We start from the raw sequence: 72,089 nt of genomic DNA, 5'->3' as shown, positions 1-72,089 counted from the left end.
TCTACTTCCGCTGGGATCCAAAATAAATGATTTTTACGGAAACGTTTACAAAATGAAAGGCTCAGCAGCTATTTTTCTTCATGACTTTGTATCGATGCAGGTCATGCAAATCATTGCACTGATTTCTATTGTTGTTTTTGTTTGTTTTTAAACAGATTTTTGACACTGTACCTATTCTGGTGTCAAGTATCAGAGGGGGAGCCGTGTTAGTCTGGATCTGTAAAAAGTGACAAGGAGTCCTGTGGCACCTTATAGACTAACAGACGTATCGGAGCATGAGCTTTCGTGGGTGAATACTCACTTCGTCAGATGCATGCCACTGACGAAGTGAGTATTCACCCACGAAAGCTTATGCTCCAATACGTCTGTTAGTCTATAAGGTGCCACAGGACTCTTTGTCGCTTTGTACCTATTCTGAATTCCAGTATGCTTTCCTTGTCCCTACCCCCCAAAGTAAGCACACTTTTAAAATATGCATTCCTATGCATGAGTGCAACGGGGAGAGAGGAAGGACAAAAGGATCTAGTGCAGTGCAACTTGTGTAGTGAGAAGTCAGAATCTCATGTTTGCTCTTCTTTAATGCAAGGCATAGGGAATCATAGCACTGCCAGGGCCCCTGATCCCATAAAATGGATGTGAGGTTGGAGCTTGGCTATGTTGCCATCTCCCCACCCTCCTTCCACACCAGCAGAGAATTTCTGAGGCCAGCTTTTGGGTAGTTATATACATTCCACTGTGTGTGTCATATGGTGCTCTGCTCTGCACCCCACTGAATGCCCCTGGCAGCATTTTAATTGAGTCTCCTTCATAGGCACAATGCCTCTGGCCATTATCACTGCTGCACCCCTCTAGTCCCTAGTGTTGGGTGGAGCAGTGACTGCTAAAGCCACTGTCAAAGCCTGTATTTTCATATTTGGTTTCCTCTGCAGGAATTGTTTTCTAAGTGTCATTTAGGTCCTAGAAAAAACACACCATGGACTATTTCTTTTTAGGGGTTTTAAATTTAATATATGTTTGATTTGTATTTTTAACACACACACACACACACACACACACACACACACACACACTAAAAACACGGCTAACAAAGTTAGGTAATAGCAAATTCTGCATTGTGTACCTTCATGGACCGTAATGCAATTACTCTTGCTGTTTGTGAATATATGTGAGAGGAGAATTAGGTGCATTGTGTCTCAACTCAGCACTTAGTGAAGAAGAATATTGGAAGCAATCCGCCTGCTAGCAGCTATTAAATGAATTCATAGCTCCCAGACACGCTACTTGAAAGTGTTCTCTATATTAAGTACTTAATAAATAATCCGTCCCTGGATCGAACAACACTAATTGAATTACATAGTGCATATGATATTTATAACACTATCTGCAGGAAGTCAGAGCTTGGTCCCACACCAAGTATACCATCTATTGGGGTTTTTTTGGTTCCTGTCTGCATTTTCTTTCCTCATAGTGTTCCTCCCAAGTGTTTCTTAGAGCCTAAATATCCCCTCTCAGTTTTTGCATTTACTACTTTCTGTATCAGAAGGATGACTGTTGTAATATTAGGTATTTTGGTGGCAAGTCATTGACTGGGATATGCTAAGATATTACAGTGATGGGGGCATCTTAGTATCAAAGCACCTCAAAACCATTAACTACCCCCACCAAAATGCCCAGTGTTGTGACAACCATCACTCTTATTAAGGCCTGTTGAAGATGGTTCCTTCTGAGCTCATCAATGTCACTCTCAAAGTGGCTAAGGAGTGATAAAAGGCCCTGTTCTGCAAAGGCTGAGTGCTCTGTCTTCTCAATTTTCCCAGCTGCTGCTGACCCAGGAGCAAGGGATTTGAATTCTGCTCCCTCACATAGTAACAAGTAAGCCCTAGACTGCTGGGCCCAGCCTCTTGGCACTGTATTTGTATTACATTGCGTGAAAAAGTTCAGCTTGTCTTTCTGATAATGTCTGCTCTAGCTTTTAGGACTGGCAAAATTCCATATTATCCATGGGCTGCTCATGAAGCCCTTTGTAATGGAGATGATTTACTTTATCTAGCAAGGATGTTAATATGAAACAGAAGATAAACTGATTTTATTTTAATGACAGAGTCTTGCAGTATCATATCTTAATTCTTAGCCAGCCCATTTTCAGTTGTAAACCATTGTTCTTGAGCACATATATCACTGCTTAAATGGGCCATTTTAAGCTCTCAGTTTGACAGATGCCTGCTAGGAAGGTAATAACTATATTTAAAACAGAATATAGTTACAATATTCCATTCAGATGAGTTTTAAAATGAAATGCCACATCTTGAGCTGAAGAAGTTAAAGTCTCAAGATATCTTCAGCAGGTTATTATCTTAATAGTTTGTGCTAAGTCCTCAAAGAAAATGTCATATTACAAAGCAGCTGTATAACAGACGAGTGATTTGTTCTTGTAATTGTGCAGTTGTCTTTATGATTTGTAACTAAAGAAAAAAGCCAGTTAAAATACATTTGTCATCTGGTAATCAAGAACAGCAGTTCATCCACTGTGTGTGACTCAGAGTGAAAGGCATTTTACATAGATGCATCACTTCTCCTTACTGCACCATATACTAGACACCTGACATAATGGGACAGTAGTCTGATCTGTTATAGCAAATTCTCTTTTGTAAGAATGACTGACTGATATTTCTAATCTGTGATGTAGAAATCCAGTCCATCCTCCATGGCCACAGAAGGCCTCTGGTACCAGAATGGGTGTGGTTCCTTTATGCTAGGGGGAGGTGACTGGCTGTATGGTGCAGAGCCTAGCTTTGCTTATGCTCCCTACACATTGGATCATCCAATCCCCTGGGCATTAGAAAATAACAAAGCTGTTTCAGTCACTGGCTTCAGGTAGCGTTGTCCCCCCGCTCCCACTGCCGCACACAGGGTGGCTTTCTTAGCAGCTTCCTTGGCTTGAGGAGGGAAGATGCCTTCTTTACCCCAAAGGCAGGCCTCCAGCACCTGAACTTTCTGGTTAGGCTTTGTGCTGGGCTAAGGATTGATCCCTAACAGAAAATCTATTACTTTGTGTTTGTAGGCACGCATATGGCAGCAATCATGAGTATGTCACATAACCAGTTTGTGGCTAACCGTCCATTCCTATTTATCCTGAAACATAATCCAACAGGTAAGGTTATTGCGTTTACACTCCCTCTCTTTGGATTTTTCAGAGGGGTACGTGTCAGATGGCACTAACCCAAAATGTGGCTTTTGGGGGGAAAATATGTAAGATAATAAAATTAAGAAAAAAATGTTCTTGTTTGTATTTAAACATTCCTGTGCAGTGTCTGCAACCCAAACAGGACAGCACATTGTACTAGTGCAGGGGAACAAGGAAGTGAAATGGACTATGAAACTTCTAATTACAAATAAAAGTGAAACTGATTAGTCTGACTATTAGAGAGACAAGGTGGGTGAGGTAATATCTTTTATTGGACCAACTTCTGCTGGTGAGAGGGCCAAGCTTTTTGTGTAAGCTCGAAAGCGTCTCTCTCTTACCAACAGAAGTTGGTTCAATAAAAGATATTATCTCACCTATATTGTATTTCTAATATCCTAGGACCAACACAGCTACAACAACACTGCATAGTCTGACCATTATCTAAGATAAGTGAAATGCAAAAAGAAAAACATAAACAGCATAAACAGTAAAAAGAAAACTATCTTTGTAAAGTTCTTTTGATTTTAACAATCTAAAGTACTATTAATAAAAAAAATTAGGAAAGCTGGTTGGTTTGAATTTGTCTCTCTTTAACAAGGTATGTAAATTTCACATATATTCACATTGAGACCATTCTCTGTCTTCATTTTATCTTCTCACATACGTGTTTCAATCTTCAGGCCTGTCAGCCTGATGTGGTTTGTTTAATCTATTAATCCAGACCCCACACCAGTTGAAAATTCTACAGAATTTCCGCTTTCTTTACCTGTTCTCTGCCCTGCTCCCCCTCCCACATGAGAATCAATAATTCTAACCTTTTTGGTTGTAAAGAGAACCTTCCTAATGTGAATGAAAGCAGTGTTGTCTTCCTGCATTGACAGACAAAAGAAACAGGTCAGATTCGCTCCTAAATTACATTACTGTACATCTGGAATAATTTCACTGCCGTAGCATTGCCAACCTCAAGAAATCAAAAATGATGTTAGTACTCCCAAAATCATGAGATTTAAAAAAAATAATCAAATCCTGTTTTCTAGTTTGTCTTTTGACTTTTTAACTCACCTCTAATCTTCTGCCACCGTGTGTGGGATAATTTCAGGTTGAAAAGTCAACTTTTAATGCACACAAAACTGCATGACTCTCCCTGGTTGCTCGCTTATTGTCACCTCAACCTTAAGACAGGAAAACTGCCATCCCTTTTCTCTAATTATCTTGACTCCCACCCCCTAGCTTGTTTCCTTTCAATAAAGGAAGAGGTTGATGGTATGTAGTTTGGGAACCACTGATCTAATTCATGCACCATGGTTCGCACTCACACATAGAACACACATTACTTCCTAGGATTGATGAGTTACAGATATACAGAAAGAACTTTAAACTTTTAGCAATCATTGCTATAAGTGATAATGGCACAGTAAAAACAATATGGAATCGGTTTAGCTTTTTCCTAGAAGCAACACTTCCCCAACTTCCCTCTCACTCTCTTCTCTGCCCAAAACTGGGCACTACTCTCCCTACTCAGGATTTCCCCTCGCCACTCCTCCCTTCTCCTCAGGGGCGGCTCTAGGCACCAGCAAAGCAAGCACGTTCTTGGGGCAGCCCATTTGCAGGGGCGGCAGGGATCCAGCATGGGAGCTGAGAACCAACAGGGGGCCCTGGGAGCTGTAGTTCCTTGGTTAGCTCCCTGCCTATAGAGCCAGCCCTAGAGCAAGGAAAGAACTACATTTCCCAGCATTCCCTTGGCCACTACCAAGAGGAAAGAGGGGGAGGGAGTAAGGTAGCTGAGACCTCATGCTGCAGTTTGCTATGAATGGAGAGCTGCACTCTGAAGGGTAGGGATACCATATGTTAACATTCAAAAAACAGGACACTCCACGGGGAGGGAGGGTAGCCCCACCCTGCCACCATCCACCCCCTCAGACTGCCCCCCACAGAAACCCCAACCCATCCAACCCCCCCCTCACACCCTGTCCCCTGATCACCTCCCCTCCCAGGACCCCTGCCTCTGACTGCCTCCCAGGACCCCACCCCCAATCTAAGCCTCCCTTCTCCTTGTCCCCAACTGCCCCCTCCTGAGACAGCCCCAACTTCCCCTCTAGGACCCCACCCCCTACCTGTCCTCTGACAAATCCCCGGGACTCCCATGCATATCCAACTGCTGCCTGTCCCCTGACTGCCCCCTCAACCCCTGACCCATCTAACCCCCCTTCTCCCTGCCCCTAACTGCCCCCCGAACCTCCACCCCATCCAACCCCCCATTCCCCTTACTGTGCCACTCAGACCAGCATGTCTGACTCCGCGCAGCTTGGGGCAGCAAAAAACCTAGAGCCGGCCCTGCTTCTGCTCCCCTTATTCTGCCAATCCACCTTCCTAGCTTCAATCTCTCTGAAAACAGTGGGTGATGGAAGCCAATTTTATTCAGGGCAGCTTCCTTTCCACATGCAGATAGGCTGTAGGGAAATGGCAGCCATCTTGCTAGCTTCAGCTCCATTGACAGATAGAAAAACACCCAATGTCACAATAAGATGGAGAGATGTAGCACGGTTGTCCATTCAGCCAGCAGGTCTACTGTAGGATATTACCTCTCAAGTCTGATGACTAATATATATCAACATTAACTATTTAACTGCGGATCACTTCAGCAGAAATATTCACTTAGCATGTATAGATATTGTGGTTGGATGTAGGCGGGGATCAATCTAGGAGGACTGGACAAAGGCAGGTATGTAGTGCTTTCATTTCTTTTCCTAATGACAGGTTTCAGAGTAGCAGCCGTGTTAGTCTGTATCCGCAAAAAGAACAGGAGTACTTGTGGCACCTTAGAGACTAACAAATTTATTAGAGCATAAGCTTTCGTGGACTACAGCCCACTTCTTCGGATGCATACAGAGTAGAATAAATATTGAGGAGATATATATATATACACACATACAGAGAGCATAAACAGGTGGGAGTTGTCTTGCCAACTCTGAGGGGCCAATTAAGTAAGAGAAAAAAAACTTTGGAAGTGATAATCAAGATAGCCCAGTACAGTTAGTTTGATAAGAAGTGTGAGAATACTTACAAGGGGAGATAGATTCAATGTTTGTAATGGCTCAGCCTTTCCCAGTCCTTATTCAATCCTGAGTTGATTGTGTCTAATTTGCATATCAATTCCACCTGCACATCTACCAATGTGATATATGCCATCATGTGCCAGCAATGCCCCTCTGCCATGTACATTGGCCAAACCGGACAGTCTCTCCGCAAAAGAATTAATGGACACAAATCTGACATCAGGAATCATAATACTCAAAAACCAGTGGGAGAACACTTTAACCTGTCTGGTCATTCAATGACAGACCTGCGGGTGGCTATATTACAACAGAAAAACTTCAAAAACAGACTCCAATGAGAGACTGCTGAGCTGGAATTGATATGCAAACTAGACACAATCAACTCAGGATTGAATAAGGACTGGGAATGGCTGAGCCATTACAAACATTGAATCTATCTCCTCTTGTAAGTATTCTCACACTTCTTATCAAACTGTCTGTACTGGGCTATCTTGATTATCACTTCAAAAGTTTTTTTTCTCTTACTTAATTGGCCCCTCAGAGTTGGTAAGACAACTCCCACCTGTTTATGCTCTCTGTATGTGTGTATATATATCTCCTCAATATTTATTCCACTCTGTATGCATCCGAAGAAGTGGGCTGTAGTCCACGAAAGCTTATGCTCTAATAAATTTGTTAGTCTCTAAGGTGCCACAAGTACTCCATTTCTTTTCCTGTCTTTTAAAGCTTGTCCTCTGAGCTCTGTACCAAGAATAGGGGCTCAGAGAACGGATACTGTTGGGTTCTGTGTCCAGACAGAATAAAGAGCTGAATTTATGGTAGTCCTAAACATGGTTTTCATTCTCCACCTCCTCCCCCAATCAAGTGGTGCTGAATGCAACATTTAACTTTGCTAACGAAAATATTAGTTACTACCTAAGTACCATATTTTTCTCTCAGTCACTTTGCAAAACTTCTAGTGACATACCATTGGGACATCTACTGTGTGGCTTGAGAGCAGCATATTGCCCTAGCTTTGTAGCTCTGACCTAAGCATATTAATTAAAAAAAAAAAAAAAAAGGAATTCAGCCATTTCCACAAATGAGTTTGGAACCCCTATTCTAATGATTCTGGAGGCAAGTTTGTTCATTGAGGCTAATACAATTATTTAAAAGTTGTGCATGACAGAATTCATAAGTATCTTTTAGATAAGCTTTATGTCTAAAACTATTGTTTTGAAGTTATGTGAAATCAGTTTTCTTTTAAGAATGTTTTATTTTTAAATAGTAATAGACTCCATAATCCTATAGGCATAGGTCCCAGCAGAAGTTTTAGGTCAGCTTCTTGCATTAATATTTTAGCTTTAGCTCTTCTCAAATGATTTTTTTTGAGTTTTTCCTTTCTAGTGCTCATCATAAATGATTCTGCTAAAGTGAGATTCTTTAAACCCCTTCCAAATAAACAGAAATAGAACACTTATTTTCCAGAAATATTCAAAGCTAAGACCATGTGTTCATCCCACCCACGCATAGGATTCAATTGAGTGATAGCAGTTTTTATTTTAACCTTTAGGTAGTGCAAATTCCTTAGCACAAATACATTTCATAAACTACATGAACCACCAAAGGAACTAAAGGAGCATGTGGCATTGATGCAATGGGAAATCATCCCATTCAAAATAAACATGTTTGATTCCTTTATTTCATTACCACATGGCAGCAGTTATTGGTTATTTTGTATTACAGAGCCATATGATGGCAATCAGCACACAAAAGTGTGTGTGTGGGGGGAATACCAAGGGAAAATTCCTCTTTTTTTTTTTTTTAGCTATAACTTTTAACAATCAGTGTTTAATGAAAATCTCCACTGTTTTACGATCTGTTCTGAAATTAAAATGTCAAAACTAAGATACTCTTTTAAATTAGGGATTAAGATGAATGACAACTCATTTATAGAAGATGGTAATGGCTGCCATAAAAGAGGAAAAATTACTGTTATTTTTAACAATTACACAATCAGTACTTTTTGTTATAGCAACTTTGGAAAGGAGTTTCAGGAAATCTGTCATAATGATAGGCATTTGAAGACCAATATAGGCCTGATGCATCCTATTTAGGTCAGGCATGAATGGGCCAAATTCTATAAAACAGTGTGATTATTGTGGAATATTTGGATCAATTCCCTGTCTTCTGATGAAAACACCCCCTTTCCTGGAGGCTGCTATACTGCCCCTCCCACATACGACTTGTCTGAACACTCATCCTGGAGAGAGGATGAGCGAGAGAATAAATCACATATGACAGAGGTTAATTATGTCACTTAATGCTTTAAAGAGGGGTGTTCAGATATTACAGTGATGTGGAGTGATAGGAGTATAACAGTAGCCATCACAGTTAGTGGGCACCAGTCCCAGTCATGTAACAGGAGTATTAACCTTCTGTAATTCTGAACCATGTCAGATGGCAGCAAATTGGGTTCAATCTTTTCCCAGTACACACAGCACTGGTAAAAATGCCCCAGGATTCCCAGAAATAGTGAAAACCAGGGACTGCTGGGAGAGGAATCTGAATATTTCCATTTAAAAACAAAATTAGATAAGCTCAAATATGCTAAATAAATAAATAAATAAAATAAAAGACCCAACCTTTTATCAACTTGAGAGAGTAATTCTAGATGGATGGCCAACAGGAAGAGCCATGGCTCTAGTGAAGATAAAAAACCTATTGGGACCAGGAGAATAAATTGCTATGTGAGATAAGATTCTGGATAAAGAACATTGTACCAATATACTGCATAGCATGGGGACAAAAATGCTAAATACCCACACTGCCTAACTGGGCAATGTGAAGAGATGTCCTTTTCTGGCCTTATATGAATGCTGTCATCCAAGATAAGTTATCCAAGTTGGAAATCTTCAGTGAATTCACATGCAAAAGAACCAGTGAAGCTACATGAGATTTTTGATAGTCTCCAGGATCATGGTGGACAAAAATCTCTTCTAATTAAATGGGAAAGATGACCTCTTACTAATGGACTACTATCTAAGTTTTTTTAAAAGTTTGAGCACACAGCACACTGCATAATAATTTAATAATGCTCTATAAATGTCAAGGAAGCAGGGTCTGCCATGGATGAGAACCAATGCCTTTTGAGTAGCCTCTGAGGAGGGGATGTAGAGGCAGCTCTGTGAAAGGATTCTAATGAAGACTTCCTCTCCCAGAGCCAGACTTCCATTTTGAATCTTACACTATTCCTTAGTAGTGAATTCACTGCAAAAAGAGACTTTCAATAGGGGAGAAAATGGGATTTTACTATGTATAATACTAGAGTCAAACTCAAATGGCCTTTGGCAACAGCAGGAAGTCACAAAGAGGTCATACCATAAAGGGATTAGTTCCTGAGGCAAAGTAAAGTCTTTAATAATGGTAAACTATTCCGGGCGGTGGAGAGGGGGACTAAAATTCCCTAGGGTTGGTAGTCTGAGTTAATGGAGCTGTCAGCAAGTAACAGGGAGAGATTTGAGGCACAATAGGGCATACATTGTAAAATGTGACAAAGAGTCCTGTGGCACCTTATAGACTAACAGACGTATGGGAGCAGACTAACACGGCTACCCCTCCTATCATTGTAAAATGTTTAACCCATGAGTAAGGACAAGATTTTGTCACCGAGGTTATGAAAATCATGGCTTCCATGACTTTCTGAGGCTTCAGTGACATTTTCTGCTTCAGCCTCATGCCCTGGGGCAGCAGGGGCCCCGCGGCTCCCAGCTGCCGGCCCCAGAACTCTGAGTTGTCACAGATGGCAGGAACCCTAGAGCTCTGAGTCGCCAACTCTGAGCTGCTGTGGGCGGCAGGGGCCTGGCACTCCTGGCAATTAGCCCCCCCACCCCGCCTTATTTTTAGTAAAAGTCACGGACAGGTCGTTGGCATTAAACAAAAATTCACGGAAGCCCGTGACCTGTCCGTGACTTTTACTAAAAAATAACCATGACAAAATCTTAACCTTGCCCATGGGTTAGCCCAGAAGAAACTCTTTACACCAAAGTTGTAATATTTCTTTCTAACTGCCTAATGTAACTTACTGTGTTGATCTAATTAATGCAAAACTACAGTGACTTATTGATATCAAGAACTTGACATATACTGAAGTATTGTTAAGATTTGTGTTCGCAGTCCATAAACTTTCAGTTAGAAGAAGAACAATAGTTAAGATTACCCTAAACAGTATATCTACTCATGCAAAACCTACCTGCTGCACCAGATCTAGTCAGGATCCACCTTTCTATCAAGTTTTGCAATGATGATGTTTTTTAAAAGAGAGATTGTTCAACAATAAAAGCTAAGACTACTGTGGATAAACTTCTGTCAGAGCTCAAATACAAAGATTTCCTATTAAAAACTTCTGAAGAGAAACAAACCAAAAACTTTGCAGAGAACTCAAAAGGCACAAAAAATAAAACAGTAAAATTTCATACTGATTGGTCACCTACTTTTAGAGAAAAAATAGGAAGTTCTGCTGTATTTTAGGCCCTTTTAGAATGTAACCTTAAATATGGAGTGTCCATATTAAAAATACTACAAGTGTCCATAATAAAAATCTCTGGTACAGAGGAAAAAAAGCAATCACTGTTACATGCTTTCTTTGCATATATAGTATGGTGTATGATACAAAATAATGTATTGTAAGTACTCCAAGCCGTACAATTGTAGCTTAGATATAAATGAAATTTTATATGTTTAGCATAGGATTTTTTCTTCATACAAATAATAAGGGCTGGCAGGGGCAGTTTGGCCAGATAAGGGAATAGAATTTAATGTTGTTTGTGTCATTACATTTAACTCTGACATATTTTCTATTGACAAGGAAAAGTAGGAATAGATGAAAAAAGTTATGTTCTTATTCTTAATAATTGTTACTGAAATCCACAGAACTGCTTACCAGTAAACATATGTAATACTCTCTTAATTTCTAGGTTCAATTGTGTTTATGGGAAGGCTGGCAAATCCTGACATTCAAAACACAAGGAGAAGAGATATGGAGTCACTATAATCATAATAAAGACAGAAAAATGTAATGTTCTAAAATTAAAGTCTGATCGCTATTACAGCCAAACTTGCTGTTTTTCCTTTTCATTCTTTCAATGTTAGAGCATGAAGGAGTTTGAAATTTCAGAATAAAAATGTTATTTGCTTAGTAGTTGATTTTCTGTCTTCACAAAGACCGAAAGAATTTGTGTTCATTGCAGAGTCTATACTAAGATGACTGACAACAAGATTTCTTTGTAATGTGTGTATATCAAAACATACTTAATCTAGTCACTTCTCAACATGTAACTAATTCTCTCTGTTCTCAGCTTCTTGGAATGCGAAGAGGTAGTCTGATCTTATCCTCTGATGGAAAGATCTTATATTAATTTTCAGACAGTACTCTGTCCACTTTTGTTGTACTTTGAGAACTAATGCTTTAGCGTGATTGTTACCCTAGCATGCCAGCAGAGAAAATAATTTTTATTGCATTATGGGACAAAAGAGGACTCCAGTGGTGTTAGTAATACAATAGATTTTTTTTTTTTTTTTTACAGGCAATCTTACAATTTCTCTCATTTTAATCTCTGACATGCTCTCTCTTATCAGCAATTTGCTGCTGGGGACTCTATCTTGTCCCTTCCAGGTAATGATATTACACTAATGATCTAATAACACTTAGACTCTGTCCCCATATCTACTCTAGCGACATCATCAGAGGACCCAACCACATCAGCCACACCGTCAAGGGCTCATTCACCTGCACATCTACCAATGTGATATATGCCATCATGTGCCAGCAGTGCCCCTCTGCCATGTACATTGGCCAAACCGGACAGTCCCTATGTGAAAGAATAAATCGTACATCAGGAATGGTAACACAAAAGCCAGTAAGTGAACACTTCAACCTCCCTGGCAGGGCCAGCTCCAGCTTTTTTGCCGCCCCAAGCGGCGAAGAAAAAAGCCGTGAACGGCGGCACTTCGGCGGCAGCTCTATCGCGCCGCTTTATTATTCGGCGGCAATTTGGTGGCCGGTCCTTCCCTCCGAGAGGGACTGAGGGACCCTCCGCCAAATTGCTGCTGAAGACCCGAACGTGCCACCCCTTCCTATTGGCCGCCCCAAGCACCTGCTTCCTGTGCTGGTGCCTGGAGCCTGCCCTGTCCCTGGACATTCTATAATAGATTTAAAAGTAAATATTCTTGAACAAAAAAAACTTCAGAAACAGACTTCAAAGAGAAACAGCAGAACTAAAATTATTTTGCAAATTTAACACCATTAATTTGGGCTTGAATAGGGACTGGGAGTGGCTAGCTCATTACAAAAGCAACTTTGCCTCTCCTGGAATTGACACCCTCTCTTCTATTATTGGGAGTGAACTACATCCACCCTGATCGAATTGGCCATGTCAACACTGGTTCTCCACTTGTGAGGTACTCCCTTCTCTTCATGTGTCATTGTATAATGTCTGCATCTGTAACTTTCACTCCATGCATCTGAAGAAGTGAGGGTTTTTTTACCCATGAAAGCTTATCCCCAAATAAATCTGTTAGTCTTTAAGGTGCCATCAGACTCCTTGTTGTTTTTACTTAGACTACTATGTCTTCACTGCCAAAAAGGTGTGTTTTTTACTGTGAGATAATTAATGTGAGTTAGCTATCTTGCTGTAAAATGCTAGTGGTGATGACTCTAGTTTTTACTTAGATATAAGAAGGTGAGGGATAGTAGAATGTTGACCTCATGTAGATACAGTGAGGTAATAATTACCTGTGCCTTGTCTCCACTAAGATTTTGCAGTGAGAATGCTAACTTGTTAGTTATCTTGCTGTAAAAGTATCCACCATTTTTGGCAGTGAAGACACAGCCATAAATTCCCAAACTGTGAACAATTCATAATGTCCGGGGCACTTGTCGGTGGTCTGCAGATAGGTAAGCTGGTCACAAGTTGCTTGTTCACTTTGTTTCTGGTTGACAGACACAGAACACATGGGTGGGGTGGGTGGAATGAAGAACAAAAGTAGACAGTGTGAGAATTTCTTTTCAAAAAGGACAAAATAATTACCACTAAAGAGAACTAAAACTACATCAATATTTCCAAGTTCCATACATGGAAAAGTAATACTAGGAAACTTTTGCTAGCAAAAATGGAAGGAGGGGCAGACTGTGTGATCATGAAAGGGAAGGAGGGGTTGGTTCATGAGAAACGCTTTCTATTAAGATTTGAGAAGCCCTTTTCTAACCAGTCTTGTCTGAATGGTCAAGTATTGAGTTATGTGGTCTGATTCTCCCTACTCCACCTCAATTCTACAGCAGCTTCCAGATGTTCCTAATATAGTGTACACTGCTGTTGCTTTGGCAGTTGTATGGTCCCAGATCTTAAAATAGTCATATTCACTTATTATTTTGGAATGTTGTCAACGGTTTCCTGAGGAACTCAAGAAGCAGAAGGGCAAAAAGCAATTTTCAAAAGTTTATAGCTCACTAAACCTGAATGGAATTTCATGGGATAAAAAAAAGGCACTTTTAAGGGCTCTCTCCCTGCTGAATTTCAAAATCCTGCTGCAAACAATGCAATGTTAATGACAGCTTCTCAAAAAGAGGTTAAAAATGGAAAGTGTTAAGCAACCTAAAATAGAGGTCACTACCAGCTCTGCCTATAGCAATATAAAGACTTTGAAAATGCACAAATCAGATTCCCCTAAAAAAGTTTATATTCCGTCACCTTCCCTGACCCAGCTGATACAGTAGCTTTCTCAGTGAATTCAGTAACATTTGTCCATTTTTCACAATGCTTCCCTTGCAACTGGTAAATTATTTAGCTCGTTTAGAAATGGAAATTATATTACATAAGTTGGTTTCCTTATAGCTCAGCTCTCTACAAGCCCAGACAAATGTTATCTATTTTCTGTCAATTTTCACCTGCCCCCTTTCATTTTGGCATGTGATGGCAGTAGGGTGACCAGACAGCAAATGTGAAAAATCGGGACAGGGGGTGGGGGGTAATAGGAGCCTATATAAGAAAAAGACCCAAAATTCGGGACTATCCCTATAAAATTGGGACATCTGGTCACCCTAGATGGCAGTGGCTGAACAATGAAAGGATTTTGTGCAGGTGAGTTGAACCATCTTTATCCGTATTTTGCACATAAACTGCTAAAGACACAGCTGTAGCAGTAGGTGGACAGTCGGAGTCTGGCAAAAATATGTGACTGTGCATTTTTCTGTTGATTTTATATATATATATATATATATATATATATATATAAATCTTCCTGGAGAAGCAGAGTTCCTCATCTGAACCTCTTGCCTCTAGATCTGCTGAATCAGCAGTAATGTTTTTGATTACTGCAGGTACTTTTGGTGAAAGTTCACCTGAAAGATTACTTGTTTTTCCCAGCCACACAAGTTTGATTGTTGTCTAAATTCCTTTTGATACTTTAAAGATGCTTTCTTCTCTCTATATATAATGTATAGTATTCTGTTACGTTAAGGGAGTTGATTTGGTCCTGCTGTTAAGGCAAGTCAGTATTGTTCATAATTGTGAACTATCCATTTTACTTGTTGGCATGTCCTAGTTTTTGAAGGAATTGTTTAAGTAGAGATAGAAATCTGCTGATAAGGATTTTAAAGAGACTCTAATTTTAGAAATAATTTGCAAAAATTAAGCTATAACTCTGGCACTCGATGACCGGACATCAAAAAATCTGCAGATAAGCATCTGAAAGTCTGGATCCTTACAGGAAGTTTGTCCACACTACTTAGATCGTAAGATCACTGGGGCATGGACCGTCTTTTTGTTCTGTCTTTGAATCACGCCTATCACAGTGGGGTCCTATAGTTCATGACAGAGGTGCCTAAGTGTTACAGTAATACCAACTATAAATAATAATTCAGGCCTGTTTGGTCTCCAAAACTAGATTCACGCAAACCAGCTTTCTTATTATATCTGGCACTTCTGATTCAAGCTAAATCCTGGAGCGGCTGAGTTTAAAGAGCACTGAAAATTAAAGAAAAATATGAACCATTTCAGACCTCAGAAAAGCTCAACTCAATTTAGGTGAAGTCTGCAGCAGTAAACTCAGGGTCCTAAAATGACTCAGATCCTTTCTTTCGGGCTGAATCCAGAAGATAGTTATAGGCAGTTGTGCTTCTGTCTCTAAAGCCCTCAGCTGAGAGTCCACCAGAACCAATCCTCTCCCCTATATTATTCAACATGGATATGAAGTCATTGGAAAAAGCTGATGAAAGAGCAAGGACAGAGATGCCACCAAGACATGGATGACATCCAGCTCTACATCTCCTTTATGTCAATCATAAATAACAACATCTCCCAGCTTCCTCAATGTCTGAATAAAGAGCAGCAAGCAAAAGCTGAACACAAGCAACACTGAGATGCTGATTGGAAGAAGAAGATGCCTTGAAGAAACTTGTCATAATTCTCAGTCTGGCACATGCTATTGTAGACATCTGTCATGAGATTTAATTGGTCCATAGCATTAGACTCCTCAGTGCCACAGGATGCTTAAATAGCTGTGTCAGGAAAAAAAAAAAAAGGGGGCTGGTGTGGTGGTGGCGGGAAGCACAACCATCCAACAAACAAACAAACCGTACCATATGCAACCAGCAAGAAGACTGTGTCCCATCTTACTGAATACAGTGCAGACCATGGTGAGCCCTATGTTTGTGACCCTGAGGATTGACTATTGCATCTCACTGTATCTAAGAATTAATCCATATGCCCAGAAAAAAGCTCCAAATGGTACAAAAGACAGCAGGCCCTCTGCTTAACAGTATAGGTCACTATGGGCACATCTTGCAGCTCTGTTCTTTGCACTGGTTTTCCACTCAAGAGAGTTCAATTCAAGGTGCCTCTTCTCATATTCAAAGACCTACCAAGATTTGGGACTGAGAGAGTGCCTTTCCTTCTGCGACCATGACTGTCAATGACAGCTACGTTCCACTAGAACCATAAACCTGTCAACCAAGAGGAGGAGATAGAACTTTCACAGGAGCTGGATCTTGACTATGGAAATCTCTCCAGCAAGAAATAAGAATGACTACGGGGTCTTATTGTGTGTTTAGCGTTCATCTCTTTGATTTGGCTCCCCCCCCCCCACAGTTATTTTCCTACAGGCTGGAATGGAAAAAAGAGGGACACTGTTGTTTCTATTTTTAAATACTTGGAGTCTACTACATAATAGTGATGAGGGCTTAGACAAATTGATGGATAGACAGGCAGATGACAGCAGCTGCATTCTGTTTGGACGTCACAATCAAGCAGCAATTAAGTGGTTAAAACAAATATTTCTTGAGTCGATTTGTTATATTTATATCTTAATTTGTCTTTTTAAGAAATCTACTGTTGTTTTTAGTCTTCTGATCTTTTATTTTCTTAAGTCTTTGTCACTAAAGCTCTCTTAATCTTTGTAGATAAAGCTTCCGGTTTGTGGTATTTTTCCTTAAGGCTTCAGTTGTCTTCAGTCTTTTCATTTAATCACATTTAAATATTTCAGACAGTTTCAAGACATTCATAAATGGATATGATTAAGATTAGGTCCTAATAAGTGGTAGGAAAAAAAAAATCTTGTCTTCCAACCAAGACAATGAAAGCCCATCACAAGCCTCAATGGATTAAGACAAGTTTTTTTTTTTTCTTATCCTTACAAAATGAACACATTAAACACTGTTCCAGCAGCTGTATTCACTAGAAGCACTAAAGATAATCCCTTCCATTTGTTATTGGAAAGTGCTTTCCTTTATAAGTATCACCCTGCTTTACTGGCAGCCCTGTAGGCCATAGATTAGAAAGCTGAGCAACCCACTTGGTAATGAAAACTGAAACTCACCTGGTTTTACCACAAAGCCAAAGCTTGACTCAGATTTGTGATCCTTTGGTGTAAATGAGAGTAGTAGTAAAATTTTATCTTCTAAGCTATTTGCAATCAATAATTAATTATATAGTCCTCACAACATCCCTCTAAGACACGAGTTTGTCTCTATATTTTCCAGAGAAACTGAGTCACAGAAGTGAAGCACTCATTGCTGCATCAGGTGTCAAGGGATGTGCACACATGCTGAGCTGCCTGCATATGTTTAGCAGGCAGGGCCGGCTCCAGAGTTTTGGCTGCCCCAAGCAGCCCAAAAAAAAAAAAAAAAAAAGCTGCGATCGCGATTAACCCAGGTCTGAGACCTCTTACATAGTATGGAAATGGTGTTGGTCTTGCTTTGAGCAGGGGATTGGACTAGATGACCTTCTGACAGGGCCGGCTCCAGGCACCAGCTTAACAAGCAGATGCTTGGGGGGGCCAAGGGAGAGGGGTGGCACCTGCGGCAATTTGGAGGCGGCAGGTCCCTCACTCCTTCTAGGAGCGAAGGACCCGCTACTGAACTGCCGCCGCCGATCGTGGCTTTTTTTTTTCCCCAATTGCCGCCGCCGATCGCGATCGCGGCTTTTTTTTTTTGCTTGGGGTGGCAGAAATGCTGGAGCCGGCCCTGCCTCCTGAGGTCTCTTCCAACCCTAATATTCTATTTGATGAAATGTACACAAACCAGGAAAATGACTAAGAGGGCAAAACCATTCCATCACTGATCTTGATGAAGGATGGTGCGTCACCTAACTGAACTGAGCAGACCTCCTCACTTCCCTGTGGGTCTCTTAATGCTTCCTGTCTGTACAATGGAGGGTCAAATCCTAAGTAATTTACCCAAAGGTACAAAAGGGGTCAATTTCAAAATTTGATTAGAACTTGGGAGTTCCTCACAGGCCAGTGGGATCTGCACCCACTTATTCCATAGGTGAATTTGGCCTTTTATGTAATTTGAAACTAAAATGCTAAGCAAAACTCAGTTATTCCAGAATAGAACTAGAAAAAAAGTTGGCACAAACCCTTGCAAACCAATCCTGCTAAGGTTCAATGAGCTGTATGTGATAGATATGGCAAATTCCTGCAATATGCTTGCAAAATCTTATGGTATTAAATGCAAACTTTATGTATCATTATGGGCTGGGATTGTATGTAAGGGGGAGGCCTGGGAGTTCAAAGGATTATATTGAAAGTGTGCCAAATGAGAATGGACTTTTGGGACAATAAGTGTGAAATGGATTTCCTGGGAAATATTTAGGGAAAGGTTAATACAAATTCCCTACCTACAGTTATACAAAAACTCGGCCTTTTGAAGCTATGTCCTGAGGACAGAGTGATTGCTGAATACCTGTTGGAGATCAAGGGCCCAAGCTGTAAAAAGAAACAGCTGATCCAACCAGTCTGGGTTCTGGTTCTGAATCTGAGACCGTTATCAACTTATAACCATGGGGAAACAACAGTTGTGGGTTTTGAAGGACTGACATCTACTGGTGCCTGACATTTCTCTGTAATGCTTTCACCTAAAGAATAAATGTGCTTACTTACAAAGAGCTGTGCAGTAACATAAGTGTGAGTAATTACTGCTGTTCACGGCCTTTGAAGAGAAAGCAAAGTCCAGACGCTTGCCTGTTTTGGCAGTGTGTCTTGCTGGGAATATCATAGTGTAGGTAGGGAACTGTGCCACCTTAACACCCTGGTCAAGAGGGAGAAGGATGCAGGTCTTTGTCCAAGAGAGGTGACAGCTGAGGCATGAGGAGCATAGAGTGCCTCCTCGTGAGGGACCATGGAGTAGTAATACAAGTGCAGTTGCCCCAAACTGTAAAACTGTACTCCTGAATCCTTTCTAACTACAGGTTATAGTTTTAAAAAGATTATTCCAAAATATTTTCAGTATAGATTGAGTATAAAAAAGCATCAGGATAACAAACCTGGTTTTACCTATCATGAACAGATTAAAAACAAAGATAGATAATGACATTTTAAGAGCCTAGAAAAACAAGGAGGGTTTATAACTTATAGCACAACTCCACCAGATGGATTTTAGCTGAATTTCAGTTTTGTCCTTCTGAACTTTGACTATATTTACTTTCAAGTAAAGTAAACCTGGAGGAAATAATGCATTTATCTATTTTATGTAATCTGCATTTTTGAAATGTGCCAAAAGTGAAAAATAACATTTGATCCTAAAAATCAGATTTAAACAAATAAAACAAAAATGAGAATTGAGCAGCAGAGGAAAGGCGTAAAATGTGAATGGAACATAAATGAGCTAAACACATTTATGGTGAAATTTGCTGAAGTTCAAGATACCAGCTCTAAATTCACTGCACTACTGACTGTCCCATGTATTCAGATCTAGTGGTCCAAATCCTCTACATAAAGGAGTGAGAGGTTCTGGATGATCTTCCAGCTTGGGGCCTGATCCAAAGCCCATTGAAGTCAATGGGAATCTTTACAATTTATGGAGACTCATTTCAACTTTTATCCAGAGAGCAGTGTTGTGTGGATTCCTCTCTTAGAATACAATTTGAAAGAGAGGTTTCACAGCCTTCCCAGTTTTTGAAATAAAAGTATTCTTGAGCATTCTTTCAATCAGGGGCGGCTCTATGTATTTTGCTGCCTCAAGCACGGCAGTCAGGCGTCTTTCGGTGGCAGGCCTGCGGGAGGTCCGCTGGTAACACGGATTTGGCAGCATGCCTGCGGGAGGCCTGCTGGTCCCGCGCCTTCGGCGTACCCGCTGCCGAATTGCCGCCAAAACCGCGGGACTGGCAGACCTCCCGCAGGCATGCCGCCGAAGGCAGCCTGACTGCCGCCCTCACGGCAACCGGCACGCCGCCCCCCCGTGGCTTGCCGCCCCAGGCACACGCTTGCTGTGCTGGTGCCTGGAGCCCCCCCTGCTTTCAATGATATTGAAATGTGAAGTATGTCTTTCACACGCATTAACAATAACAAACAGGTTAGCTATATATATGTCACTGAAAGTCAATATCACACAACACCTGAAAACGAGTTAACAATTGTATTTACCTAATTATTGGTAACATGGTTTCCATAATGTGTGTGGACAAAGACTTTTTTATTTATAACTGTGTTAGACAATTATGCCATGCCTGAGGTATTGTCTGGAATACAATTTGGCTTGCATAGTTTTCAGTTTCCTTGTCCAACTATAATGTAAACAGTGCTACAGGGGCTAGAAACAGAAGGATTAGGAGGCTATTGCTTTCCGCAGCTAATATTTCACTATGTATTTACACTTTTTTTAAAGATGTTTGTTTTGGGCACAGCATCTCCAAAACAAATGTTTTTTTGATACCAGTGACACACATTTCTCACCTTCTTATACAAGTAATAGAGCACTAATTACTTAGTGCTCTAGCAAACAACAGAGGGAGTGATAGCTCAGTGGTTTGAGCATTAGCCTGCTAAACCTAGGATTGTGAGCTCAATCCTTGAGGGGGCCACTTAGGGATCTGGGGCAAAATCAGTACTTGGTCCTGCTAGTGAAGGCAGGGGGCTGGACTTGATGACCTTTCAAGGTCCCTTCCAGTTCTTGGAGATAGGCTATCTCCATTAATTTAATTTCTTAGGTGTAGTCAGTGTGTTTCTATTACCCTTGGAAACATTTTTTCAGCCACCTGACTGCCGTGCTTGAGGCAGCAAATTACATAGAGCCGCCCCTGATTGAAAGAATGCTCAAGAATACTTTTATTTTTTCAGTGTAAAAGAAGTTAAAAGTAATGATCTAGTGTGCTTTTTCACCCATACTTATTGTGAAACAGAAAACAATCCAATATGAGTTTGAGAGAAGAGAGTATTAATAGTTTTAGCTTCACACATATTATGCAGAACCGGGTCCCTTTTTAAGATTAAGTAATCACATGGGTTTCCACAGACTCTCATCACAAAATTGCCTGTTGGTGCAAAATTTTTAAAATTGTACTGTAACCAAGCTGATGAAGGAAGAATACTGCCAGACATATTATGAAGTCAAGAAAAACTGTGTAACTTATTTTGTGCCTCCCAGCTTGAATACATAAGGGACAAATGCAAATTTTCCAAATGAAGTACAGCTCACAGTGCATAAATCTCCAACAGACAGTAGTTTGCACTTATTAACGCTTGGCTTGGATCATAAATGAAGCACTTTTTCCTGAAATGCCAGCTTTTCTGTAAAGACTGGCTTTTCCCTAAAGGAACATCAATTATAAATAATGGTCTGCTAGCAAAATTGGCAGGGGTAGGCTTGAAGCAAATAAACTGGGAAATACGATTGATTTAAAAATGAGTGTGTTGCCATGCATTTTAGCCATCATTTGAGGAAATGGTTTGGGGGTCATTATTCATTGGCAGACATATAAATTCTATTGCTGGAATTTTTAAAAGCTTGTGCTGGCAGGGGTCGCTTGCTGGAGGATTCTCTGCGACTTGAAGTCTTTAAATCATGATTTGGGGACTTCAACAGCTGAGTCAAGGGAGAGAATTATTCCAGGAGTGGGTGGGTCAGCTTTTGTGGCCTGCGTCATGCGGGAGGTCAGACTAGATGATCATAATGGTCCCGTCTGACCTTAAAGTCTATGAGTCTATGCTGCACAATCCAAATGGGGCTCGCCGCAGCAGGGGATTTCTAGAAAAGCTTGCTTATCATGATCAAGTTCCCTGAACTCTGGGAGGGCTGAACATTCCAAAAGCTTGGTGCTGCGAGCAGTCAAGGGGCTGACAGCTCATTTGAGACTTTGAAAAGCATTTTGATGCTTCAATGCAGGGGCGGCTCTAGGCACCAGCAAAGCAAGCACATGCTTGGGGCAGCCTATTTGCAGGGGCGGCAGGGATCCAGCATGGGAGCTGGGAACCAACAGGGGGCCCTGGGAGCTGTAGTTCCTTGGTTAGCTCCCTGGCTATAGAGCCAGCCCTGGAGAAGGGAAAGAACTACATTTCCCAGCATTCCCTTGGCCACTACCAACAGGAAAGAGGGGGAGGAAGGGAGGTAGCTGAGACCTCATGCTGCAGCCTGCTGTGAATGGAGAGCTGCACTCTGAGTAGGGATACTATATTTTAACATTTAAAAAAATAGGACACTCCACAAGGGGGGAGGGTAGCCCCACCCTGCCACCATCCACTCCCTCAGAAACCACAACCCATCCAACACCCCCTGCTCCCTGTCCCCTGATCACCCCATCCCAGGACTCCTGCCCCTAACTGCCCCTTCAGACCCTCCCCCATCTAAGCCTCACTGGTCCTTGTCCCCAACTGCCCCCTCCTGAGACCCCCCCAACTTCCGCCCTAGGACCCCACCCCTTACCTGTCCCCTGAAAACCCCCCAGGACTCCCATGCTTATCCAACTGCTGCCTGGCCCCTGACTGTCCCCGCCCCTGACCCATCTAACCCCCCCCCTCCCTGCCCGCCCCCCCGAACCTCTGCCCCATTCAACCCCCCAGCTCCCTTACTGTGCTACTCAGACCCGCGTGTCTGGCTCCGCACAGCGCCAGACACACTGTTGCATATATGCTGCCGTGCTCCCCCGCAGAGCCAGAGCCTCCTTCCCCCCACACCAGCACCTGCCTTCCAGATTTGAACACCTCAAAATTCAGGAGTGCTCAAGCTCAGTTTGGGCAGCTGTTACTTCATTTCTCCCAAATCAAATATACTGATCCACTGTAACTTGCTGTAGGAAAAGTAGGATAAAATTGAGCAAGAAATGCTTCCCAGTGGTTATTAGGACTGGAATTGCTATTTTCAACAGCCATTGCCTTTTTTTGTTTGTTTAAAAGGAAGACAGTGATATTGCATTGGCAAATTCCCCATAGAAAGAAAGAGTGGGACAAAAGAATAATAAAGGCACCTCAACTTTTCCTCATTTATGTAGGACAGTCTTATAATATGCATCCAGATATCCTCCAATCACACAAGCTGAAAACTGTTCCACTTTACTGCACTTCTGTAACCATATGGGAACCAGTCCTGTCTGTGTTCTGTGCACGTCCAAAATTCCTGCTGAATGACCCGCCCTGGGAGCGAGTTACCAGTGACCCAGGGCTGTGGTGGAAGGAGGGTACAGGTGGTGGTGGGGGGGAGAGAGCCCAGGGCTGGGGCAGCAGGAGGTGTGTGGGGGGGGCAATGGTGGGGAGGAATGAGGGAGCCCAGAGCTGGGAGTGTGGGTGGGGGGGAGAGCCCAGGGCTGGGGCAGCAGGGGGGTGCGGCGAGGAGCCCAGGGCTGGGACGGGGGGCAGCCAAAATGTTTTTTGCTTGGGGCGGCAAAAAATCTAGAGCCGGCCCTGCTGCTATGTCCTCAGCCAGGTAGGTTTGGAGTTAGGTGTCATAAGGGGCATGCAGGTGCAGATTAAGCCACTCAGCCATCAGCTATTTATCGGCTTCTCTAACCACAGTGGACCCAGAGATGCTTCTTCTAAATAACAGGTTTCAGAGTAGTAGCCGTGTTAGTCTGTATCCGCAAAAAGAACAGGAGTACTTGTGGCACCTTAGAGACTAACAAATTTATATGCATCCGAAGAAGTGGGCTGTAGCCCATGAAAGCTTATGCTTAAATAAATTTGTTAGTCTCTAAGGTGCCACAAGTACTCCTGTTCTTTCTTCTAAATAGATTTTTTTTTAAAAAAGACCTAAGAGGCATGGGTGAGAGAGAGACATAAATCTTTGCAATGAGCCCCGGTGTTAGGACTGGGTTCAAGGGGGATGAGAGAACAGATAGAGTAGACAGAGAACATGGATGGGGAGGAAGGGTGGTTGGAAGGAGGGTATTTCCAGTATTTTCCTATACAGATTGGGGGCTACAGCAGCTACTAGATGCATCATATTGCCAGACTCCTTAGGGAAGTGTGGAAAAGTAGGAGGTGGGTTAGGCTAATCTTGGCTCAAATGGAAGAAACACAATTATTCAATATAGGATTTGTCAGCCAAGGAGGATCTTCCTTGACCTAACTGAATCACACAAATGACGCAAGCATATCCCAGAAGCCATCATGAACTGGAAAGAAAGACATACAGAATGCCTCTCAGTTCCCATCTGGGTCAACACTAAACATAATTGTTAATAGGGCTGTCAGAGACACAACTGGAAACTGCCAAGCTACTGCCTGACCCAGGCTAGAGAATTTCTTAATCACCCTGGTGAGCAGCACAGCTCAATACATACTCTTCGCCAGGGCCTACATTAGGGTGACCAGACAGAAAGTGTGAAAAATCAGAATGGGGGTGGGAGGTAATAGGCGCCTATATAAGAAAAAGACCCAAAAATTGGGACGGTCCCTATAAAATCGTGACATCTGGTCAACCTAGTCTTAATCCATTTCCTTGACTGTAGGAATTCACCCAGGTAAGTCCTGATATTTGGGGCTTTTTCTTATATAGGTTCCTATTACCCCCCACCCCCTTGTCCTGATTTTTCACACTTGCTGTCTGGTCACCCTATTTGCAAGCCCTGCCTGAGAACTAACAACTCCTCTAGGTAAAGTCACCAGCAAGCCATGGCCTGGACCAATGGGCACCAGGGGAGCCTCCCCTGCAGGGCCACGCAGAGAGCACGCCCCCTCCCTTCACCATGGTGTAACATGGATTCGCCATTATCTCCCCCCCTGCCGCCCAGAATGGACTTTCCCCCAGCCAATTCTGCACTACCCTCCCTGTTTTCTCCCCCCCCCGGCAGTCTCAGTGGTACATTCCGCGTCGCAGTTGCCTTGGGAACAGCTACGCCTGCTGCTATGCGCACGGCAGTGCTGCAGCGCCAGCAGGTGTGGGTGAGGGGAGCCCGCGCGAGCCGCTCCTCCAGCCTGCAACCACTGCTGCCGGAGCGGGAGACGCCCCTTCCCCGCCACTCAGCTCGGGGACAGGGAGGCAGCGGCGGCCGGAGCCCAGGCCGTGGGGGAGCAGGTGCCTGGCTCCCGGGCGCGGGCGGGGCCCCTGGGAGGGGAATGGCGATGGGGAGTCAACGGACCCCAGCAGATCTCTGGGGCGGGGGAGCATTGGAGCAGATCGGGGATGCGGGGGTGGGCGCATTGACACAGGCCCCGGGAGGGGACCGGAGATGGGGTAGGCAATGGGCTCCAGCAGATCCCTGTATGGGAGCAGGTAGTGGGGGAGGGGGAATATGGATGGTTGGTTTCCGGCAGCCCCCCCCCCACGCGAGGGGAATTGGTGCAAGGTCCTGGGAGGGGAATGGAGATGGGGTAGGCAATGGGCTTCAGCAGATCCCTGTTTGGGAGCATGGGAGCAGGTTGTGGGGGCGGGGGAATATGGATGGTTGGTTTCCAGCAGCCCCTGGGGGAGCGGCGGGGGGGAATGGAGATGGGGTGGGCATTAGAGTCCCTAGGGATGTACCCTAGAGACAGTCCTACACCTATATATGGAAACACACCCTTTATGGCGGTAGACCTGCACACTATTTATAGTATTTTTCCTTGTTGCTGTGTAAATCACCTACAGTGCTGTATGCATTATGGATAGAGAAACATGAGACTTTTAATAAGTCTAACTCATGATTCAGGTTACGTTGTAGCTCTGTAAAAGTTCATTGCAATTCTCCCTCCTGTCTCTCTATAGCTAATCCGAGGAGCAATCACACCTGTGAACCTTACTTAGCTGAGAGAAGAGTTAGTTTTAATGAAATTGCTAAAGGCAAGAGTTTAATTTGCTTGAGGTTTTGAATTTCTAAGAATTAGGCAAAGGAAGTTCAAGGGCCCTCTCTCGGGAAGTCTTTAGAGCAAGTGCAGGTGCCTGAAAGCGTCTTAATGTTAGAAATACAGTAGAACAGCAGAGTTAAGAACACCAGCGTTACAAACTACCCAGGCAACCACACACCTCATCTGGAACTGGAAGTATGTAGTCAGACTGCAGAGATTGGGGGGAGAGTAGCAAATACTATACAATACAGTATTGTGTTAAACATAAACTACTAAGAAAAAAGGAAAGTCTTAAAAGAGTAAGGAAACTTTTTGTGTCTGTTTAATTTAAATTAAGATGGTTAAAAGCAGCATGTTTCTTGTGCATAGTAAAGTTTCAAAGCTGTATTAAGTCAATGTTCATTTGTAAACTTTTGAAAGAACAACCATAACATTTTGTTCAGAATTATGAAGCTCCATTCCTGTGGTGTTTGTAACTCTGAGGTTCTACTGTATGGGGAATCCTGCATCCTTGTTAGAGCCCATACTTTCCCTGATTTATACCCCAACTCCACTCAAGGTCAAAAGATCAAAACTTGACATCTAATCCAGGTCTCTGTATGGTATACTCAAACATTAGTTCTGACTCATTTAGAATTGCCATCTGTTCTGCTTCTGATAGAACAGGCTTGTAGCAGACATGAAAAGAATAACAAAGTAAATAATTGTAAAGTGAAATCATATTTTTCCCCAAAATAAGTTAAATGTTGTGTGTCTGATTATCTTTTTGAACAACCTGACAGCAACAGAGAATTGTTTTGAAAATTCTACTTTTACATAAAGTGCTTCAGATTATGTACTTTTGCTTTTTGCCTTCCATTGTTGTACTGTGATATAATGACCTATGTACAGACAGAAAGCATAATAATTTATTTACAGGCTTTCATCAAAGAAAATGGTCAAAGCAGTATGATTCATGTATACCATCTTCCTCTCTTTCTAATGTAAGAAAATGACTGATATGCTATGGCTTGAGAAACAGTCTTATTAAGAGGAAACTTTGCTAGTTGCAGTCAATGACATGAAAATGGCTGATAAATAAAATTTATTGATTTAATTTGCACATAATGTAATTGTTATAAGTCTGAGACTGCTCCATATGGGTAACAGGAAAAAAATTCTGCAAATTTCTTTGTTTATTTATGTGAAAAAACAAATGCTAGTGCTTGTAAAAGCTACTAATTTTGATTCAGAGTCACTGAACTGCACGTATAAGGCATTGCCCATTACACACAAAGTTGCACTGGTTTAACTAAAGGTGTGATTTTTAAACTGATTTAATTAAGTTAGTGCACCTTAGTGCATGGATACTCTAATATTGATTTATACCAGCCTTGTATTTAGCTTGCTCCTGTAAATGTACATTGGCAATGGGGCAAGTGAAACTGATATAACCAATTCTAAACCAATATAAGTTTGTCCACACAGAGGCAAGTTTGTGTTTAGACAAGCTTACAGTGGTCACAGTTCAGGGCAACTGCACCTGTATTCCTGCTCTGTGGTCCCTTGAAAGCACCCAGTGTAGGCTCCTGGCTCCTCAGCCATCATATTTTTTGAGTTAAGACCGTTGTGTCTCTCCCTCCTGAATGATTTTTTTCCAGGCTGCAAAGTTCCTTGCCTACACTGTAATATTCCCAGCAAGCCAGACTGCCTGCACTTTGCTTGCTCTCCAGAGGCTGTAAACAATGTAATTGGCAACAGTTATAAGTTACTACACAACTTTTCCTAAACAAGCACATTTATTCTGTGAAAGCATTACACACAAAACATTAAACAAACAAACAAAAGAACCTTTGTGCATGCTAAAAAGCTTACCAGAAGTCACCCCAACTCCAACCTCTGGTAGGTATCAGCCTTCAAGATCCACAACTGGATTTTCTCAGTGGTTACAAATTCATAACTGTCTCAGACTCAGAACTAGAATATCCATGAATAGGTTAGTTTTTCCTTTATACATCTTAGCCCTTTGCTTTTGAGACTCCAGGAAGTAATCAGCAGATAAGTTTTTTTCAGGAATACTGTAGACAATTGCCATATCTGTCACAACAGCGTTACAGACATTAAATCGAAACAATGGCTTAGAAATATAGTTTTAAAAAATAGTACTTGAGGCCACTAAACTGGCCTCAGTCCTTTGTTGTATGGGTTTTTAATTTTTCATAAGTCTTCAGAGTCTGAATCCAAACTAGAATAGCTGTGCCAGCTTGTTTAACTGCCTCACTGCTACTAGACCACATGTACTCTGACAGCAGATTCATTTTTTTATTATTGAACATCCATTGAGATGAATGGAGCATCAAGTCTTGCCAAGGGCATCCAGTCACGTTAGATAAATGCACTTGGTGCATGTTTCTGACATTCTTTCATCATTAAAATGGTCACCATTTTCAGTCCTCCTGTGCTAGGACTTTTCACCAAGTTTTTAACCAGTTAGCAACATGATTGGCTCTAAAGATGGTTTGTGTTCACACCAGAAATGTTTAGTGTGCATTAAGAAACTGTGACTGCTAATCATGAGTCATCCTTGCTAGTCTGGCCCTTGGTTGTATTCCTGTGATCAGGCTGTAACAATGTCATTCTGCTATATATCTGGAACTCTCTAAACCATGTATGCACAACATGATCTTCAGCCATTCCAGAAATCTGGGTACTAGGCCATGCCAGAGTGCATTGTCTCTCAGGCTGTTGGTACTTCTGATTGTGAGAATTTTACCAAAATGCAATGAAATAAAACATGATTAGTGTCATGACAAGTATGGACATGCCCATGTTGTTGCCCTATGGTTTTGTCTTGAAAAAGTTGAAACTGGATCACATGAGCCATATTATATAATGAATTTCTGCTTTCCAACTCTTTTTCCTGTACATTAAAACTTGCAAAAACTATTACAATGCTCCAACATATTAATTTCAATCCAGTTGTTCCATTTGAACAGGTTACTAACCACAAAGAATTTCACAAATCATTCTGATTTTTTTAAGAAGAGTTCACATTGGGAATCATGAACATCAATGACTTTGTAATACTGCCAGGTTCAAAAACTGGAACTTCCGTAAAATTAAAAGTGAAGTAAGTGCATTTCCTCAGACTATGACAGAGATGTTGACTCTACGCTTTTAATAACTTTATATGCAACATTAAGTATGAGATTATGTTTGCACAAAAGTAAGAATCATAGATATGTCTCTCTACTGCTGTTTTTCCAGGCTTTTATTCTTATCTGTCTCCTCTTCCTTAGGTTTTTTTAACCTACTTACTGAATTCATTCATGGGAATTATTGCTATGCAGATAATCTAATATATACTGTCTTTATTAAGGCCTTGTCTTCCCTAAAGAGGGCTTTCCAGCATAGTAACCAGCAAAACCTTCTGAGTATGGATGCAGTTATACCGCATAGGGTCTTATATCAGCATAGCTATGTCGGTAAAAAATAATCGCACCCCTAACCCACACAACATTACCATTATAACTTTTCAAAATAGGCAAGTCCTAAATCTATCCTGTTTTCACTTTCTTGATGATGATAATTCATTTCCCCCCTGCCCCACTGATATCTTCCAGAGTTTATTCTGTTCAAAATAGAGTGGCTTATCCCCCTGACTGAACATGGAACATGTTGTTCCAAGCCTCAGAAATCTCCAGGGTCCATTGTTCTGTCCACTTCAGAATGTAGAGCAAAATCTACTTCCTGGTCTTCAAAATTCTTTGTGGATTAAGGGACTTATCTGTGCTTAAAACTTTTACCAGAATAGCTATGTTGGGGTATGTTTTGTTTTGCTTGGTTTACTGACATGGCTATACCAGTATTAAGTGCTGGTATGGGCACAGTTTAATTACTATACTGTGTCCATACTAGGAAGGCTTTGCTGGTTGGTTAAACTGATCCTAGGTTGGAGGAAAGGCATGCCTATTCCCCTGTATTTTCCCCTCCTACATGCCTGAATCCACTCAGGTCATGCGGGTGCTGAGGAGGGTGGAGTGGAGTAGATCTCCATCTCTCCTGGTCACTCATCCACAACTTCAGGGGAGCGATGGAGCTGACTAGTTCCAGCAAACTCCTCTTCTGTGGTTAAGCATTCCTGGGCACGCACAGCTGTTTTAGCCCTGAAAACAGCCCTGTCTGAAAAATGGTGTAGTTGTCAGAGCTGGAGTTTTAGGCTTGCTTTGGGGTTTGTGGGTTACACACCTTCAATATTAAAAGTTATTAAAACAGCCCTGCTGCTTAAAATCTATTCAGATATCTGTTTTCATTCTCCTTCATGTTCTGATTAACGTCTTTATAATTTTCCTGCTAATACCCATTTAAATGTTTAATTTCTGCAGAAATATACGAGAGCTGAAGTTGGAGAAAGTACAGTTAGAACTAGAAAACAAGGAGATGGAGAAGAAACTACAGCAACTACAATCTAATATGAGCAGAGAAAAAGAAGAGAGGAGGGAGTAGGTGAAATTTCTTTGGAATTTTTAACTGTAAAATCAAGGAATCCCAATGAGATGTGTGTTCTTTTGAAAAATCACTTGTGGATAACCCATCTAAAGACTAGCATTTTTGGTAGTGTTCTGCACTATTCCTTCCGAGCTCTTTCCTTTCCCTGCTTTTCTTCTTTGTTTACCCTATTCTGTCTTTTATCTCCTCTTTTCTTTTCCTTTCCTCTCCACAGCCTCCTGCTGTCCTGTGATAAGCATGTTTTTTGCTTGGTGTTTTTTTTTTTTAAGTCTCTCCTGTGAGATTGGTTGATTTACCTCTGATGTCACAATCATTTCTCTTTCTCCTCCCGAGTGGACTATGATATCAGAACTGCCAGCCAGTTTCCTTCCTCCCCTCCCGCCCGACATTCTTTTTCTTTTTTCCCAGTGAGATTGTAACATTGGAGTTAAATCAACCAATGAGTACCCTATATCTCCTAGTGTATCTCACTTTGTCACTGTTTCAGTGCGTTAAATGCATGTACATAACATCACAGAAAGACTAGAACATTGTAATAGTTTTATATATGATAGAAAGAACCCATTTAGGAAGTGAGCATTGTCTGGTGAAGTGAGCCGTAGACTAATCTTGGCTTTGCTAGTAACTCACTGTGTGACATTAGCAAATAACTGTAACCTCTGTGTCTGCTTCCCTATCTGTAAAATGTGGATAATACTTCTTTTCCTACCTCACAGTGGTGTTATAAGGATGAATTCATTAATGTTTGTACAGCACTTTAAAAGGTATATAATGCTATTTGAGCACTAAGTGCCATTAATTGCATTGGATCATAGTAATTAATTTCTAAATTCCTTTTTCTCAGAGCAATTAAAGCTGGGTTCTAGTTGCCTTTATGCTCTGACAAAATCTCAATAAATAGCTAAAACCTTTAAAATATGATAGTTCTTTAGCTTCCAGTTTAGGTTTTCAGTGATTTTATGCCATCTCTTCTTTGCTAAAAATAATGTAGTGGTTTTGAAAGGTGCAAGACTAATGTTGAGACTGAGACCACCAGCTTGGCTGCACCTCAAACTAATCAATTCAAGATAGGCTATCAGAGAGATGCTGCTACTATTCTTAATTATTTAATTTGAGTAGCACTGATAGTGTACTAAACACTTTTCAGACAAAAACAAAGACACAGTATCTTACATTTATTCCTACTTAAAGAGAGAGCAGGTAGAGGACAGAAGGGATGGGGAGAAAGCAAGAGAAATAGACGATTGAGAATTGACATTAGGCACACATGTTAGTTCCACAATTTTAAAATTCTAATCTCTCTTGCACTTTGTCTTACTCCATCTCTGTCTCTCTGAGTGGAGGGCTAGGATTTATGGATCTTGTGGAAGAAGCGTGTTTTGAGAGAAGAGAGTATAGAATCATAGCAGACTAGGTCCAGGAGGAAACTTCCAGGCTTAGGAGTTGCATGGAAGAAGGCAAGGAGATGGATAGTAGGGAAGCACTGAGTTGTGTGTCTTGGTTGAGGTGAAAGAGAGCTAAAAGACAAGGCAAAAAGTACTAAGTTGTGTAGGACCTTGAAGATAACAACAAGCATAAATCTGCTGTGGAAATTGGCATGGGAGACAATGAAGGGGTTTAAAAAGCTGATGGATATTGTCAGAGCAGCTGTCTGGGTAGATAGTTTTCACAGTGGAATGATACCTACTTCTGGGGGCATGTCATTAGAGCAAACTACTTGTAAACATCCAGGAAACTAATGTAATGTGCAGGTTTATATGTGACAGTAAAAAATACTTAGTTTGCTAAATTATCCAACAAGAGTTACTTTGTCAATATTTCAGGTTTGCAATCAGGACATGAAAACAATCAAAATTAAAGGGGAGTTATGTTTCAGGAATCAGTGCTACTACAGAAAACATTTTTTTCCTAATTTTTCTGGTATCCTGTTTGTTGATATTAACTAAAAATCTGCATATTGGGAAAATAATTCATCCATCCCAATTTACAGGAGAAATATGCTTAGTAATTAAGTTTTGGGTGCTGTTTTTTTCCTAGACGATCAAGTGGATATCGTTGGCAATCTGGACAGGCAGGACCATTGGGAATTCAACCTCAAGTGTGGTCACAAAATAAAGAAAATGTTGTTAAGGTACAAACATTTCATTGTATTTGCAGATAGTCTCATAAAATACAAGATTTAGAAGAGATTTTTGTTGGTGATAGTCAGTCATTCACTATTTTGGTATAATGTGACTGAATTAATAAGACAGTTTTAAATACTGTATTAAGATGAGAAATGGAGCACTTTATAAGTAACATTTCAAAGGTATTTGTTTTTCTGCACAAAGCATATACTATCCCACTGAGCTAGAGGAAGATTCAGTTCTGGAGTACAGTATTTGAAATAATTGTTTGGTGTTACGTTGTATTACATAAATTAGGTTAGTTAAGGGGTAAGGTTGTGCTACTTGTACAAGAACAGATTATTAAGGGCCTGATCCAGTGCCCACTGCAGGAATTTGAGAATCTTCTCATTAATTTCAGTGGGCATTAGATAAGGCCCAAGTACAAATCTATTTGAATGATCAAACTGCACTATGCTGTATTAGCTAAATTTATCATATTTACAGTCCAAAGTATTTTTGTGTGTGTGTAGAAAACTTTTACCAGGAAACATTTTCAGACTTTTCTTCTTTAAAAAATTTGGAATCCCCAATTTTCTTTAGGAAGATACTAAAAATTTAGCTTAAGGGGAAATTCAAGATAAACAGGTATATTCTGCAAAGTGAAATATACATACAAGTACATACAAAATAACTACATTAAAAGAATGGTATGGTTGCAAAGTCAAGCAGTCAGAAGTTAAGGAATGCTAGAATTAAGGTTGCCTGTGAAATCTTAATTTAGTTGTCTTGTTTTCTTGAGCACCTGCATTATGATAGTCTTTTTAATTACAATAATCACCTATGCTTTTTACCACAGGATTCATGCATCATTCAGTGTCTTGTTCTCCCCTACCCCAGGCTGCTTTTTGGAATCTACTCCCTCTGCTACCTGCCCCCAACCTGGCTCTTGTTATGTCTACATTCAAATCAGTTTGCTTCCTCCTCCATGCTGCCTTGGTGCCAGCAAAGGGGGCATTATTGAGAGCACAGGAGAGACATTGTCCTTGTTCTCAGTTCTGGTGTCCAGGGCTGCAGCAATTGCAAGCAAAATCCTGCTCAGCCCCTGCTAAAAGCTCTGGCAAGTCTCTATAAAATATGTGCAAATTCAGATTTTTCCAACATGGGCATTTTTTCCCTCAAGAACAGTAAAAGACATATCCCTGGTACTAAAAGCAATACCCATGCCAAATTTCAAGTCCATTCTCCAAAGTATGATTATTGATCATTCTTTTACTTTTCTCTGTATATACATGTTTAAATGTTTCAATATAGGTTTCTTCAGGAAAAGTGAAGTTGAAGATACTCAAAGAACAGATTCCTGGTAAAGTGATGTTTGTATTCACCAAGTAAAATAAAATGTTATATGTTAATATTTTATGTGTTCCTTAGAGGTTGGTAATTAAACAGTTTGGAAGATTCTTTTCATAGTTTAAGAAAAAAAGAACCTCACTCTTGTTTATAGTTACCACTAAGAAGCCTAAAATTAAAATGAATAGCCTTACTGAATTTTATTTTCCTATGTGCTGCATGATGATATTTTTTTCTTAAGAACATTTAAATAGCTGTATTGAAGACATTAACATATTGAATTATAAAGGTGTTAAAAAGAAGTATATGGAACGAAAATACCCACTCCCATTAGTCAGAATACATAGAATCATAGAATCATAGAATATCAGAGTTGGAAGGGACCTCAAGAGGTCATCTAGTCCAACCCCCTGCTCAAAGCAGGACCAATTCCCAGCTAAATCATCCCAGCCAGGGCTTTGTCAAGCCGGGCCTTAAAAACCTCCAAGGAAGGAGACTCCACCACCTCCCTAGGTAACACATTCCAGTGTTTCACCACCCTCCTAGTGAAATAGTTTTTCCTGATATCCAACCTGGACCTCCCCCACTGCAACTTGAGACCATTGCTCCTTGTTCTGTCATCTGCCACCACTGTGAACAGCCGAGCTCCATCCTCTTTGGAACCCCCCTTCAGGTAGTTGAAGGCTGCTATCAAATCCCCCCTCATTCTTCTCTTCTGGAGACTAAACAATCCCAGTTCCCTCAGCCTCTCCTCATAAGTCATATGCTCCAGACCCCTAATCATTTTTGTTGCCCTCCGCTGGACTCTTTCCAATTTTTCCACATCCTTCTTGTAGTGTGGGGACCAAAACTGGACACAGTATTCCAGATGAGGCCTCACCAATGTCGAATAAAGGGGAACGATCACGTTCCTCGATCTGCTGGCAATGCCCCTACTAATACAGCCCAAAATGCCGTTAGCCTTCTTGGCAACAAGAGCACACTGTTGACTCATATCCAGCTTCTCGTCCACTGTGACCCCTAGGTCCTTTTCTGCAGAACTGCTACCTAGCCATTCGGTCCCTAGTCTGTAGCAGTGCATGGGATTCTTCCGTCCTAAGTGCAGGACTCTGCACTTGTCCTTGTTGAACCTCATCAGGTTTTTTTCGGCCCAATCCTCTAATTTGTCTAGGTCCCTCTGTATCTGATCCCTACCCTCTAGTGTATCTACCACGCCTCCAAGTTTAGTGTCATCTGCAAACTTGCTGAGAGTGCAGTCCACACCATCCTCCAGATCATTAATAAAGATATTAAACAAAACCGGCCCCAGGACCGACCCTTGGGGCACTCCGCTTGAAACCGGCTGCCAACTAGACCTGGAGCCATTGATCACTACCCGTTGAGCCCGACGATCTAGCCAGCTTTCTATCCACCTTACAGTCCAATCATCCAGCCCATACTTCTTTAACTTGGCGGCAAGAATACTGTGGGAGACCGTATCAAAAGCTTTGCTAAAGTCAAGGAATAACACATCCACTGCTTTCCCCTCATCCACAGAGACAGTTATCTCATCATAGAAGACAATTAGGTTAGTCAGGCATGACTTCCCCTTCGTGAATCCATGCTGACTGTTCCTGATCACTTTCCTCTCCTCTAAATGTTTCATAATTGATTCCTTGAGGACCTGCTCCATGATTTTTCCAGGGACTGAGGTGAGGCTGACTGGCCTGTAGTTCCCCGGATCCTCCTCCTTCCCTTTTTTAAAGATGGGCACTACATTAGCCGTTTTCCAGTCATCTGGGACCTCCCCCGATCGCCATGAGTTTTCAAAAATAATGGCTAATGGCTCTGCAATCTCACCCGCCAACTCCTTTAGCACCCTCGGATGCAGCGCATCCGGCCCCATGGACTTGTGCACGTCCAGTTTTTCTAAATAGTCCCGAACCACTTCTTTCTCCACAGAGGGCTGGTCACCTTCTCCCCATGCTGTACTGACCACTGCAGCAATCTGGGGGCTGACCTTGTGTGTGAAGACAGAGGCAAAAAAATCATTGAGTACATTAGCTTTTTCCACATCCTCGGTCACTAGGTTGCCTCCCTCATTCAGTAAGGGGCCCACACTTTCCTTGATTTTCTTCTTCTTACTAACATACATAAACCCTTCTTATTACTCTTAACATCTCTTGCTAACTGCAACTCCAAGTGTGATTTGGCCTTCCTGATTTCACTCCTGCATGCCTGAGCAATATTTTTATACTCCTCCCTGGTCATTTGTCCAATCTTCCACTTCTTGTAAGCTTCTTTTTTGCATTTAAGATCAGCAAGGATTTCACTGTTTAGCCAAGCTGGGCGCCTGCCATATTTACTATTCTTTCTACACATCGGGATGGTTTGTTCCTGCAACCTCAATAAGGATTCTTTAAAATATAGCCAGCTCTCCTGGACCCCTTTGCCCTTCATGTTATTCTCCCAGGGGATCCTGCCCATCTGTTCCCTGAGGGAGTCAAAGTCTGCTTTTCTGAAGTCCAGAGTCCGTATTCTGCTGCTCTCCTTTCTTCCTTGTGTCAGGATCCTGAACTCGACCATCTCATGGTCACTGCCTCCCAGGTTCCCATCCACTTTTGCTTCCCCTACTAATTCTTCCCTGTTTGTGAGCAGCAGGTCAAGAAAAGCTCTGCCCCTAGTTGGTTCCTCCAGCACTTGCACCAGGAAATTGTCCCCTACACTTTCCAAAAATTTCCTGGATTGTCTGTGCATTTCCTGGATTGTCATGCTTAATGTCTTATAAAATATTGATCTTTATATTTTTTTTGCCTTCCATTGTATTTTTCCAGAGCCAATGAAACAGCCATTTGTACATAAAATGGCAAATGTTGCAATCCCTGAAAAACCTAAAATGAAGGGGAAGGCATGTGGACAGTGTGAGACCAAAAATGCTTTACTGGTGAGTAGATGACAGCAAAAGGTATTAATATTTGAGTATAGAAAGCTAGCCAATGGGCTTTGGATTGGATTAATTTAAAATAATCCTCCTTTAAAATGTCTAATTATGACCAAATTGATATGAGGTGTGTACATTAATTAGTGGAACACCCTAAAAAAAATCTAATTTTATTTCTTCAAGTTTTATTTGTAACATGTTGGAAAATATGAACAAGGGAAAAAATCCTCAACAGTAATTGTATATTATGAACCCATTTTTGCTGTTATTACTTTTTGTTCAAGGTATGCTTAGAATGTGGGGAAGATTACTGTGGTAGTTGCTTTGCCAGAGTCCACCAGAAGGGGGCGCTGAAGCTCCATAGAATGATTCCTTTACAGGTACAGACTTTTTTGTAGTCCTGTATTTATAATAAAAATTGTCTCTGTAAATGGTTCCAAACTTAATTTTTTAAATAATTGCATTTCTTAAATGTTTTCATTCATCAGAAGCCTTTTTTCTCACAGAAGGACATATTTTCTGCGTTTATTTGTAGCAGATGTATTTATTATTACATCTTTACTATACTTTTCAACTTCATTCATCAGTAAATTAGAGATTATTTTGTTTTATAATAAGGTCACCAACTTTGTTTTAATACCCCACAATTGTTATTTATCCCAAACTGTTTTTCTGAGGCCCTGATCCTAGAAACACTGATGCACATGATTAGTATTTATACTTCATAAGTAAGAAATAGAGCTAAATTATAAGATCACTTGGGTTAAAAATAAGATGATTGTTGTACCATGCAGTAGTGGTTTTTTTTTTTTTTTTTTTTTTTTTTTTACAATTTATAAAAAGTGAGATTTTTAAATTTTACCTAAGAAAAATGAAGACAGATTTTAATCAAAAGGAGCTTTAGTGTTTATACAGAAACTCCCTGTAAAACACAGCAATTGTGTATTATACTGATTCTAATGTTCTGTTGAAAAAAATGTACAGTTCTTACTTTATGCACTAATGGGTTTTACAGTCTTTTGATTCCTCATGGAAAAAAATATTACTTAGGCTGAAATAACTGTCATGCCACAAGGTTCTAAAAAGTAGCTGGCAGGTTGTTAAAGAGACTTTGCATACATAAACTTCCACATATTGGGGGAGGGGTGGTTTTATGCTATATGGCCTATAAATCTGTCATTCAAATTGTTTGGTGTCAAGCAGTTTTCATATCACATGTACAGATAGGTTTGAGTCAGGTCTAAAAGCAGCAAGTTAATCTGGATGTCGTAAAAGTAGCCAAATACAATGGTAAATGCCTGCTAGGGTAATTAACATACTACTTTATTCTGTTTGCTGCTTTAATACGTTTTAATTGTAGAGAATTCCCACGTACAATTAGCTCTTGTCTGTCAAATGAACAGTCACATATTGGTGAAAATGATAGTGATATAATTGGAAAGGTTTTTTTTTTTTTTTCCAGAACAACAAATAATTTAACGATGGTGAAATCTGAAGAGTGTAATGTTCTTTGTAAAGTGTTATAGTTCATTGCCAATTGGGCCTGAGTTAACAGAATTAAAAAAGTCATCTTTAAAGTACAGTTTTATTTGTACAATATATTCTTTTGATGTAATGATAACATTTTAATGACCATTGTAATAAGGATTTCTGCATAAAATTATAATAGCACACTTATTTAACACTACTTTATTTCTCATCCATCACATTTTGCTATATTGCATAAATTGGTCATAGTAATAACTTTTGTCCAATTTTTATATCACCGTTTCTTCCATTTTACACATCAAACAGTATTTGATTTTTGTTAAATGAGGTGGTGTGTTTATGCAGTTCAATTTGTAGAAATTCTATATAATTATCCTATTTTTCATTTTGTTTCGTTGTTACATTAATTATGGTTGCACTGTTTTATGGGCTGGTTTAATGAAGCAAAGAGAAAACATGTCAGGAGTTCTGTATGTAGAAGTGTTTAGACTTTCTTCCATGGAGAGAAACAAAATTACAGTAAGATAAATATGCAAATTATTATAAATATATGGAATATGTTTAAAAGCATCTTGACTGAATCTTAGAAAACTTAAATATTTCCTTTCCATTTAATTTGTGTTTATTATCAAGTCAAACTGTACTTTTGGACAAGCCAATGTTTGAGTGTCGAGATGTGTCCTGTCACTATCTTATGGTACTTTCTCCCACTGAAATTTATTTGCAGATGTCAGACTTTCTTCCCCAAAACATGTAATCTTTTTAGTAATGCTTTAAATTATCAAAGTTGTTGCTCTGATTAATGTATTTTTGTCAGAGTGATGCACACTCATAGTGTGTTATTTGAAAGATTACATTAAGAGGAAAACATTTAAGACAGTTACAGGATGACCCAGCACATTGAGGGATGGTAGTCAATAGTGTAGAAAAGCAGGTAGTAAATCATCTTCTTGGACCCCTATTACTAGCCCACCTTAAACAGCAAGATATATGTGTTCTGTCAGCTATCTTGGCTGGATTTAAAAGCATTTTCACCACATTGAACAGTCACGAACAGTGATTTATCAAATCTATGTGATCTATCAGTTCTCACAATTTGTACATTCAGAACATAAGGTTGGAGTATTAGTAAGTAATAATAAGTCTTAGTGCTTGTAGTGATTTCATTCATAGGTCTCAAAATGCTTTATAAAGGAAGACAAATTGTTTGTCATTTTTATTTATAAAGGAGGAAGTTGAGACACACAGAGATTAAGGGATTTATACCAGATCATACAGTGAATCAGGGGCAGATTGTCCTGGTCTTCGGGGGTGCAGTCCAGACCAGTTGAGGGGTTGTGACACCACTTGCCATGCAACCCTAGGTACCTTACAATGCTTTGTTGCTGTAGCTCCCAGCGTGGGATGTTCACTTTCAACCTACATGCATGCCGGTCAAACCCTGAAGTGTTTGTGTGGTAGACAGCCCTGGTTCAGCAGCCTGTCTACAGCCCCACAGCCCCACTCTGGCTTCCACCAGCCTTGGTTACATCCAGCAAGGTTACCCCAACATATTCCCAGTCCTGAATTTCCCCAGACCTGTGTGCTCTGCAAGGTCCAGTCCTCTGCTGGGAAGTTCAGAAAAGTGATGTTTGTTTGCCGATCCCTGCTTTAGAGGAACAACCGGGCCGGTTTGTTTTCCGCATCTGCAGGTCAGCCGATCACGGCTCCCACTGGCCGCGCTTTGCTGCTCCAAGCCAATGGGGGCTGCGGGAAGTGGTGGCCAGCACATCCCTCGCCCCATGCATCTAGAGCTACTGAATCTCCAGGAGAGATGAGGGAGAAACAGGAGGTGGACCTCGATGAAGAGGTCACGCTTCTGACCAACATTTTGTCCCCTTCACCAGATGAGGCAAGACTTAGCTAAGAGGGTGGCAGATTGCACTCTGCAATTACCTCTAGAGGAGGTGAAACTGATAGACATTTTACACCCCTCTTCTTCATCCAGAGTAGCCCTCCCCATCAATGAGGCTCTCTTGGATCCAGCCAGACTTTTATGGCAGGTCCCTGCATCCGTCGTGCCAACCTGTAATTGAGCTGATAAGAAATACTACATCCCAGCCAAAGATACAGAATTTCTTTCTGCCTTTCGACCACCTAATTCGATTGCCATAGATGCCATCAATTCCAGAGGTCCTCAACACTAGGTGAAGTCCACCCCATATAATAGGGATTGGAAAACCTCTGTCTGTTTGGAAGAACGGCTTATTTATCAGCCACACTACAATTCCTCATCGCAAATTATCAAGTGTTGACAGCAAAATACGACTACTTCGATTATTCCAAATTCAATTTATTTATTGATCAGTTTCCAGAATCTTACAGAGATTAGTTAAGGGCCATTATCAATGAAATACAACTGGTGGCCAAGATGGCACTCCAATCAGTGCTCGACGTGACTGATACCATGACAAGATCCATCTCCAGAGCAGTAGTAATGCAACGAGCCTCTTTGCTACATTTATCTGACTTCCCCAAGGAACTACAGACAACTGTGGAGGACCTTCCCTTTGAAGGCACCAAATTGTTCACAGAAAAGATGGACTAATCCCTCTACAAACTCAAAGATTCCAGGGCTATCCTTCAGTCATTGGGGATTTATGTACCTGGACAGAAGAGAAAATACAGTTCTTAACCCTCACTTAAATTGCATATCAATCTCAGTGCTTTTATGAACCACAAAAGAAAGAGTCCAGATTCTCAAAGTGCAAATCATTGGACCCTCAACCTTCGTCTTTCCTACTATCAACTTCAAAATTCCAATTTTGATGGATAAGTTGGGGCGCCGACAGATCACTCCTTTCAGAGCTACCTGACGCTGACCAACCCTTTGCATCCCTTTGGACAATGCCTTGTTCTGTTCCACTGCACCTGGGGATGGGATAACATTTGACAAATGAGTGCTAGAAATCATCTGCAATGGTTATCCCATTCATTTCATCTCCCTACCCCTCCCTCCCGCAACACTCTTCGCATCCCTCTTCAGGGACACTTCTCATGAGAGTTTATTGTGACAACAGATAGATTGCCTCCTCTGCGTAGAAGCCATAGAACCAGTACCTTAGCAAGTATGAAGGAAAGGTTTTTACTCTTGCTACTTCCGAATACTAAGAAAAGGGGGGTTGGAGACCCCTAGTGGACCTCAGAGCACTCAACAAGTTTGTTTAGGCTCAAAAATTCAAGATGGTCACTCTAGCAGTGATTATTCCAGCTTTGGAACAGGGAGAATGGTTTTCGGCCCTTGAGCTTCAGGTTGCTTATTTCCATATTTCCTTCCCACCGACAGTTCCTCAGATTTACCCTGGGACAGGATCACTACCAATACAGAGTACTCCCCTTCAGACTATCATTGACAACCAGAGTATTCTCCAAGGTCCTCTCCATAATGGCATCTCACCTTCGTTCCCAGGGGATCATGATCTATCCCCATCTGGACATCTGCCTCCTCAGGGCTCATTCCTTCAAAGCCCTACAGATTACCCATGTGACTATGGACTTATTCAGAAGCTTGGCCTACAAATCAATGTCCAAAAATGGATGTTAACCCCTAGAGTGCATAGGAGCTGGTCTCAACTCTCTTCGAGCGAGAGTGCTCCTCCCACGACATAGATTCCTCAATCTGTCCACAGAGACAGTGCAGACCAGCCCTCAAATATTAGCCAAACACTGCCTTCAACTTCTGAGGCACATGGCTGCAGGCACGTTTTGATAACTCAGGCCAGACTACACATGAGGTAGTCTCCAGTTGTGGTTCAGCTCCGTATACAGGTCGAACAGAGACAGCCTGAAAAAATCCCTATTGTTACCCACCAAGGTCAAACAATCCTTGAACTGGTGGATGTACCCACCAAATATCTGCATGGGGATCCCGTTTGCACAGCCCTCCCTGTCACTGCTGCTCACCACCGATGCATCCCTCTTAGGATGGGGAGCACATCTTAACAACTTCATGACAAAAGGCAAATGGTCACCCATGGAGGTGTGTCCATGTCGACTTCCTCGAGTTCAGAGCAGTGAGGAACACTTGCTCACTTCCTTCCGCTGATCAGAGGTGTACACACAAAGATCATGGTAGATAACATAGCATTCATTTACTAGACAAATCGTCATGGGCGCGCCAGATAGCCTTTCCTTTGTATGGAAGCACTAAAGCTATGGAACTGGTGCGTTTCCCACAATGTGAAAATTTCGGCAGCCTACCTACCAGAAGTGCAGAACACAACTGAGGACAGTCTTAGCTGCAAGTTCCCACATGACCACAAGTGGGAGATGAACTCAGTAGTACTCCACAACATATTCAGACAGTGTGGGACACTGACAATAAACTTGTTTGCCACTTACCTGGACAGGAAATGCCCACACTATTGCTCCCGGCAGGCTTTGGACTGAACTCCTTACGGGACGTTCTCTTCCTCTCATGGGACAAGGGCCTTCTGTATGCTTTTTCCACATTTCCTCTATTGCTAAAAATTCTGTTAAAATAAAAAGAGAGAGAGAGCGCAAATGTTATACTGATTGTTCCCACCTGGCCAAGACAGACCTGGTACCTTGCCTGTCATAGTTGGTGAAGTGTCTGCCGATCCCTTTTCATCCCACGCTATGCCTCCTTTCGCAGAATGAAGGATGCACTCTCCACCCTAACCCGCGGATACTCCGACTCAAAGCCTGGCTCCTTCATGGTTCCAACACACAAAAAGATCCTGCTCTGAGGAGGTACAGGAAGTGTTACTACAAAATAGAAAATTGGCTACTTGTCATACTTACCTGCAAAAGTGGACCAGGTTTCATGTTTGGTGTAATTCCAAACAAATTTCCCCGACAGCCGCTACTCTCCCAATGGTCCTAGGGTATATATTGGCTCTCAAGAAATCAGGACTATCCCTCAGTTCACTCAAAATTCACCTAGTGGCCATAGCAGCCTTCCATCAACAGATAGAGAGATACTCAGTTCTCTTTCTTCCCACTACAAAGTGGTTCCTCAAGGGTGTAGTAAATCTTTTTCTCCAACGCAGGTGTCTCCCCCGCTTCCCAATCATGGGACCTAAACTTAGTACTAAAAAGCCTGACTAGGCCGCCCTTTGAACCTATGGCCATCTGTTTGCTCACATACCTGTCCATGAAGACAGCATTCTTGGTGGCGATCACCTCAGTGAAGAGAATAGGGGAGGTAGTGGCACTAATGGCACACCCCTGCCATACAGTATACTTTCTGGATAAAGTTACTCCGACTGTACCCAAAGCTCACCCTCAAGGTGACTTCGTCTGTTCACATAAACCAACTGATTCACCTCTAACCTTTTACCCTGTTATCACAGTGAGGCTATACTGCACACACTAGACATTAGGAGCGCTCTGGCCTTTTACCTGGACAGGATAAAGGTCTTTAGGAAATCTCCTAAGCTTTTCCTCTCCATTGCGAAAAGGTCTAAAGGTGCAGCAATATTGGCCCAGAAACTCTCCAAATGGGTCTCGAACTGCTATCAGGTTCACAGCATAGTATCGCCATCTGGTATTTGCTTGCACTCCATGAGGTCGGTTTCCTTCTCTATCGCCTTCCTCAAGAACGTCCCTATCTTGAAAATCTTCAGGGCTGAAACCTGGGCGTCTGCGCATACCTTTGCAGCACATTATGCGATTATCGGGGACTCCGCCTCCGATGCTATCTTTGGTTCTACGGTATTGTCATCCAAAGATTTGACTCAGAAGCTGCAGCCCTGCAGGGGGATACTGCTCGGAGTTGCCTTCAGTGGAGCACACAGAGGGATGCTACTCAAAGAAAAAGAGAAAGTTATTCACCTTTTGCAGTAACAATGGTTCTTCGAGATGTGTGTCCCTATGGGTGCTCCGTATCTCACCCTCCTCCCCGCTACTTCAGAGTTCTTGTAAGGACTCTCTGGTAGAGAAGGAACTGAGGGGGATTAGCCTCATGGCAGGGCATGATTAGGGGGCAGCGTATGTGCAGGCCAAATGGACACTGCTATCAAAGTTCTCTGATCAGCAGCACAGTGATTCAAATGCACCTACAGTGGAGCACTCATAAGGACACATCTCGAAGAATCGTTGTTACTGCACAAGGTACTTCCTCTTCATAACTTTTTGTATACACCACATACATACATCGTGCAAGAATATTAATATCAGTGAGTTTTATTAGTTTTCCAATGATATCTTACATGACACTTTTTAGATACAGATTATAACCATAGTGAGTTGGGGTACACTGAATTGGTTAAGCCAGCTGAAACTGGGAAGCTCTTAAAGTCACATCTCCCCCCTTACAAAGCTGCAGGAGGGCTAGCTGCTGGCGACCTGGAGGCAGCAGGTCAGAGCCCTTTCCTGGACAGGGCATATGCCACCATATTTTCTTTTCCCTTTATATAGCAGAAACTAGGGCTGTCAAGCGATTTAAAAAATTAATCGTGATTAATTGTGCTGTTAAACAATAATAGAATACTATTTATATAAATATTTTGGATGTTTTCCACATTTTTCAAATATATTTATTTCAATTACAACACAGAATACAAAGTGTACAGTGCTCACTTTATATTTATTTTTTATTATACGTATTTACACTGTAAAAATAAAAGAAATAGTATTTTCCAATTCACTTATACAAGTGCTGTAGTGCAATCTCTTTATTATGAATGTTAAACTTACAAATGTAAAATTAAGTACAAAAAATAACCGCATTCAAAAAATAAAACAGTGTAAAACTTTAGAGCCCACAAGTCCACTCAGTTCTACTACTTGTTCAGCCAATCGCTCAGACATACAAGTTTGTTTACATTTGCAGGAGATAATACTGCCCGCTTTTTGTTTACAATGTCACCTGAAAGGGAGAACAGGTGTTAGCTTGGCACTGATGTAGCTGGCGTTGCAAGATATTTGTGCCAGTTACGCTAAAGATTCGTATGCCCCTTGATGCTTTGGCCACTATTCCAGAGAACATGCTTCCATACTGATGGTGCTTGTTAAAAAAAATTGCGTTAATTAAATTTGTGACTGAACTCCTTGGGGGAGAATTGTATGGGGTCTGAACATTTAAAGGAAGAAACGCTTACGTGGCCTCAACAGGGACTGCCCTTCTAGACTGCTCAGAGCTCTTGGTACTAGGACTCCAAATCCCCATGATGATTGATCTCTGGAAGCAAATACCTAAACAGTTATAGATAGTAATTTTGCCTTGTAGTATAGACTCTAGCAAACATCTAGCAAAGCATGCAAACAGATGCATTGCAAAAGAGCAAGGAAGAAAGAATCTTAGTGTCAGCAGTGTAGACAGAGGAAAAGTACAGCACACAATGGGAAATGCGAGGCAGTGACAATTAAGCTAACTACATAAAATGATGTTCACTAAATTCTAGGAAAGTGTTAGCTGATCTACAAAGCCTAACACTGAATGTATTGATATGTGCTAGAGCATCTATTTAGTGTGCCTCTAAGGCTTCGGAAAACAAATAACTAGCTGTACTTCCAGTCTCAACTGTTCAGCATGTATGAGATGGCAGGAATACGTTTTTGTTCTTTTAATGTGATAAAGGAGAAAATTGAAAATCCAACTGTGGCCTTAGTTGCTGCTTTTACAGTCCTAGGCCTTAATGGGGTTCAGGAAAGTCCTTGGCAATCAAGATACATTACATTTGAGGAATGGAAGTAGGTTGGATTTGCTGCTGTCATCTTTATGACATTATGTTATCTGGAATGCTTTCACATTAAAATAACTTTCTGACATTTGTGCCAAAATAATTGAGTTTCTGTTAGTCCAGAAGATTGACAGCCTGCCATCATTCTAAATACTTAAGTGCTATTGATCTTCATGTTTTAAAAATACATTTAGAAAGCCCAGTGAATGGTCTTTGTGAGGGGGTGGGAAGGAAATATTCATATAGACACATTCTGAATAATATTTAAACCCTGATTTTAAAAATTGGTGCCAGTGTCAAAATTTTCTTTTGAAAGGAAGGGACAGATCCTCATCTGTTATAAATTGTAAGAGCTCCTCTGAAGTAATTAATTTATACCACCTGCGTGTCTGCCCTGAAGTTTGTATAAAAACAAGTATCATAATAAAAATACTCATTATTGTTCTGTTTTCATGATTTTTTTTAACCTTTTTGTAAATTATAGAATCTTGATGCTTGGAAAGCAAAATTAGGTTCATTTTTGGATTAATTGAGCCATCATAGTGGATGACAGGTAATTGTAGAAATTGAGGGGCGGGGAGGGAAAGGGGAAAGAACTAGCATTTCTTTTTAAAGAAAACAATAGATGATTGGAGGTGGGGTTTTTTAGCTTCTTAGTCTGACAGTTTGCAGTAGATTCTATAAGTTGAGATTGTGACAGTAAAATCTGTGAATAAGACCCGTTTTCATTATTTTCCAGATCATTTTATGCATTTAAGATACAATTCTTATTAATTAAAAATTCAACAAATTGGTGTGGAAACAACCAGTTACATATCATACCAAGTTTAGAAAGGATCGTGGATGGGATTTTTGAAAGCACAAGTTTCACTGAAAGTTGATGGGACTTGTACTCTGAAATCACTTAAGTATTTTTCAAAATCCTACCCCCTAATTGGAATGTTTCACCATCATCTTATCTTGTTTAGTTAGCAAGACAGAAGAAACTCAGAGAGCATCTAAATTCACTTGCTAGGAACTATAATAATATAGGAAGCAATCCAGTATGTTTATCCGAGTATTCTCTTTGAAATCAGTTAAATAGAATTTCAAAACTGTTCTGAAACAAATGAGCAAAATGCCAAATCGAGAGTAATGCTGTGTAAAATGTATAGATAGAACTCTAGGTGGCAGTTTAACAAATATCTGTGATAGACATATATAAATGTGTTATCGTACCATTTAGATCCACAAACAATGCAGTGAGTTGCTTCACTTGCTTTCACATGCTACTATCTCTTGAGCAGGGAATATTAGTCTTGCTAAGTTTCACCTGAATGCTGTGGTCAAAAGTCAAATGTAAAGTGACTAGAGAGCACGAAACTCATTTTCTTTGGCCTTATACTTCACCTCTGGAGGGAAGCAAATGAGCATAAAATGCCTTAAGGAACCCTGCCAAGAGGAAATGCAATTATGTAGAGAAGATCTTCTGCTTCTCTCTAAATATGTGCTTCTAGTCTCCAAGTATTTTAGTGATTTTTTGCCCATGTGGAAAAGAGATTGTTGCCAGCATTTGTGGGGAATCAGAACTAGGGGACACAACAAAGTGGTATTTCCGCTGGGAAAATGTACCCCGCACCATATCGTGGTGAGAGTTATGGGATAAGAATCTGAATAGAATATATGCAGTCAAAATGGCAAACAGTGAATGTAGCTTGAAGCAACATCACCTTTTCTTGCATACTCATCGGAAAGTCATAGAATATGGTATGCGAGGTGCAAGCCAGTGACAGCAAGGATACTAGAACAACTGTATTGTCATAGGTAGATGGGGCTAAAGGGAGAGCCCTGGAGTGGATGTAGTCACAGAGCCAAAGTGATTGGGCCTACGTTTACGATGGATCTTTGGGCTCTTCAGCTTTTTCTGGCCACACTTCCTGTGTGCATTCCTGTTCGTCCTGAGACCCAAGGAGTATCCGTATTAGCTTTTTCTTCTATGCATATTTTTACATAGGAGGGAAACACAGGGACCTTTGTGGCAACGTACATATTTTTTATTTAGCACTCTAGGTTTACTGTATTATCTAGATCCCAAATGTGGCTCTGAAACAAAATATTTCCACAGGACAAATGGAAATGCATTCTTTTTTCTATTCTCTTTGGTTTTATCTTTTCTCAGTTAGGTAATTGTTCAAGTATGGGCCTCATAAGATGAAATTTATGGACCAGTTTGCTTTATTCTAATGTAAGTTGCAGAGGAATAAAGGAAAGTGGCAATGGAATTAAAGAGACCAGGTGGGTGAGGTAATATCCTATATTGGACCAGCTTCTGTTGGAGAAAGCTTGAGTCTTTCATCAACAGAAGTTGATTCAATAAAAAATATCATCTCACCCACCTGGTCTTTCTAATATTCTGGGACCAACACAGCTACAACAACATTGTGATTAAAATTATTGTTGTCATCTAAGAACAACTTCCAGCCTTTGACCTAGGTTAATTTGTCTAGATCTTTAAACTAGTTCATACGCTTGGTCCGTCACACAGTAAATTTGATACGTTGATTGGTATTTCTTTGAGATATTTAAATCAGTTTCACCTCTTAAGGGTCTCTCCAGCTGCAGTTCAAAAAAGACGACAGAATATAACCAATATCTGATTGACCTTCATTAGTTACAAATTTTAGAGCACGTTGATTATAAAGTTCTTTTAACGTATGACATGCGCTGCGTAGATTATCTCCCATATTCATTAAATAATCTGGTAGTCTCTTACATTCCTGTCTGATCTGAATATTTGGTTTTATTCAGATTGTTGAAGATAGGATATGTTCGGTCCACCATCATTCTGTGGTCTGCTCTGCTTCTTTTATGCTTCTGCCTCTGTAATTTGAGCATTGTTTAGTGGAAAGTGTGTGTGTTTATTTTGAATTAATCTGGTGGTCTATGTTGTTTGTAGGCAAAAACCCATGTATCAGTTGGAAAATTAGAAGCTACCCATCAGTTCATGAAAGACTGCAATCCTGATGAATCCAAAAAGAATCATGAGCAGAAGACAGCAAATAGCAAGAATCAGCTCATGTCAGACATTTCTTCATCTCTGCTAACGTCAACAGGCAGTGCTGAGGTAGGCTGAGGAATTTCTGTGAGCTGTGTATTTCTGTAAAACAGAAAATTCCATTTTTACACTCATAATTCCTTAAAGTGTATTGGCCCTGTGATTTCTGGTGCCACAAATTGACTAGTCAGATCAGGTTATCCATTTGGTCCACCCCTCTGATCCATGTTTGGGCATGTGGCCTGCATGAGACGCAGGACCTCAGATTGCTACTGCTTTGCTTGTAATTAAACAAGCCCTGATTCTATTAGACTTTTGGCAGATTAATTCTATAGCATTAGAATTAACTATTTTCTTTTAATAATAAACTATTTTATACTTATCACTATATCACTATAATAAACTATTTTATACTTAATAGTAGTGATAACTTCATTTAGAAATTGCATTCATTCCTAGTTGAAATTAGTGTGCGTGTGGCCTGTGATATACACTAAATCAGACTGGATAATCTGGTGGTCCCTTCTAGCCTTAAACTCTGTGGCTATAAATCTGTATTCCTTTATGCGTTTGTTTAGCAGTCTGGCTTAGAGCTCTGTTGATGGGGCATCTCAATTCAATCTGGCCAAAAGGAGCGATTTCCAAAAATAGCCTTGAATTATCTTGATCACAGTTTAACCCAAAGGAAGCGAATAAGAAAGGGTACCACATCCAAGAACTGAATCCCTTCAGCAGTTAAGATGCGAAACCATTAATCCTTTGTCATCCGGTATTTGTATGTGTGGTGGGGAAGATTGTTGCCATTAGGACATATTTGATTGATTACTTTTCTAAAATTGATTCAGGAAGTTTCCACAGTACCAACAGGGGTAGTTTTTGAGAATCAGAATGGTGGATTATTACTGTATGGTACTTTTGATGAGGAAGAATCTGCAGCGTCCTTTCAAGAAGCTTTAACTCAATGGAGAAATGGAAATCATGAACACAAAAAGGACCAGAACTCTGATGAGGCTCAACCAGGTACGAATTAGTTTCTGCTAAATACATTTTTAAAAAGAAAACTGAACCCATTTTGGTCAATAGTGTATATTCTCAAAGCTTATGTATTGATGAGCCTATATCAGCCTTTACAGTATCAACTTGTAATGTATGAATTTATAATTTTTTATTAAAATGACCATTTCTAAGTCTCCAGCTGATTACCATGCTACTGGAAGGTGACATAGTTCATGACACAAACTGTACGCCTCTTTCTTAGATAGTAAATCATTTCCTATCCACCCATTGCACTGATTTAACAATACATCAAATAGATTGATAAAATGTGTGTCAGAGGGTGGAAGTGTGACTGATTCTTTGATGCCCAATTGACTGAAAGAGGAGGCCTCTGGCTGATTAACTGCTGATGATTGATTGAAGTGGAAGGTACCCAGGCTTTATGAAACTGGGAAGAGTGGACAAAAGGAAGGGAGGAACTGTTTGAGCTGGGGCTGAGCTGCTGAAAGGGTTGCTGAGGGAAGTAATTGGAGAAGCCTTCTGGAGGCGTGACCCAGAATCCAGGGAGCACAGGTTTAAGAAAAGAAGCCAGAGCACTCTGACAGGAGAGAGAATAAGAAGTAGCTGTGTTAGACGAGTTTCACAAAGGAGTGGCGGTGCCAAGTGAAAGACCTCAGAAACAGACTTTATTTGAAGCTGCAATAGGAGGAGGAAGGGAAAGGAGGAGCTGTACCTTGTGGGAGTCTTCAATGAAAGAGACTGTATTTGAGCAAATTGTACATTGATAAACTAGTCCCTAAGAAGGAGCATTGGTATGTGACAAAGGACTTACTGAGGAGCTCTGGTGCGAAGGGAAACTGATGCCGGGCTCCCTAGAACCAAATAAAGACCAGAATGGAGCTCTGCACAGAACAGGCATGCTCATTTATATACTGCTAGGAAGTCTGTACTTTCTGGAATATTTTTCAAATGTTACTGTTTGTTTTTTTCATATTGTTATTGTGATGGTTATATGGTTCCTCAAGTATACACTATGTAAGACACACCAAATGAATATTAGTGCTTTTGTTTGTATATTGAAGCACCCTGAATGCTGATTAATCTGTTTCTATAACTTCAGTTTGTTCAAGTAGGCCACATTATGTTATTGGAATATTATAGCCTTTTTATGTACTTTGCAAACAATGACTTAAGTATTTGGAATTGTTTCTAAGACACTGTTGGTGGAGATAATATTCTCTAGGAATAGTGAATATATTTTCCTTAAAGTGAAGTATTCTCATTATTATTTAGAATAGTGGAATAGTATACAGACAGTGTTGTCTACTGATGGTGCAGGGGACCAGAGTTCTATTTCTGATTTCTGTGACCCTGGGCAAGTCAACTGCTGTTCTTCAGTGAAATCTGTAAACTAATTTAATAAGATTTAGCTGCCACAGATTTTTCAGATATTCAGCTCAAAGGTACTTGCTAAGAGTGCAAAGAACTTCTGTCATATACCTCTCCAATCTTGTCTCTCTTGCTTTCACCTGAGACCTCTATACTAGTAAATTCAAAGCCTAATAATTACAGCCTGTTTATTGAGGTGAGCAATGCACATGCCTCAGGATTATGTATGTTACATCTTAGTGCATTTTCTTTTTCTCTGATAGCTGAGTATCCGCATCAATCTCTGGTATCAGGTTGAATCCTTCCCTGTGAAGAGATGTGATCATTCGTTAATCATGAACCACGAAACAAAATCGTGTTTACTTGGATTTGTGCAGGATATTCTGTGTCTCCACTAGTATATAGATAACAGTTTGCTGTGCTCTCTCTTTCTGAAGTATACTATGCTACTTGATACATTTAGAATAATCTTATACTTTTACTAATACCTTTCCTGGTGATTTGGGGTTTTTATTTGGAAATCCATGGGCTTTGATCCTGCAAATGTGCATGGGCTTAGCTTTATGCATGTGAGCAGCCCAGTTGCTTTCAATGCATAAAGGTAAGACAAAAATGTGTGCAAGTTTGAGGTCTTACATATCAATCTGGACACTCAGTTATCCCATGTAAATCTGTTTTTGAGGTCTCATACCTCCAAGTACATGACTGTCAGAATTAATTAGCAAGCTTATATAGTACAGATAATGCACATATCTTGAAGGATATGTCATTGTTTTAAACAGCTAGTTCCTTGTCTTTCATTAGGCATGAGAAATGCATGTACAGTTCTCCTTTACTGCTTGTCAGTGGAATCTTTACATATATCCTTTTAACTTCCAATTTATTTGCTACCAATTGAGGAGCAGAAGAAGTCATCTGACTTCAGCTACCCAACCCTGAATAAGTGTTCAGTTTAAAGCTTGTTTTCGCACAGGGTATGATGATTTAGCCCTAAAAGAGAAAGAGAGAGTGTGTGATTTATTTTTTCAGTCAAATCCAATCAATCCAAATTAGATTGTAAACTCACTTTTCATATAGACCGCAATTTGCAGATAACTCTCTCAACAGAATATGAATAATATGAGATTAACCTTTTAAATTTCATGAATAAGCCGACATCTAAATCAAGCATAGACTATTAATTAAAATGACTTTTATAGTTTAATAAAAGGAAAGCATATTATTAACATATTTGAATGATACATATTACAGTTTTGCTTATACTTATAGAATCCATGGGCGTTTGTGAGGTACAGACCCATCTCACAATTTTGAGAAAACCTGTTAAAATTGAATTCAAAGAAGAAAGCCTGAACTATATGGAGAAACTGTGGCTGAAGAAGCATAGAAGGTAGTCACTGAATCACACACTGCTAATAAAAGAATCCAGAAATAGCTGCATTTGTTAATATGAGCAATCTAAAGCAATTTTATCTGGATATTTGAGAACACATTAAACAAATATTGGGAAATTTAGATGAGGTGACTGTGTTGTTTTTTCCCCCTGTAAAATAAATTACTAATTATATCCATATTTTGATGAATCATTATTTTGGAATTATTTTAGAGAGGTTTTCTTTAATATCAATACAAAAATAACAATCTCTTGTAGAACTTGATGGTATTATTAACAAAAATTAGGAGTTTCAGTTCACTCTCAAGGAGCCTTACTACTGTAAGAATACATTATCTGAAGCATAGAGGGTGCTCGATAATTTTGTTATCCCCTGTTTCTGGGAGGTACTAAGTACCATCAATGCCTACAGAAGTCAATGGAAGTCAAGGGTGCTCAGCCTTTCTCACAAGCAGCTCTGCATGATGAGGCCCAAACTTTAGTGTCTGTATGAAGTGACAGTGTTCACTATAGTAGTATGAGAGTGATAGTAATAATACTGTAACTTTTAAAGACTTGACTCTTCTTTTTCTTCTTCTTTTAAGAATACCAGTTGATCAAATATCTGGTATTCAAGCAGATGAATACAGACCTAAGCATGAATTGATGAATGAAGCTGATGATACTCTGAGTGGAGGAGGAGGAGATGATGATGATGATTTAATAGGTTTGTTGGACTTCTATTAGTTCCTTACAATTCTTTCTCATGTCCATATTCACTGAACAACTGCAAGTAGATTGTTCTTTCCTGAAGATCTATGTGGGTAGTCAGGATAGTTAAGATGGTAGATAGGTAGTTAAAATAACAAAACAGCCTCCCTCCACCCCGCAAAAACCCCCAACCCAGTAACTTAATACATAAAAATGTTTAAAAAAAAAAAAAGTGAATGCACTACTCTAATTGTATTTCCCAGTTGAAGATATGAAAAAGTATTGGACAGCTCTCTTTAGAGTAGAAGAGTCTGACACAGTTCCTGGGAACCTTGAGTCTGCTTTGAAAATTGAGATACTCAGTGATGTAAGTATATGTTTCTTAACAGTAAACTGCAAATGGTTCCGTTTAATTATCCTATACCCTTTAAACAAATTGAGCAATTAAATTTTCAAATTAGTAAGAGCCAAACAGAAAAGTTGAGTTGGCTAGACTTCAAACTTAAACGGGATACTGTAGATCACCAGAAATATAGTTAAAGTACTTGTTTTGGTATATTGTTAATGCTATCAGTCCATCCATAGAAAGTTCAGTTTTCCAAAGTAAATAAATGTTCCTATTATTTCTCCTTTGATGGCACCAACTATACAGAGGTCACACAAAAGTAATCTGTCCAATTTTTCTCTCACTGTGGTGATGTATTCTTTGAATTGTTTAGCTAATTTCTCTCTCTCTCTCTCTCTCTCTCTCTGTGTCTGTATGTATTTTTTTTAAATTAGTCTTGTGAAGAGGATCTAGATGAATCATGTAACTCTGTAGTGATGGAAGTTGGATCCACTAAATTGAGTAATGAACAAAGGTAAATGGAACAATATGATAGGGTAGTTTGTGATTTCATTACTTTCCAGGAATTGAACCAGTGATCTGTTATGACTGACATATCATAGTTGAGCAAACATTTTGCCATAACAGTACAGTACAATACTATGAACCTCATTATTAAAGTGTTTGTTGCATATTTTTTTTTGAGTTAAAGAAAATATTTCGCTATAAAAACCCAGTCCAGGCCATAAGTGCCTGAATGTGAATTTGAATATTTGTTATGCGAAACAAATTTTAAAAGGCAGTGCTCTCCATTGAGACTGCAGCTTCAGTTCTCCAACCGCTCTTAGGAGTGGGCAGGGCCGGTGCTCCCACTAGGCAACCCTAGGCGGTCGCCTAGGGCGGCAGGATTTGGGGGGGCGGCATTTTGCCGCCCTCAGCAGAAATTCAGCGTCGGGGGTCCTTCCGCTCCGGGTCTTCGGCGGAAATTCAGTGGCAGGTCCTTCACTCGCTCTGGGACCCACCGCCGAAGTGCCCCGAAGGCGCGGAGCGGAAGGACCCCCCGCTGCCGAATGCTCAGAGGAGGAGCGCTGCCCCCTAGGGCGGCAAAAACCCTGGTGCCGCTCCTGGGAGTGGGTGAATCAATGCCATGAGTCCCAGACCATCTAGAAGGCAACAAGCATAAAGACAGCCTATACTGTGTATCCATTCGTATGATGATATATATGGATATGCAGCCCCAAAGACAGTTGCAAGGTCGCAGAAAAGGCAGAGATCCTTATGGTAGAGGAAGGGGAACAGTCTTGTCTTGGATCTGAAGCGGCTGAATTTTTTCATGATAAGTTTCAATGAAGACGCAGCTTATTCAAAGCAGCCATGGAATCTGGTGGACTTGTTGGCATTAATTGATTTGAAGACGCCCATGAGGTGCATTTTTTCATCCTACTCATAAAAATATATTCCGTTTGTGTTAGGTGACTAGTGTCTTTAATACATGACACTGTCATTTGACTTCCCCATCCCTCTGGGTCTTTTCAAAGACTATTCCATTATTCGTCACTGCTGGAAGGTTTTCATCTCACCTTACATAGATGACTTGTTATTGAAGAGGTTAGAGGTTGCAAGGTTCTTTTTTTAAAAAAAAACAACATTTTAAATGTGCAACACACATTTTTGAATGAGTGAAAATCTTTCCTTGTATGCGCAATGACCTCTGTGTACTTTCATATCAGGATTTGGGTGCCAAGAAATCCAAGGCACTATATTATTGAAAGCTGGTTCTATGATTACATTATGTTCTTAAAGAAATACCCCCGCGTTAATTTAATATGTCCAGGCAAAACTAGGAATCACTGTAATCAAGACCTTTTAACTTTTTTAATACTGTTTTATTTCACTTTTGTTTCCTAAAAATTAAAGTCAGTATAGAGTACTGCCATTGACACTTGTGCAGCTTCCATGACCTCCCAAAAACTATCTAATATTTGGATGTGATTGTCTGTTAGGAGCCTTTGTGTGTGAAATTTTTTTCTTTTTTTTTTTTTTAAATCCAAAGTGATGCAGTACCTGAAAATCAGAAGGATACAATATCAGACTTTTTACCAGAACCAGCTGCTGATGTAACTAGCCAGACATCTCTTAATTCTGCTTCTACATCTGACAAAAAAGACCTTTTCATTCCTCGTGGTAGAAGCACAGTTCCCATTAAAGAAATTTCTAAAGGTAAATTTTGGTAAGATTATTTTTTGCTATCACTTTCCTTACTTGGGGAGAGAGAAAATAACTTTTGTTCTAGTAGGCAGTACAGTATTTTATATGATGATCTTTCTGTGTTTGTAGCAGACAGAATTGTAACCAATTAAATACAATAGTTTTTTTGTACTAAAAGTAAAAACATTTGTTCTTTAAAGATACTTTGAATATTTATTTTAGGTCATGTGGCCTTATTGTATGGCATGCAGAAAAACAAGTTTATAGCTTGATTATTAAGGAGAGATAATGTTTGCAATATGTGGGTATATGGCATGAATAATTATGATTCAATTACACTAGGTGAGGATTTGGTCCAAAGTCTCTAGGTTTATTTAGAGAATGAGAGTTAAATGGACTGTACGCTTATACAACCGCTCAGAATGGCCCCTTAACTCAAAGTTTTAATGGATCACATTGCTATATTCACAAATTGTGTGCATCAATTTTCATGTACACATAGGCTTTTATGTTTGCAGACTGGGTGCCTGGTTAGCTGTCTGTCTGTTTTGCTTGCACAAAGGCAGTATTTGAATACTTATATAGATGTACCTGCAAAATTTTGGGGATGGAGTAATGAAAGAGGTCTGAAAATTTGACAGCTTTGTATTGTGAAATCATTATTAAGCACTAATCAGAAAACCATTTATTTCTTATTCCAGAATCAGAAAACTGGGTTATTTTACTATGCCATTTTTCTTTAATAATTAGTGTTTAAATTATTAGTATGCCAGATTAAGATTTTACATTTAATTGTTCCTTGCAAGCTGTCAAAAACTAGTCCTTGTATGTGCTCAGCCAGTCTCTTTTTTTTGCATTTGGTTCAAGCTCAGGCCCAAATGGTGAAAGAGAAACTGACAGTCGGACAGTGAGGTGTGCTATATGTGGCCTTGGGGGCAGAGAAGGAAAGGCAAATAGCTATGTCTTAAGATAAAAAGAAAAAAAAAAACTTAAAAAAAGATACATGTCCCAAGAGTATGTATCCATAGCTGCTACTGCTTTCAAAGAAATGTACTTCCAGGAGCCATCTCGCTTTTTTGTAGTAAAAATATAATGCTGCTATTGCAGTTGTTCAACTGTTTCCAATCAGATCTCACACCTTTTTTAAAAGGAAAAGTTACAATTTCATAAAGCATTTTCTTGCAGATAGCTGCCCCTCTAGGAATGTCAGATACAAAATAACTTAATACATTCATGGATAATGAGTTATTACAGGTCTGATTTTTAGAGAAGCTGAGCACCTGTGGTTGCCATAGATTTCAATGAGAGCTCTGGCTGCCCAGTGTCTCTGAAAATCAAGCTGTAAGTTTACATGAAAGTCAGTTGCTCTCCTTATGAATTGCTTATTTGACATCTTAGGGCTATCTAACAGTAAAATGCTGTCAGACTGCACATTTTTGTTTTGAATTCCCTGAGACTATCTGTAGACATCCAGTTTGTCCTTTTTTGTTTAGTTTCATCTGCAAGAACATCTACAGTGAATCATGAAAGAATGTATACTGATTGCATCCATTCTAGCACAGAAGAAACAGTTCTCAGCAGTCCTCATGAAAGTGCTGTAACCGAAAAAGAAAGCATTAAAACACAGACTTCTAGAAGATCTCTTAGTGCTTGTATGTTACCTGAGAAGACTTTTGACCTTCCTAAATTAGGCAGCAATGAACCTTCCCTCACGACAAGATCATTGAAAAACAATAAAGATTCACTGGAATGTAACAGTTTCCACACAAGCAAGAGTTTGATTTTACCTGTAACTACAGAGGCTTCAGTGGTAAAATGTTTTATGCCTATTCTCTAAATATTGCATAATTGCCCTGTCTCCTTTTTCAACATTTTATCTTGGCACAATGCAGTAGAGTGGTACTGGTAGTTAACTATATACAGTAGTTACCATGAAATACTGCACATTAATATGTAGTAACAAAGTAACTCCATTAAAAATAGTGGTAATCATGAATGTAATTTTAGTGGGGCAGGCGGAGGGCTGGCTGTCACTGGCCCAGCCTTTCAACTGGGGAAGATAAAAGTGCTTTCACCCCCCCACACACTTTCAGTCTTCTATGGGGATAGTTCAGAAGGAGCAAGAACAAACAGGCAACTAGTCAGAAGGGCTGCTCTGTGAGGTCTGCTGCTCACCCTCCCTTCCCCCTTAACTTTGCTGTCTCAGGTTGTGCATGCCTTCCTATGAAACCTGCAGTATTCAAACATCTCTCACTGAATATAGGTCCAAGGGGCAAGTTTGCTTGCTTGCTTCCATTTATGAATGCAGTCTTTGTGTGTTCATCAAGGCAAGTAATCTTGACTCTCTTTTCATGGTTGCAGATCACAGAGTATGCCTACAGTGGGATAAAAGACCCGCAGCATGGTTGTGGCTTGCTTGGTCTTGTGGGGCTAAAAATCACTATGTAGGCATTCAGGCTTGGGCTAGAGCCTGAGCTCTGGGACCCTCAGCAGCCTAAGCCCGAACATCTTCACAGTGATTTTGCAGCCCTGGCGAATGAGTCCAAGTCAGTTGAGCTGGCTCAGCTGTGGGGTTTTTTTGTTTTTGTTTTTTTTTTTGGATCCCTGTATAGTCATACCCTCAATGGCTTAACAGAAGCGTGAAGATCAGTGGAGGTAATACTCTGATTACGTTGGTGACTACTAAGTAAGATAGGTTTTTAGGATTTATTTTTTTAGAAATATCCCATGTCTAAAACTGTAAACCTTTCACAAAAATACTTTTATATTAATTAGAATGATTTCAGGTTTTATGATGTGAACATTGTATTACAATTGACTTGGCATGGTCTAATATAAGTAGACAATATAAGCCTCTAGTTGTCTTTAATATTTTGTCTTTTATCCTAGTTGTTACAGGAAGTAGCCCTAAGAGAAAAACCTACTTTGACACAATATCAAGGACTTGAGGGATTCTTTATTTTGCATGCAAATTCTAAGCAAGTAACACTTGATTCAATTCCTTCACCTTTCTCAGATTGCAGCTCTACAAACAGTACTTCAGTTTCAGGTAACAATCTGGAAATAAAATCCTCCACAACTGAACTTTACATATTGAGTACATATGTTGCAGTGCATCATAACCTTTATCTGTGCGTAGATGTATTTCTACTTGTATATAAGCATGTACTAGGTCCTGTGGTATAGTTTATAGGTCAATATGATAAATTGGCTGATATTGGTATGATATTTTGCTCTGCCAAGAAGATCAACTAACGGAATGTAAGAAAGCATAGGATAATCCTGTCCCCTATTTTAAGTTGTAAATTACACCAACATATTTGATTTTTCTCTCTCTCTGTCACCTGAGAATTTGGACTCCGGTCAGCATTCACACCTTTCTGCTGGTGGTAAATTTCGATGTGATGGTTTGCTTAAAATTATGCCTATTCTGTTACTTCTAATGGCTTCCATTAGAGCATCTGAAATGATTAATGAAAAGTTACTAAATCCTTCTTGTTGAAGTATAGAATCTGTAAAATAAAAAAGTATAACAAATTCTCTACATGTCACTTTACAATATATTGTATATTTTTTGTGTGAAATTTTTAATTATAGCACAGTTGACCCTTCTCTTTAAAAATATTAAATAATACAGCAGCTACAGTCTCACAGACTAAATAAATATTAGCATGAAAAAAGTGTTAATATTTTCCTGGTGCTATTTATGTTGCGTTTTTTATTTCAGGAAAGGGACATTGGTTCAGAGACACTAGCTTAAGTGAATATGCTGATGATTCTGTAGTACAGGATGTCTTGCAAAGTGAACTGAGCAGATCTTCAAGTAGTTTGGAACTACAAAACTTATGTGCTGGAGTTTCGCCATGGACATTAATGCACAAGTCACCCACTGGTAAGAATATTGACAAGATAACAATTTTCGGAGGCCTTGATTTAGCAGGTTAGGTAAACAGGCTAACTTTAACATATCAGTAGTCCCGTTGATTTAAAGCTAAGCACATGCTTCAGTGATTTGTTGGATCGGGGACTTAGATCTGTCTGATACAATTTGTATTTAATTATTTTTTGAATGCTAGTTTACTATTCTTTTCTAAAATAAGCAGTTTTAGAGTCTACTCAGTTTAACTTTAGATTTAGATATTGGAAAAATGAAAAATCTGAAGTGTAGTCAGTTGTCCCTCAAGTAATCTGGGGAACACTGGGGAAAAAAATTAGACCAGGATCCCCAATTTTGCCTCAGTCGCATCCCCAAAAATGAAAGTCATGCAAACTCAATTTGAAAGATGGATAAATCCAATAACAAACTCAGAAGTCAGACTGTGATTCTCAAATTGCAGTCCCAAAGGTCTTCCTGATGCCAGCAGTTAGGGTTGGGCTGAGGGTGAGCTCAACAACAGACAGACAGCAGCAACTCACTAAAGGTGCAAGGAGCTACATGACATTTTGCTTTCTCTACAATCAGTGTTTGAGATATAACAGTAGGTGGCCCTGGCAACAGGCAGACAGCAACACCAACATATGGTAGCCTCCAGACATATTAAGTGCTGGCTTCTGTGCTGCACAACCTTAGACTGAGTCCACTAATTTTAACCATCTTTTCTTTGACTTTTCCCTTACAGCTTATTATAGCATATCCTATCAATGTCTAGTGAAGTCAGTGAAGGCTTTGCTATGGACTCTTCCATGAGAGTTGAATCTGGCTCTGAAGTAGTTGGAAAGATGTGGTTAGTACAGGTGATAGTGTGAATAAATAAATTTGCAAGTGCATCACTGCCACAATTTGCCTGGTCTCCCAAAATCCAGAGAAAACATCATAAAATTGATCTAATATCTAAAAAGAGCCTGTGAGAGAATAATAAAAGGTATATAAAAAGAGAAAATAGGTAGTAACTATTTTCTCTCTGCAGCTTACTGTGTTCAAAGATACACAATGACTGCATGATTAAATTTCATATTGGTTCACATTTTTAACTCACTGTCATCACCAGGGAACTTGTAGATTTGAAGGTGTATGACAACTCCTTAAAGTTCCAAGATAGTTTTAGTTGTATGAAGAGAGTAATTGACATCATTAAGAATGTTCACTTGATGGTAGTTTAGGAATGTGCTGTACCTGTACTGTAGTTGAATGCAAAACAGTCACATAAATATAACCAGTTTACCTGGGTCCTGTATCACTGGTCTTTATGAAACAGGCAGGCAGGCTTGAGAGCTATCTGATTTGTTGGTTCTTTCACTACACAAGTTGGAACTATTTGTCTCCACTGCCTTTCCCTTTTTCAGGCAGAAGAAATTATTGGCCATAGAACTTTAGTTGCACATGCTTTACCAGCTAATTGTTTGAAATTGCCTTTGCTTAAAGAAGAATCTTTACAGGAACTCTTGCATATTAGAAAGCTATTTCTTTTTATCAGAGCCAAATTTTATTATTTGATTCTAATATTAAAAACAGCCTCGTATTTGAAATACCTAATTTTCACAAACTAATTTCCACTAATCTGCACATAAGAAATCAAAATACATGGTATGGAGTAATCTGCAACAAATCAATAGGATATTAGTCCTTAACCTGGATTTATCTCCCCTTCTGTGTGCACAGTAGTGGGTGGGTAGTGGATGATGATGAGATGAGATTTCAGGGATTTGTATTGGGGGAAGCAGCAGCTCTGCAATAGTTTAAATCAAGAATTATATCAAAATTATTATTAAAGAAATGATACGTCATACAATGACAGTTACAGATAATTGTGTAATCATTTTCAGAAGTACCATTTCCTGCTGTCGATTACTCTAGAAATACTGTAAATGATGGCACTTCAATTTGGAGCCACCATATTTAAGATATGTGTATAACAGACACATATCCCAAGGTCGTCTTGGCTATTTCAGTTCACTTAATCACTAGAAAAACAAAACAGAATGTATTACAGTACTTATCTGCAAATAACTGTTCTAGGGCCAAACACGGCTCACTTTACTCAAAAGACTCCAATTTAGTCCACAGGGTGTTTCTGAGAAAAGTGAACAGGATTTAGGTCTATTTGTATTTTTTAAATAAGTTTATAGTATCACTATTTCTGCATCATAAAAATGTTACCATTGTAGCATTCTCAACATTTGGGGTCATATTTAGTAAGAGAGTCTGTCTCATTTTCACACTGTGCATATTACAAGAAGCTTCAAAGAAACACAGCTGTAACACTGTTGTAGTAATAAGAATTTGCTGCTGTTGTTTTTTCAGTGGAAGTTGGATGCATAACTCCCAGACGAGCGTTTGAAAATCCCAGCCTAAAATGTGAAATTGAAACTGGCAGCCATGGATAAGATCCTGCAGTCAGTTTTTAGCCATTTTAAAGCTTTTTCTTAAAATTTCCATTTCAGTATTATGTGTTCCTAAAATATGTACCAAGCACGTCTTAAACATTTAACAAGCAGCAATAGCAAATGCTTGTGGCCACACTGTTGAATATAATATATTCATGTCTTCACCAACAATAAAAATTAAGCAACATGTTGAATGGTATATAGTCAAACCATCTTTCTCACAAATTCCATACAAACAACTTTGTTTACTTTAAATTAAAACTTAGATTTCATATCCTTCGGTAAGCCACTTCTCTGTGCCTCAGTTTCCACTCTCTCCTTTTGTCTGTCTTGTCTATTTAAATTATAAACTCTCTAGGGCAGGAATTTTCTATTACTATGTGTTTGTACAGTGCTTAGCATAATGTGGTCCTGATCTTAGTCAGAGCCTTTAAGTGCTATTGTATTACAAATGCTAAATAATAACAAACAAAAGGAATTAGCAGTTAAGTGATTCTTCTCTCATCTCATCAGTTATCCTTCTCAACCTCAACTATCTCCCTCCCATAGCTCACATATTTCTTCACTCATCCTGAGCAACAAAGTTGACATTTTCATTGTTTAGAAAGTATTATTTAACAGATTTAAAATTAATTTTGAATTCAGTGCAAAAAATCTGAAATTTTATTTTACTTTATTTGTTTATACACTCATATTTTATTTGTAGACACTCATAAATAAAAATGCAGAACCAACAGTTTTAAACATGGCAGAAAAAAATTCTGTGCCACACAGAACAAGCCCTGGTCTACACTGCGGGGGGAGAGGGGAATTGACCTAAGATACGCAACTTCAGCTACGAGAATAGTGTAGCTGAAATCAGTGTATCTTAGTTCGACTTACCTCACATCCTCACGGTGCGGGATCAACTGCCGCCGCTCCTCCGTCGATTCCACTTCTGCCTCTCGCCATGGTGGAGTTCCGGAGTCAACGGCAGAGCGATCGGGGATCGATTTATCCACGTCTACACTAGACATGATAAATCAATCCCCAATAGATCGATCGGCGGGTAGTGAAGACGTACTGCAAGCGTGGTAACTTGCAATCTAGAATACTTTTTTCCAGAAAGTTATATGGCACTATAAAAGGAGTATCAGAGATTCCACTTCCCATTATAATTTACATTGTGTTATGTCCATGTTCAGTAATAATAGTTAGGCTTGGAAGGATTAGATTTTTATTGGTAAACGTTGTCATCGCACACATACAAACAGGTGAAAAATATTTCTGTCAATGATGATCAAAATGTATAGGTAGGCAAAGAAAGAAAAACATTATTTGAGAACTTCAAATTGGAGTTTGATTTAAGAATATTTACTTTTATCAACATCAAGTGTTGAAATATACAATTCATGTTAAAATTGTTCTAAAGCTTTAACTTTTTTGAATCTGTGTCTACTGTACTTAATATTTGCCTGACCCCCTCATTGCTTGCCCCCCAATAATTTTGTACAACTGTGAAAACTGAAATTGATAAAAATGCTAAAAAACTAATCATCAATATTATCTGTCAAAATTATTTAAAAATCAGATTCTGCCAAGACTAATAATAATTCATTACTTTAATTACAGAAAATGACATTAGTGAGATCAAATTCTGTTATACATCTAAAATCTTGATTCACAATTAGAAGGAAATGATGATTTTTTTTCTTTCAGATAATAGTTTACAAAGACCTTCGTCAGCAAATATACCCTCCTCTAAATCTATGAAGTCTGATCGTATCTGCTGTACACTCTCTCAGACAAGACCAAGAAATTTAACTACTCAGCCCTTATCTAGAGCTGCTACTGAAATTTCAAAAATTGAATGCATTGATGTAACTGAACAAAATGACCCTCTCTTAGAATATACTGCTGATCAACAAGCCTTAGCTGGCTTGGAAAATGAACTAAAAAGTCATACAGGTAATTATTTACAGTGAGAACATCAGAGTCATTTAACAGTGTTTATGCTTGCAAAAATGTAAAGCAAACTACATTATTGTTGTCTTCATGATCATTATTTGAGCTCTGATTTGTGGAAAATTAAAGACCTGATCCAGCACAAAGTACTCACATCCTTCTGGGCTATGCAAAACTCTAGTTTTCTGGCTTAATAGAATGGTCGTCCTACTTTTAACCATCATATAATCTTCAGCTCAGCTGCATGGGAACAAATTGCAGAGAGCTCAGACTTATGGATCTCTCACCTCCTGCATGTCTATCAAAGAAATCTGACAGGATGTGTCACGTACCTCCTCTGGGTCTGAGTTTTTTAACAGCCACCTGCTTCCTTGATCTTTGATAATGAACACGGCAAATGAACCCTGCCACCAGGATTAAATCAAACAGGAAAAAAAGAGGCCAAAAAGGAAATCTTATTAATGCGTCATCTTCAAGATGACACATGCCAGTTATCAGCCAGTGTTGGCAAAGAAACACTTCCCTCCTGGGATTGTGGTTTTTTGTTTTTGTTTTTTTTAAGGCCACCTTTATGAAGACCATTTGTTTAAGGGACAATTTATGGTGAATAGAGATGGTTGATTAAGGTTATGCTTTTTTTTTTTTTTTTTTTTTTGCTTTCAGACAATTTAAACTTTTTGATGAAAAATTGAAAACTAAAATTTTTAATTTAGAAATCATAGAATATTAAGGTTGGAATAGACCTCAGGAAGTCCTCTACTCCAGTCCCCTGCTCAAAGCAGGACCAACACCAACCAAATCATCCCAGCCAAGACTTTGTCAAGCCGGGCCTTAAAAACCTCTAAGGATGGAGATTCCACCACCTCCCTAGATAACCCATTCCAGTGCTTCACCACCCTCCTAGTGAAATAGTGTTTCATAATATCCAATCTAGACCTCTCCCACTGCAATTTGAGACCATTGCTCCTTGTTCTGTCATCTGCTACCACTGAGAACAGCCTAGCTCCATCCTCGTTGGAACCCCCTTCAGGTAGTTGAAGGCTGCTATCAAATCCCCCCTCACTCTTCTCTTCTGCAGACTAAATAACCCCAGTTTCCTTAGCCTGTCCTCATAAATCATGTGCCCCAACCCCCAAATCATTTTCATTGCCCTCTGCTAGACTCCCTCCAATTTGTCCACATCCCTTCTGTAGTGGGGGGGACCAAAACTGGACACAATACTCCAGGTGTGGCACAGTCCCTCATAGAAGTTGTAGTTTGGGTGCTTCATGACTCAGATTTCCTCTATGGGCTGGGCTTCATTTTCCATAATGTATCATGATCTCCTCTTGATGAGCCACCATGGTGCCTCCTGGGAGTCCCTGGCCGTGATGGATCATGATACATGGAAGGTGTAGTCCAGATTAAAAGATTCATCCATCATTGGGACATATAATGCAACATTACTTTAGTCTTGGTTTTGAGTTATGATGCACATTTCAGGCTTGCAGTTGTTATTTAACTAGTTCTCATCCAACCCACATCCTTGTAGATTTCTGTTGCTGCTAATCTCCCATGGGTTAGGATGCACACTGACAATACTCAAAGGAGAAAGAGAAATAAAATACCAGTAACTTTTGAGAAGACTGTCAGATGGTCACACTCTTAATTTCTGCTTCTGACACCACTTCTTCTTGCTACAGGCTTCTGAAAAAGTGGAAGTAATTGAGGGATAGTTAGGGTATATTATCTTGTGTATCTTTAGTGTAATAAAAAAGTGGTGCAGCCTCTACCTATCATAGTGATCGTATAACTTCTGGTGCATACATATCACCAGGAGGGGGGATCCATGTTGTTTAGTCTTCTTGAAGTATTGTGAACTAGCAAATCATCTCTCTCTACCCTATCTATCTATGACCATAGGAATGTATGCAACTATATTAGCAGCTGCTGATGGACCCTGTGTTTCAAGCTTTAAGTCATCGTATTTTGTCCTTATTATGAACTCTTGAAAATAATAGAAACACTGATGCAGCCATATAATACAAAGTTATAATTAATTTGTGTTTCCAGTAACATCCTAAACCAGAGTATTTTATCACTATTATCTTAATGATGTCATGTTTTTGCTGATATGACTTTACTGTTCTGCGAAAGTTTTTAGAGACCATATATTGTAGATACTGCACTTTTGTTACATAGGCTACTGAAAATGACATAAAATATTTCAGATCCTGAGGAAAAACTTTACAGCTTTACCTCTGAAGACTTATCGGCTTTCAGCAGACATTCAAAGAAGATAAGTGAAAATATTACAGATTTCCATAATAACCTAGAAATAAAATACCACAGTAGAGTTGATATTTTTAGGTAAGTTAAACCTGCTGATTATTATTTTTTTAGCTGCATAGTAAAATGCTTCACTGGCAAACTACTTGTAAATATTATATTTTTTAAAAGGGCCAATTATTAGTATATGTGTTTCATCTGAATGACTTACAACAATCCCATCAATATAGTAAAAAAATTAAAAAATGCCCTAACATGTTTAAGTTACACTGCATAATGTTTTGTTAAATCACAGAGTTAATACACTTTTCATCTTTACATGTATAAGGGAATACAATCCATTAAAAATGAGAAAAAATAGTCCCCAGCCACCAAGATTATAGTAATATATTGGGCTAGAAGTAATATAAATCTAAAATTTGCTGCTTGTATAAATTAGCCAAGTAATTTCTAGCTAATTCATGACATCTCTGATTGGAGAGAGAATTATTCTTTGTTAGAAATAAAATTGTAAGGACCCCTTTATTAAATGTGAACTTTCATGACCACATAAAGTAACTTGCATAGCTAGTCTAATTTATTTTTCTTGTGCAATCTTAAGAAAATAATGAAATTATGTTTTTTATTGGAAAACATTAGTTCTCATACACTGTTCAGAGCTGAACTTCATTTTTAAGCTTTTTCTGGACCATTGCAGTGGGGATGTTTCCATTTTCTCAGTCACTGTTTGATGTCTGATAAAAATTGTACAATTCCATCATTTAACCATGTCCTCTGCATCTGCCCTCTGACATGTTTCTTGGAATTCCATATCTGGCAGTTACAATGGTATGATTGCTGTTGCCAGGAAAGTAGAACAACACTGCTAGTGGACAGGTCTAGGTGATAGGAAATTTGTTGCAACTCTCAGGGGGGAGGGAAAGCTATCAGAAATTATGAAAATGGTGTAATTTGCTGGTAAATGCCTATAGATTATTAATGTTGGGTTTTGGTTTTAAATACCTTACCCTGTTGCCAAGACACATAAAAATTGCACCTGTTAATGAAAGTCATCAACAGTTTGCTGTGGAAACTCTTTTCCAACTAACCAAAAGGCATAGGTTAATTAGAAACATTGATTCCATAACTTTCTGTCATCAGTCATGGTGCAGCACAGTCCAGTGGACTGAGCATGTGACTGGAAACCAGAAAATCCTTTGACACGAATTCTGTGCATGACCTTAGGAAAAGTCATTTAACTTCTCTGCCTCTCAGTTAACTCATCTATAAAATGGAAATAATAATGATTCTACCTAAAAAGGATTAGTTAAACTTTGTACAATGTTTTGGAAATGAAACGTGTTTTAGAATTTCTATGTTAATAATGAAGCAGGTGCATATCAATAGGGAATTAAACAAAATCTGCAAATTAAATAAAAAAAAGTAGCAGAAGAAATGTTACGCTCAAGATTCTATAAAGCTATTTCAAACAAATTTTATTATTATTTTTTTTTGTTTGATTGCTATTTAATACAATGATGATGGTACAAATGAAAACCCCTTACTTAGCTTATTCATTCTGGGGCTTGGGATTTTCAGAGACAGGATAATGAAGGTATTTTTGACTCACCACTTAGCTAAGAGTGGGGTTAGAAGGATTAGATTTTCATTAAACGTTGATTTCACCATGCACACAAAAACTAATGGAAATATTTTTTTGTCAGTAATGATCAAAATTTATACATAAGGAAAGTAAAAAAAAAACCTGCTTGATTACGTATTCAAATTTGATTTTAAGGATATTTACTTTATCAGCATCACACATCAAAATATTCCATTTGTGTTTACTGGTGTTAAAGCTTTAATTTTTTAAATCTCAACATCTACTGTAATTAAATACTTGTCTGACCCGCCCATAATTTTGCACAGCTGTTAACAATTAAATTGATGAAAATTATAAAGCTTCAAAATAAACATTGATATTATACAGTGAAATTATTTTAAAAAAATCAAATTCTGCCAAGCCTAGTTGAGAGAGTTGAGAAACAACTTGACAGAAGTTGAGAAAAATAAATGGACGTGGTAGTTTTGGCTAAAAGTATACTTTAAGCAACAATTTACCAATTGCACAGCATACTTTTTTTAATATGATAAATCAAGCTAACATTACATGAGTATGAGAAACAAGACCAAAAAATACTACCAGGATTTGTTTCCTTGAGGAACTTGAACACAAGCTGTTTATAATCATTGTATTGTGTGTGTGTGTGTGTGTGTGTGTTTTTTTTTTTTAAAAGAGACTGTGATGAAAGCCATACAGATGATGAGGAAGAGATTCTGAGGGACAAGCAGGAAGTTATGGCACTACGTTGACCAACCAAAAAAAACCCAACAAAACTTGCTAGTAATTCTTTTTCTTTGCATTGCATAAAACAAGCAGCCTGTTAGAAGGCAGTTCTCAGGTGCTGAAGATGTTAACTGCTGAAGAATGTTGTTGCAATTCTATCCTACCAATAAAACTTGTTTAAAATTAAAAATCATTTATGGGTTTTGGCTTTTTTTTTTTTTTTTTTTAGCACAAACAATATATTACTATTGCATCTTTTAAGAGTATTTTACTGAAACCTTAGAGAAACAAGAAGCTTGATCCTGCAAGTTGTCTGTTGCTACAAAATGTTGAGGAAGCTCAAGACCTGGCAGAGGTATATGGCTGGAAAGAGACAATTGACTCTCCCCGTGATGTTGAGCACAGTGAGCCAAAACTATAGGAGACCCTTCCTGTGAATCTTTGCAAAACATTCCCTTTGGAAAAAACTGTATTTCTTTAAAGTTACTAGCTGCACAGATTCTTAGGTTTCATGCTTCCATTCAAAATTCTCCTAGCTGAAAACTATTTACCCTCAGGATGAATGGATGCTAATTGGAATTTCAGCCCCCCAAACTAGGCTATGATTACATGGAATTATTAATGTGTTAACCTTCATCAGTAAAAAAGGTAACTTTTCCGATACCCTATGATCTGGCACAATAGTTGAATAGAAGATGGGATTGGGGGATTTCTGCCCTCTTTTTAAATACAGCTAAAACATCCTTGGCCAGCGATAACCCATTCAAACTCTTCTTCAGAACAAATGTTCATCTTTGGAATGGCCCAGAAGGTGACAATTTTCTCAGGTGACTATATGGTCAGGTCCTCCTTAATGGCTGTCCCCCTGGTTTATAGGTGGGAGACTTGATTGGACCTGCAAGTTGCTGGAGAGGTTTAGAATTAAAGGAGGAGTATAGGCAAGGTTAGACCCCTCATCCCCCTGGGCACTCCAGTGCCCATTGGCCAGTCTGAGAGCCACAGAAGCCTACTGGCTCCTTGCTCCCCACAATTGTTATTTAAACCCTTGCTCTGAGTTTCTCAAGCCCATAGCCCCATTTTAGCTGAATCCACCCACCTTGCCTTGTATTTTGTTTGTTTTTAGGATGTTGTGGATCTGATGGATCATCTGTTTTGGGGGGGAAGGGATCAGGAACTAATTTTTCCCATTGGGGCAAATTTGGCTGAGGTTGTTGTTGTTTTTTTCCCCTCCTCACAGCATCATGGAGACCCAGCTAGGAATAGGAGTCAGAAATTTAATAATAGGAATTGTATGGATGTTTAGTTCAGCCAAAAGGGTGTCCAGAAATGAGAGACTTAGGATTTTGCAGTCAGACCTTGGGCCTATGGGAAAAGGGGAGACTGGAAATATGTAGAGACCAGGGTCCCTCTTTGGTACCTTCTGTCCCTTTCGTAGGGGAGAAAGGGAGAAGATTCAGAAGAATAAGCTGAATTGTAGGGATAGGCAGTGGAGAGTTTATCCTGTGTTATAGGTTAGATGGGATTGGATTGGATCTGCTTAAATGCCTGGTATGGGGAAATGGGGCATTCTGGGGTTAGGCTGTAACTTCATTAAACTTATCACTTAAAATCCATCTCAGTCTATCCACATTCACTTGCAATTCCAGATCAAAGGGTTTTAGTTTCTCCTCTTCAAAGTACTGTATTCAAAAACTGAGTGAGCGTCGATATCTTTTAGTTTAATACTAGATTTACCTAGTGCTTTCCAGATATTTCTGCAAGTACATATTTACCCAGAGACTAAGCCCAGAGAACCCTAAATCATTGTGATAAGGTTTGTTTGTTTGTTGAAGACAGTGCTTTGAGAGAGAGTCATGTTTTTGTTCAAGGAGATTGTTTTGTGATATGGAACAGATGAAGATCCTTCTGAATACTTCTGGGAAATCTTTAATATGGGATTGGATTGAAAAGCTTTATCTGATAACAACTGTTGTACCCATCCATAGACAGATAGCTTCTTGCCTGACATAAGCAGTAAAAGATTTCCTAATTCGGAGATGCATTTGTCCAGAAATAGAAAATGTACAGCATGAAATCTTTCTGTTGTTTACACATGATTGCTCTACATTTAAAAGGAATATCCCCAAGAAACCTTTTTTTTTTGCTTTTGCTATTGTAATCATGATAAATATGCCTGTCAAACATAATTAGAGCATGGTTATTGTGATGATTTGTGACTGCAAAAAGCCTGCTCTTTCACTAAAATGCATTAGATGGCACCTTGGATATGCATTAGAGCAATGGTATTCTGCAATTATTAACAAACCTTATGGTTTTCATGATGCAATTTAGTGCTGGTCTGTGCTGTTTAAATGGTAAAATATTCATTTTTGCTAAAAATATCACCACTTCTATTGAAAAGTACTTTGAAAAATATATATCTCACTGATTGTTTTTTATTTTTTTACCATACACTTGGAATAGCAGATGACTTGAAACTCTCTGTAGTAGGCTTTCAAGACCTTCAACTTTACAGTTTATGTTCCGTCAAAGAACTAGAGGTCAGGTGGGAATAAAGTCCTATAGACTCTGCGAAGTACTCAACATTTATTGCTTAAGCATACTATTGTATCTGAATTTGGAAAATGATGTCAAACAGCAGCTCTTTTGGCCAGATCAAGTTATTCATTGAGAGATGGAGGATGAGTGACCATCTGAAGGACATACATGTAATTGGAAGTTTCTGATGCTCATTTATTACTGTAGCACCTACTTTATTGGCTCATATGGAATATTAGCTAAATCAGACATTTACTGAGGAACTGATATTGGGATAATGTATGCTGATTACCACTCAGTGAAACTTGCTAATACCTAGCTTCCCACCTACAACTTTTCACACCTTTAGGGCATTATTTATTTATTTATTTTTATTTAACATGCAGATTAAATTGGTAAAGTTAAAGCATTTGAAGCACCAACCACTTTAGTTTCACTTGTTAAGATTTAAAAAAGATTTCAAAGAGTGAAAGTGAAACAAGAAGCCAATACAAGAGAATTGTTCTTACCGGCGCACAAGTGTAAACTTTTGTACAATGTAGATGGGAAGTAAAAGATGATGTAGATAGAAGATGCATCACATTTGTTGTTTTAGAAGGCCAAATAGCTAGTATTTCTGAATCAATGTTTAAGCATAAGCTTAAACAGATCTAACTGTACTCTTGCGGGAAAAATGTTGAAGGGACTGACAGCTGGCAATGTGATTAAAAATGGAGACCTAGCCTAGCTGTTAAAAGGGAACAGGGAAAAAAGATGCATCTCGGAGAGTAATGCCACATTTGTTTACATGTCAGCGTCTGTTTTTGAACTGAGCAATGAAATGTCTATTTGTCTGTTGTGGTGAACAAGTGTGAGCTTCTCATTTTGATCTA

At 39.6% G+C, this 72,089-nt stretch overlaps 2 protein-coding genes across 8 annotated transcripts in view; both read left to right on the top strand.

Annotated features, from left to right (window-relative positions):
* The window catches only part of SERPINI2 (serpin family I member 2), a 24,021-nt gene extending 12,019 nt beyond the window's left edge, over window positions 1-12,002 (top strand). For all 3 annotated transcript variants that reach the window (XM_034781686.1, XM_034781688.1, XM_034781687.1), the window contains exons 8-9: window positions 3,062-3,151; window positions 11,196-12,002. In XM_034781686.1, coding sequence (XP_034637577.1) covers window positions 3,062-3,151; window positions 11,196-11,272 — 167 coding nt within the window. In that variant the 3' untranslated portion in view covers window positions 11,273-12,002. The remainder of the gene's footprint in view (window positions 1-3,061; window positions 3,152-11,195) is intronic.
* A 12,837-nt stretch (window positions 12,003-24,839) lies between these two features.
* On the top strand, window positions 24,840-68,872 carry ZBBX (zinc finger B-box domain containing). Of its 5 annotated transcripts, none has more exons than XM_034782170.1 (20): window positions 24,840-24,858; window positions 28,722-28,855; window positions 30,111-30,227; window positions 32,272-32,365; window positions 33,654-33,702; window positions 36,503-36,612; window positions 36,894-36,989; window positions 48,718-48,885; window positions 49,662-49,836; window positions 52,471-52,591; window positions 53,179-53,300; window positions 53,548-53,651; window positions 54,065-54,144; window positions 55,663-55,829; window positions 57,311-57,627; window positions 58,707-58,866; window positions 59,545-59,709; window positions 63,840-64,088; window positions 66,296-66,434; window positions 68,630-68,872. In XM_034782170.1, the coding sequence occupies exons 2-20, from the start codon at window positions 28,788-28,790 to the stop codon at window positions 68,703-68,705; spliced, it is 2,577 nt and encodes an 858-aa protein (XP_034638061.1). In that variant the 5' UTR covers window positions 24,840-24,858; window positions 28,722-28,787; the 3' UTR covers window positions 68,706-68,872. The 5 variants fall into 5 exon arrangements, with proteins under 5 accessions (XP_034638061.1, XP_034638060.1, XP_034638059.1 ...); XM_034782169.1 differs by lacking the exon at window positions 24,840-24,858 and adding an exon at window positions 24,897-24,997; XM_034782168.1 differs by lacking the exon at window positions 24,840-24,858 and adding an exon at window positions 26,175-26,729.
* The last annotated feature ends 3,217 nt before the right edge of the window (window positions 68,873-72,089 follow it).

Source organism: Trachemys scripta, chromosome 9, assembly GCF_013100865.1.
Source record: "Trachemys scripta elegans isolate TJP31775 chromosome 9, CAS_Tse_1.0, whole genome shotgun sequence".
Taxonomy (NCBI): Eukaryota; Metazoa; Chordata; order Testudines; family Emydidae; genus Trachemys; species Trachemys scripta.
Note: the sequence above shows the minus strand (reverse complement) of the source record. Positions and strands in the feature narration are given on the sequence as shown.

What these genes read in the sequence shown, in the direction of transcription:
- ZBBX (XM_034782170.1), top strand. Translation starts at nt 28,788, where the DNA reads ATGAACATCAATGACTTTGTAATACTGCCAGGTTCAAAAACTGGAACT. An exon ending in CGTCAACAGGCAGTGCTGAG is followed by an intron (nt 48,886 to 49,661) that starts GTAGGCTGAGGA and finishes AAATTGATTCAG; the next exon opens with GAAGTTTCCACAGTACCAAC. An exon ending in AAATTGAGATACTCAGTGAT is followed by an intron (nt 53,652 to 54,064) that starts GTAAGTATATGT and finishes TTTTTAAATTAG; the next exon opens with TCTTGTGAAGAGGATCTAGA.